We start from the raw sequence: 71,067 nt of genomic DNA on the forward strand, positions 1-71,067 counted from the left end.
GCAAAATGACAATTAGACCAAAAGGTAAACTGGCTGTAGACGAAATGAAATTAGACCATGTATAGGATGAGACTAAATGGCCATTAGTAAAATCGGGTTTAGACCAACTGGCAATTTACCTTTGGGGAGGCTAATATAGGGAACAGCAGCAGAGCCCGAGGAAAATTCGGTTTTTATCCACATGGTCTAACAACAGTTGGAATAATTCTCCGTTTGTCTAATAACACATTGACTTAACCTATTTGGTCTATTAATAATTTTGCCTAATTTGCAATCGGTCTAATATATACTTGGTCTAATTCTCATTTGGTCTAATGACCAATTCGTCTAATAGCCAAATGGTCTAATTGCATTTGCAACTCTACATGACCTATTTTGTTTATTTGTTTGTTAAGTGCAAAGTGAAATGGGGCGACAATTTGTGGTGTCCCCTCCTCCACAAATTGTCGCCAAAATGTGCGACAATTTGTGCAGAGGTGACAATATGTGGTGCAACAAACCTGTCCGAGCTTTCAAATTTCCATTTTGACGTAAACGCATAAAAAGTTTTTTGTTTTTTTGCAATATCGTTGACTGATATAATATGAAAAGAGGACCACCGGATTGATGGCACCACAAAGTACCGATGATAAGATAATAATAATGATAGATATGATTTATAATGTGCCAAATCGACTACAGAGTGATCATGGCATAATATAAGTAGACTTATACAGAAGAAAAAGAGAAGAACACCCAGTCATGCGCGCGCGCACACAACACACACACCCTCACCCACACACACAGCCTCGTAATGTGGAGTTTGCAATGACCTACTTCTGGAGACATTTTACCCATCAACCGCGAACGTATACCCAGTCCAGATCGCCTTTCCAATCATATCCTCATCTAATTTTAAACTGTTTCATATAGTACACTCATATTATTAGAAGTTCTCCTTCAGCCAATAATGTAGTGTGTGTAGGGTGGTAGGAGGAGTCTCCTATCACCGATCTAAGCTCGCGTGCTATGTCCCAAATTGAGCCTGGTTATAAAGGATTAAAATGTCTTATTGTATGATACCACAAACGCGTACCTCTAGGGTGATTAATAATAACTGAGTTTCAGATTGCCCTCACACACACATACTCATGCACCGTCCCACACTCACCCATACGCCCAGATCGATCATTCTATGAACCAGTTTTGTGTGTAATTGGGTTTTTACGGACGTCTATCACTCAGATATAGCACTTTCGAATGGAACGGGTCTTTTTAACGTCACCATCTGCAAGACGTGACTAGGGCTCGAACCTCGAATCATCTACATCAAATCATAACTTCGTTGGATTACTGGTGTGCACCACAATGCCCAGTGAGGAAATTAAATGCATGGCCACTTGGTCGCTCTATGACCATTCCTTTGATAATGTGGTATTCTTTCTCATTTAATGAATGATACCAGAGTTCCTTGAACCCTTGTACCAAAGCCTCATTTTGCTAATCTCACATTTATTATTCTATTTGTACATTTACTTTTCCGGAAATATATCAAAAGCAAATCAAAATTTAAAAAATACAGACCTGCGCTAAATGGCATCCAAGCCTCATTCTTGACGACCGTCTGACCATCGGCACTCAGAAATCTATCAGGGTTGAATACATGTGGATCACACCAGTCTTTAGGATCATGATGGACAGCCCACAGGTTAGGGATAACGATGGTCCCCTTAGGAATGGTGTAAGGTCCAAGAGTGACATCTGCTGACGTCATGTGAGGGAGGGATACTGGGAGGACAGGTCTGATTCGCATGATCTCCATCAGAGTGGCGTGGCAGTACGGAAGATTTGCGCGATCATCCATATTCGGTTGGCGGCCATGCCCGACAACTGCATCTAACTCATTTTGTACCTGCATGGCGATAGTATATGATAATCGGTATAAACACTGAGTATCATAACACTTTTTAAATCATGCGTCAATGTAAAGATAATTGAATTTGACAAATAGTAAAATGATGAGAATGTATATTTAGCGTGCTATAAAATATAAAAGTCCTCTAAGAAGTTCTTGGCCGGTCCTTTAGAGTTTTTTAAGTAGCGGTGGCCTCAATAATCTTTCAAATGCTTCTTCATAGATTTCTGGAAAGTTTTTAGTGATCTCTCATGAGACCCTGCGGGGATCTTGATATCAAAGTTACTTTGGGTTTCTCATTTTTCTTTTAGAGATTTTTAGAGCCATTCTTTAGAGTCAACAGATTATAAAATGGTCAGTGCCTCGTTTTAATGACTTATTTCGGGGGAGGGGGAGATTGATTTCTAGTCAGAAATTATTTCAAAGGTAAAGTAGGCCTACTTCCGAAGGTAGATTCCTACTCCCCCTGGTATAAACTCTTGATCCACCTTGCCTGATAGACGACATTTTGCTGGATCATCGTAAATCATTTCGGGAGACCCATGTGCGTGCTCTAGAAAACCTGCATATCCATAGACATAATAGAGGCATAGACTCTAGTTCATTTTTCATAAAGAGATACAAGTAATGAAAAAGAGATAGTGTGAATGATATAATTACCCTCGTCTGTATATCTGGATGAAGCGCTAAATAAAGCATCCCCCATAAAGTAGTCACCGACGTGGTATCTGTACCAGCAGTGAATAAGTCCAACACAATCCTAGCGAAATGATCCAAGGTATAGTTTTGGGAGATTTCGTCAGCAAAGAATGCGTCCACGAAGTCCCTGATGTGATCATCTTGGAAAGTTTCTCGGTGGGCCTTAAGGAGAGACCTAGAGAAGCCCATTAGATTGTAAAACTTTTCCCGGAATGCTTTATACCGCGGTGTATGAATGAGCGGTTCGAACACATTTACTAGTTCATCATCGCGAATGAGGGCCAAGATATCTTTCATCATTCGAAGAATTCTAACAAACTCGACGTCTCCATATTCATATCGGCGACCAAAGACAAGTTGAGCTATAACGTTACCACTTGCTTTATTCAGTAAATCCGCTGGATCGAAGGGCTGACCCCGATGACTCCTGATTTCCTCTGCAAGACAACGGGCCTCAAGGTTGATTTGAGGAACAAGACTCCTCTTACCAAAGCCAAAGGAGCGAAGAGCCGGAAGAGAAAATTTCCGTTGATCATCCCATGGCTTTCCATTACTCCAAACAATGGATGCTTTATAGATAGAAAATCAACAAAAAAAGTAATAAAAAAGCTACCATTAGAACAACACCCCGTGCCGTTTAATTACATTAAAGGGACATAGCTGAAATACCCGAAGTAGTCAGATTGAATTGAATTGAATTTATTTTCGTTAAAAACAAATAACTATACATATGAAATGATACATGTGAATTGATAAATGAAAAAACGGGAGGATGGCCCTACTCAGCAGCATCAATCATGGTGCTGCTGGTCTACCGAAGGGTCCTCATATAGCATAAAAGAAAATTACACAAATATAAATTATACACAATATGAAAATAACATACCAAAACAAGAAGAAATAAAACTAATCGGTCATAACATCTAGCCCCCACCCTCCCCTACGTTAACACATCCTATATTTCAATGCATAGGAATTGAGCAACAGAGAATAATGTACAGTCAGACCCAATTTAAGGACGTTCCACAGTTATGTTTGTGCGCATCATGATCTGCGCATATTTTACACTCTGCGCGCTGACGTCACAATGGATGAACTGGTGATTTAACCAGATGTAGGTGATGTGAGCTGATTTTTCTCCTTATCTGCACTAACTTCAGATCTGATTCGTTATTTTATATGAAGCTAATAAACTAGAATTATTCCATGGACCATTTTTTTTATTCCTCTACAATTTCAAAATAGTTTCTCTGTAGTGCTGCAAAGTATGATGAATATGACCCCGAGTTTGAATAAATGGAAAAGTGGTTCGGAACTTTTCCTCACATAGATACAAAGCTTTTGGCGCGTTTTCGGATGTTTTAAGAAGCATATTTGCTCTAATAAGAGTGCTGATAGTTTGAAAACAAGCACATGAACCAATATTTTTTGTATGTTTGACCTCTTCGGTATACCTTCCTCTACAACTTTGCAAAGTTTGGTGAAAATGACATAGGTTTTTAATAAAGTGCAGCATTTCTTTTACTTCTCAAGTTTGTTATTGAAATTTGAAATGTTTGACGTTGAGTATCTTTCCCGCAATTTCTGAGAACTGAGAGTGTTGTTAGACTTTAATGAGCAAACAATTGACAGCAATATAAATAAATTATTCATCTTACGGTTACAATTATTAATCATATTACAAAATTTGATGAAATCATCACGGAATTTGACTGAGTAATATATCTTTAAACTCTGATCTCGTGAGGTCTAAATATGCCAAATACTTTTGGATGCACGATAAAATTCTTATTAACATCATCCATTTTGGGTTAACTTTGAAGCTCTATAGCAAAAAATCAAGCACATGGACCCATGTTAATTTTTGTATATTTGGAATATTCAGGTGCTAAAGTATCTTTGTGCAAAGTATGATGAAAATGACATGGATTTTCAATGTTTGGAAGCAAGACTGCGGAACTACTCGCATTTTAGACGGAATATCAACCGACTTTTGCTTGTTTTAGCGCATTTTGGGCTGTTTCAAGCCAACTCGCAATATTTTGGACACTGATAATTTGAAAACGAGCACATGGACCCCATAGTTTAAATGTCTTAACTTCTTCAGAATATATTCCTCTACAAATCTAGAGAGTATGATGAAAATTACATGGATTTTGAATGTTTGGGAGCGGAACTACGGAACCATTCGTATTTTAGACATTTTTGGACGGTATTATCAGACTTTTACTTAATTTCGGCGCATTTTGGGCCGTTTCAAGCCAGCTCGCAACATTTTGGACACTGATAGTTTAAAAACGAGCACATGGACCCCATATTTTTAATATTTCAACGTCTTCAGAATATATTCCTCTACAAATATAGAGAGTATGATGAAAATGACATGGATTTTGAATGTTTGGGAGCAGAACTACGGAACCCTTCGTATTTTAGACGGCATTATTAGACTTTTGCACGTTTCCGGCTCATTTAGGCGATTTTCAAGCCAACTCGCATCAGTTTGGACACTGATAACTAAAAAACGAGCACATGGACTCGATATTTTTTATATTTTAACGGCTTTAAAATATATTCCTCTACAAATTCAGAGAGTATGATGAAAATGACATAGATTTTGAATGTTTGGGAGCGAAATAGGGAACCATTCGCATTTTAGACATTATTATTAGACTTTTGCACGTTTTCGGCGAATTCGGCGCACTTTAGGCGATTTTCAAGCCAAGTCGCAACAGTTTGGACCCTGATAACTAAAAAACGAGCACATGGACCCTATATTTTTAATATTTTAACGGCTTTAGAATATATTCCTCTACAAATTTTGAGAGTATGATGAAAATGACATGGATTTTGAATGTTTGGGAGCGAAATACGGGACCATTCGCATTTTAGACGGTATTACTAGACTTTTGCACGTTTTCGGCGCACTTTAGGAGGATTTCAAGCCAACTCGCATCCCTTTGGACACTCATAGTTAAAAAACGAGCACATGGACTCTATATTTTTTTATATTTTAACGGCTTTAGAATATATTCCTCTACAAATTCAGAGAGTATGATGAAAATGACATGGATTTTGAATGTTTGGTAGCGAAATACGGGAACCATTCGCATTTAAGACGGTATTATCAGACTTTTGCACGTTTTCGGCGGCGCATTTTAGGCGATTTTCAAGCCAACTCGCATCACTTTGGACACTCATAGTTAAAAAACGAGCACATGGATCCTATATTTTTGATATTTTAACGGCTTTAGAATATATTCCTCTACAAATTCAGAGAGTATGATGAAAATGACATGGATTTTGAATGTTTGGGAGCGAAATTCGGGAACCATTCGCATTTTAGACAGTATTATTAGACTTTTGCACGTTTTCGGCGAATTCGGCGCACTTTAGGCGATTTTCAAGCCAAGTCGCAACAGTTTGGACCCTGATAACTAAAAAACGAGCACATGGACCCTATATTTTTGATATTTTAACGGCTTTAGAATATATTCCTCTACAAATTTTGAGAGTATGATGAAAATGACATGGATTTTGAATGTTTGGGAGCGAAATACGGGACCATTCGCATTTTAGACGGTATTACTAGACTTTTGCACGTTTTCGGCGCACTTTAGGAGGATTTCAAGCCAACTCGCATCCCTTTGGACACTCATAGTTAAAAAACGAGCACATGAACCCTATATTTTTAACTTCCCTACACCTTCGATATGCATTCCTCTACAATTTAGCCGAATTTGATGAAAATGACATGGATTTTGAAAAAAGTGCAGCTTACAAAATACTTTTTTAATTTTTTAATAGATTCACGTCTTTGAAGATCTGTTTTTTCCGAGTTTTTGCACCATTTTTGCCAAATGAGGGCGCTGCTGACTCCAAATAGATATAGTTTTACCAATTAAAATACTTTCTCTTACTTTGGTATCTACTTAGTTACATATTCTGAAAGTTTGATGAAGTTTGATGCGTTATCCACTGAGTAAAGATGACTTAAACTCATTTGGTGAATTCGTGAGGTCTAAGAGAGGCATAATTCTCTTGATTGCGCAACATTTCATATCGTTCAAATACGGCGACTTTGAAGACCCGTAGAAAAAAAATAAGCACATGACCCTATATTATCTTTTGCATTTTAATAATGCATAGATACCAAAGTAACTCTCTGCAAAATTTGGTGAAAATGACATGGACTTCATTTTAACTGTGGAACGTCCTTAAGATGTGGTTATTAACTACGATATTAAATGAACTATAAGAAACAGGACATTTAGCATCACGTGGCAATTCATTAAAATATGTCGTACCCCTGTATGAAAACATTCTTCTACAGTATTCAGTCCGTGGTTTCGGGAGAGAAAGATTTTTATCAGAACGGAGAAAATATTTATGAGTTGAAAACTGAAATGTATTATTCAAATAAGGCGCACTGAGACCATTCAGACTCTTATAAACCATTGAAAGAGTATGCTTTATACGCCTTGATTTTAATGACTCCCAGTTTAAGAGTTGAAGAACAGTATGGTTAGATATATATTTATACGGATTAATTATGAGTATTATTCTACAAGCTCTATTTTGTATTTTTTGCAATTGTTGGGTACATTTCAAATATGATGAATCAAAGACTACATCAGCATAATCAAACAATGGCAAAATTACTTAACGGTAAATTAATTTCAGACTATCCTAATTTAAAAATGAACGAAGCCGACCAAGGAAATTTACTAATTTACTGGTTTCAGCACAAAGTTTATCAATGTGGCTATTCCATTTTAACTCTGGATCAATAAAGACCCCCAAATATTTCACAAATTCTTTAGACTGAATATATTTTCCTGAAATTCTAACATTAAGAGACTTGTGCACAGACGACATATGACGTGACCCAAATAACATACTTTCAGTTTTGTCGATATTAAGACTTAATTTACTTAAACACATGTATCCATTCGTATATACGTTTTAGATCAGCATTCAAATTGCTTTCAATGAGATTTACGTCATTATCAGAAAAATACAAAACAGAATCATCAGCGTATAGATGGATTTGACAGTGCTTAATTTGTTTAACTATATATATTAACTATTATATTAAATAAAATAGGGCCCAATATTTAGCCTTGTGGTACTCCATAACTCACAAGCAAAGGTTCAGATAACGTAGAGCTAATGAATGTACTGATTTGACGATTTCTCAGATAACTTTCGAACCATATGAGACTATCATTAGATATTCCAATTGATTTAATTTTTTTCAACAAAGTATGATGTTCGACCGTATCGAACGCCTTTTTTATATCGAAAAACCGGCTCCAGTATATAAACCAGAGTCAGTGGCGCGTAGCCAATCATTCGTAACTCGAATAAGAGACGTTCTGGTCGAATGTTTTTTCCTAAAACCAGACTGTTCCATTGAAAGTATATTATTAGTTCTTAGATACTTGGTTAACTGCTTTTGAACTACTTTCTCCATAACTTTGGAAACAGGAGAGAGTATAGCGATTGGACGATAATTTAACAATATATGGATATGAACAATCTTTGGGGCCTCAGGGCATGCATATACATAATTTGAAGGAAAGTCAACTGTAGACCAAAAATGTATGGTGCATCCAATTATACCAAAAACTTATTCAAAACATACTTCAAAAAGTTGAACTCGGCGCAAGTCATTATTCAATTTGGCTTCTTCGTAAGTATGTTACGTGTGTTGCGCTACAAGACGATGTAGTACATATTGTACGGATAGCATGATCCTCTGGAAAACTGTCACCTATGTCACATGAATAGAGTATTCATTATCGATATAAAACTGTACGTATTAGCATGAATGCAAAAATGCATTAATAAAACATGTGTATTAAAGTAAATCTACCTTTGTTAACAAATTTAAATATTTCTTCAATCACAGCCAAAACGGTAGTATGAAATATGAAAAATTGCAATTGATGGATGATTATAATTCCAGTGACCCTTGCTGGGTCAGAGGTTTATTTCCATTGGACCTATCACGGTTGCGATTTTATGGCAGATAAGTGTGTGTTTATTCTCTATTCGGGGGGGGGGGAGGGTGGGTAAAATTTTGAGGAGCCTTGAGCCCCCAAAACCCTCGTTTTTATATCTTTTTTTATTTTACCCCCTTTTCCTCATTTCGACAAACATTCACTTGAAATCAAATGCTTCATTTTGTATTTTCTTATTGTTACCTGGAGGTTTAGAAGTCTATTTTTTTCTTTCCTTTTCAAAAAGTTGATTTACCTGTTTTCTTATCGTCCGGTATGGTCCAGTTGACGGGCCCCGGTACAAATCGATGTGAAAAGAACTCTCCCGCCTTAACAAGCGCCTGTTTTACGCTGTCCTTGTCATTCAAGACCACGACGAGAAACATTCCTCGTCGAACGCTGAAAATCGGCCCATACTTCTTTGCTAACGCCGCGTAACTTTCATGAACCAGACCGTCTTTGTATCGGTATCCAATCAAAGGCAGTGTCCATGGCCCCGGAGGAAGGTTTTTAGGACGCCGAACGAACCAAAGGCACATAAGGAAGGCAATAATTCCGAGGAATATCGATGTAGAAGATATCAAAAACATTTTCTTTTCTTATCCAACGAGATAAAATATGAAAATGTGTAGACTTTATTGAAAACGGTGTACTGTTGTATAACCACACTTACCAATGAGAAGCTGACTGGCCTTATTAGTATTCATCTTATCAGTGTTCTTAAGCTATTTTAGGGTAGTATCAGTACATTTCATTTTAATAGGGAAGCGACATAATTGCAGCAAAGGTTCGCCGCTATTTTAGTCTCTCCTGTCTATTCTTTTTTCTTTTTTATTTCTTCTTCTTCTTCTTCGTAATCTACCGCGACTACTTTATGTTCTTACCGTTAGGTTTGTAAATGTTAGGCGATTCACATTAGCCATTACAACATTACAGCTGGTGCGGTGAATCTTGGATAAAGATAACTGAATTACAAATATATTTTAAAAGAAATATATTATTTGAAGAAAATTATTTGAAATGTCATCTGTTAATAAACAATGGCAAATCCGAGAGAAAATCTGCTCTATCGTGCATATCGCCCTTTTGGCTTTGGTAAGAGGAGTCCTGTTCATCAGATCAACCTTGAGATCCGTTGTCTGGCAGAGGAAATCGGGAGTCATCGTGGTCAGCCCTTCGATCCAACGAATTTGCTAAACAAAGCAAGTGGTAACGTTAAAGCCCAACTTGGCTTTGGTCGCCGATATGAATATGGAGACGTCGAGTTTGTTAAATTTCGTCGAATGATGAGAGATGCCTTGGCCTCGATGAACAAGTAAATGTTCATAAATATGCAAAACTTGTTATTTAGCATTATGCTTGATTCGCCCTTCCTTAAACATTCAAACTAACTTGTTTTTAGTGAAGACTTAATTGGCCCTTAAAGAGGTACAGGAATATTCCCCTAATTGAATCCCCAAACTGGCACCATTCTGTTCTTTCAATATACATAAATGAAAATACCCTATCATGGGTGTCGATTGGTGCTCTAATGGTTAGGGGGAAGCCCGACACAAAATTTGTTCTCTGCGAGGGATTTTTTTAGTTTATGAGGGGGGAGCAGTGACGTAATTAGTCTAAAATTTTCAGTGCCAGACATGGCGTAAACGGAAAAAATATAAAAAGGTGCATAAGAGTGAAGCGAGCGAGCAAAATTTGTTACCTTCTATTACAGCAACTAATTTTGCGATAGATTTTGACGCGATATCTAAATATATATCTATATTAGACCCTGTTTCCTTTTCTTTCCTTTTTTCTGTCTTTGTTGTAAAGCCTTTTCTGGTCTATGACCCCAAGCCCCACATCTGTTCACCAGCGGGGGGGGGGGGTAGTCTTTAAGACTAATTAAGTGTTAAGAATATCTTGTTTTATTTACTACATCAATGGGAGAGATCAATAATGCGATCGCGAAGCGCGAACTGAATTTAATTTAAAAATATAACCTGAAAATTAACTATTTTTTACTTCTGTCGGTTTCAGGATTAATTCCCTTTAACGCACTCTTTTAAATTTCAATTCTCGTTTCTTTGTATGTTCTCCACATATTTTACATAATAAACCGGGATAGATAATACTATCAAAATAAAGTGGCATTCATCAGGAGGGTTAAAAAATTGGAGCACACCCCGTACGCTTGTTTGCCAGGAGGGGTAAATAAAAAAAAGTAATTATAATTGTCATGTAAAGAAAAACAAACATGAACATGTTATTCTATTTCATCCTGGATTGTTTTTTCTTTCTCCATCCATCTGTTTAACAATTCTGAGATAATAAATGATGGTCATCATGCACGACAATCAATAATACCATCCTGATCATCATGTACTCCCTTAATATCATCATACTTGCCATGTTTCATCATGAATATTAATGATGCTCGACCGTAAATTATCGGGGGATGATAACGCGGGCCATCCCCAACCTGAAATATTAGGGGGGATATATCCCTCCATCCCCCGGCAATCGACACCCACGGACCTTTTATACATTAATATGAACAAGCTTTGTGTATATATGAAATACAATGATTTGTTTTTCTGCAATACAAATTAAACGATTCCAAGGTACGAAAACAAGGCAAGCTGAAGTATCACAAAGGGCAATCACGCAGAAGGAATATTGATTTTGGTATCAACATGGACCCATATGGTATCGAGCAATGAACAATCGTCTTTTTGAAGTGTTCGCGTGATTTGAAGTGATCACGCTTTCTGATCTGCAAGAAGCACTTGTTGACATGAGACACAACGGGAATGTCAGCCCTGTCGAGCATATATAGAATAATGTATGTCATGTTTGTGAGCGTTGCACAACGTCTACGACCACGATATATATATAAATTTATATATATATATATATATATATATATATATATATATATATATATATATATATATATATATATATATATATATATATATATACATTTTTTTATACTTTTATATTCTACTCTGATGTTTCATAATTTTTGATTCCCCTCTTCCCCGGCCTCTTTCTATCCATCACAATTATTTGGTTTTTTTTTGTTTTTTTTACATTTGCATAGAAAGTTTTCTTTGCCTATTGATCACCCCTTACGCTGAGAATGATTTCAGATCTGATTGATTTGAGGCATAAACCAGCCGTTGCAACAATACTCATTATTCACAATGAAATGGTTCAGGGTCCTTTTTAAAGCCTTATGTCTAAGTATTTTCCGGTGTATATTGAGCCTAATAGTCCTGAAATATTATAGAGCTCCGAAAAAATATTTGGGTATACTTTTATTGACAGAAAAGATATGCCCGCTGGCTGCACGTACGCGGGGGGCGCTCTTTTCCGGGTGAGAAATTACCCTTAATTAGGTTATACACATGACCCAGGAGTCAGTTTTGACGTTATCTAAGTTACCAAAGGATCAGATCCGATTCTGTTTATTTGATGTAGATAGGGTCCAATTGATCCTATATATAAATATATATATATATATTATATTATACAAATATTGCCTACCTAGAGTTTGAATATAACATTTCCACTCCCCGACGGAGTTATATTTTTCCCAAGGGATTATAATAATGATAATAATAATAATAATAAAAAAGGTATATTTACCCAGGGTAGCCACTTCAGTTCCGAAAACTGTTCTCCCAGCGGGCCCTGCTATTATTACCCGGCTAAGCTAGGCTACCTATTCGGTGCACACAGCTTTTTTGAGGAATTACTTCCTGCCGGTACCCATTTACCTCACCTGGGTCGAGTGCAGCACACTGTGGATGAATTCCTTGCTGAAGGAAATAACGCCATGGCTGGGATTTGAACCCACGACCCACTGTTTCAAAGTCCGGAGACTAATCCACTGGGCCACGACGCTCCAAAGCGCGCAGGGAAAAATATAGCTTCGGAGGGGAGTTGAGATGTTATCTATATATTAAAACGATAGACCAGGCAATATCTGTAATATTATATATAGACATTGCAAACATCTTCTGGCTCTAACCTTAAATTCTTGCTACAGCTCTGATCCATCTACGTCATAATATAATTTTTTTTGAAAATACATCAAGCGCGTTCTTAATGCAATCGACGCGTTAACACTAGCGCGTACATCAAATAAACTACCTGATTATGCAACTTGTAAGCAGCGAGTGACGTCACCTTAGTGAATATAACGCCGCAATTGACAATACAACGCAGTCATATTAAGTGAGGTGACGTCAAAACCAAGAATATAACAAATGTGATCCTCGCAGCCATGGTCACGTGATGGCGTATTGACCTGGTTCGAATCTACAAAACCTATGTAATATATATTTTATATTGACCCTATATATATTTATTTATTCTCATAATACCTACGTCCGCATCATGACTAAGAATCGCATAAAAATATTAATTGCTTTCTGGAGACGAATGTAATGCTCAACTGCACGGATAATACATGAAATGGACCGTGGAATAAGTAAGGGGCGGTGTTTCACTCTGGTATGTGAAAGTGGTAAACGATCCTTCTTACCGTTGACAAGGGTAATGAAGCTGCACTCCTTCTGCTGGAATATTCTGCGGCATTCGATACGTTAGATCACTCTGTTCTTCTCTAGCGTCTTGCACAGGACTACGCCATTACTGGAACTGCACTACATTGTTTCGAGTCATATCTGCAAGACTGCAAGACAATAGGACTCGATCAGCATTTTTCGCTTTAAACTGCGGTGTGCCCCAAGGTTCCGTTGTGGGCCCCCTGCTGTTTCTTCTTTACACTGGTCCTCATGCAAAAACATCACTAGCCATCGAGGTGTGAGCTATATGCCATGTATGTAGATGATACGCAAGTCTATATATCCATGTTAGTCCAGTAGATATGTGAAAAAGATGCTCGAATCTGGCAGAAAGTGTGAAATTTGGCATACAGGGGTATTTTTGGGCGCTGATTTCAAAAATTGCCGGCCCCAAGCGATTTGACCATCGGGTCGGCCGCCATTTTGAAATCCAAGATGGCCACCATGATAAATCATTAAATGTAAATTTCTTGAGTTTTACATGACATGAGACACTGAAATTTGGCATATAGGGGTATTTTGAGGCACTGATTTCAAATATTGCCGGCCCCCAGCAATTTGACCATTTGGTCGGCGGCAAAATGGCCGCCATCTTGAAATCCAAGATGGCCGCCATGATATATTATTGCAATCATTTTCTCGAGTTTTATATGAACTGCGGTATTGAAATTTGGCATATAGGCTTAATTTGGGGTGCTGATTTCAAATATTGCCGGCCCCAAGCGATTTGACCATCGGGTCGGCCGCCATTTTGAAATCCAAGATGGCCGCCCTGAGAAATTATTAATGTCACTTTCTTGAGTTTTACATGACGTGTGACACTGAAATTCGGTATGTTGAGGTATTTATAGGCACTGATTTCAAATATTGCCGCCCCCCAGCAATTAGACCATTTGGTCGGTGGCTAAATGGCCGCCATTTTGAAATCCAAGATGGCCGCCATGAAAAATCACTAAATGTCATTTTCTTGAGTTTTACATGATATGTGACACTGAAATTTGGCATATAGGCTTAATTCGGGGTGCTGATTTTAAATATTGCCGGCCCCAAGTGATTTGACCATCGGGTCGGCCGCCATTTTGAAATCCAAGATGGCCGCCATGAGAAATTCATTAATGTCATCTTCTTGAGTTTTACATGACGTGTGACACTGAAATTTGGCATAGAGGGGTATTTTTAGGCACTGATTTCAAATATTGCCGGCCCCCAGCAATTTGACCATTTGGTCGGCGTCTAAATGGCCGCCATTTTGAAATCCAAGATGGCCACCATGAAAATCATTAAATGTCATTTTCTTGAGTTTTACATGATATGTGACACTGAAATTTGGCATATAGGGGTATTTTGAGGTACTGATTTCAAATATTGCCGGCCCCCCAGCAATTTGACCTCCAGGTCAGCGGCAAAACGGCCGCCATCTTAAAATCCAAGATGGCCACCATGAAATATCGTTGCAATAATTTTCTCGAGTTTTGTATGAGCTATGGTATTGAAATTTAGCATATACAGTGTAGGTGTAGTTTAGGGCACTTATTTCAAATAGTCTTACCACCAGGTCTGCCGCCATCTTGAAATCTAAGATGGCCGCCATGAAAATCACTAAAAATCATTTTCTTGAATTTTACATGTGCTCTGAACTTTGGCAAATAGAGTACCTATTTTTGGGTGCTGATTTCAAATATTGCCAGCCACAAGTGCTCTGACCATCAGTTCAGCGGCAAGATGGCTGCCATGAAAAACCATATCAAAATAATTTTCTTGGATTTTACATTATATATGACACCAAACTTTGGCATACAGAAGTACGTGGCACTGATTTTTGCCGGCCACCAGCAATGTAACCACCCAGTTTCGGCAAAATGACCGCCATGAATTAAAAGCAATGATAATTGTCTTGAGTTTTACATGAACTCTGGCCCTGAAAGTTGTCATATAGGCATATATTTAGGCACTGATTATTGTCAGACCCCTGTTTGGTTGCCATTTTGAAATACAAGATGGCCGCCATGAAAGATTATTTGCTCAAGTCTTACGTATTGCCTTTAACACTTTGAATTTGGAGAAAAACTTGATCTTTGCATCCTTGATCAATGAAAAAAAAACATATTAAATATATGCTATTTTGAATTCAAATATGGTTACCAAGTTTGAATGATGTACAACATTATAATGGTGAGTAAAACCCGTTGTATTGGCACTGAAAACAAATCCAACACAACCACATCTTTGTCCGTTGCAACTTTGGCACCCTTAATTGCTGATATAGATGTTACGTAAGTATGAAGCACCATGAATACAAAAACCAGCTAGCTTCTTCTGCAGTTCCACATTTGAAGTGGCTTTGGTTGAATAATAACCATCCGGAACAATCATTTTCTGTTGAGAGGCTGTAAATTATTTCTTTGAGTTTTATATGATCTGCAGTATTGCACTTTGACATATATCGACGGAGTGCGGGGTGCTTATTTCAAATATTGCTGGCCCTCAGCGATCTGATCCCCTGAGTCAGAAGCAAAATGTCAGCCATCTTGAAATCCAAGATGGCTGCCATTAAAAAAGATCATTAAAAAAAACCACTTTATCTAGTATCACGTAATGTATTATTTCAACATTTGGCATCTAGGGATATTGAAATTACCCCCAGTAATCTGTCCAATAGATATGCTGCAAAATGGCCACCATCTTGAAATCTAGAGAGGATCGACTGTCATGAAAATTCATTGAAATCATTTTCTTGGTTTTAAATAATTTGAGGCACTGCATTTTAGACATACAGGCAGGTTTTTGGCCTGCTTGTTTCAGAATATTGCTCCACTAATTGTGATATTTTATTACAAAGCGACATGAAGATAAAACTGCTCCAGACTTGAAGTACTGATGGTTATATAGTGGTATGATGATGATGATGATGAATTAATATTAATGATGAATGATAATAATACATATTTTATTGTTCAAAATAGAATTCAGTAACAGAAATGCTCCGAAAATTTATTTTGCCCATACCCTGTAGATCGTGAGCCCGGCAGCAACTTAGCAGCGCCACGTCGGACGTTGCTCTATCCCTTAAAAAGGGAAGTTCACCTCGGAGAAAAGTTTGTTGTAAAAACACAAGAAAATATGATACAAAAAAGATATTGGTAAATCCATCTAAGATATCAGAATTTTAAGTTTTTGATTTGTGACGTCATCTTAGATGTCAAAGTGGCGGTCATTTTCAGCTGACCCGGTGGATCAATCACTGGGGCAGCAATATTCTAAAACCAGCAGGCCAAAACCTGCCTGTATGTTTAAAATGCAGTGCCTCAACTTATTTAAAACTCAAGAAAATTATTTTAATGAATTTTCATGACAGTCGATCCTCTCTAGATTTCAAGATGGTGGCCATTTTGCAGTATATATATTGGACAGATTACTGGGGGGGGGGGGGGAAATTTCAATACCCCAAGATTTCAAAATAATACCTACGTTATAATTATGATACTTTATTTTTTTTTATGATTTTTTTTTATGGCAGCCATCTTGGATTTCAAGATGGCTGCCATTTTGCAGCTGAGGTATCACGGGCCTAAACTATTTCCCATAGACTCGTGTGTTAAAGAGACGCTCTAAAAAAATAAGGATGAAATTCGAGAATTGAATGTTTACTACCTGTCCAGTGGATAGGATATATGTCTGACATTCCATATCTGACCAGAAAAGGGTACCTCGACCAGCTCATTTTAAAAATAAATCGGCATTTATGAAGACTACACCTGACAGGATCAAATTCATCACTTGAGACAGTAAAATGGCAATACTTCTCCCGCCAGTATAAAAATAGATCCAAAGTGGCGATATTTCTTCCCAATTTGAAAAAAGGAAGTTCAGTAAAGTTACCCTCCCTAGAATCAGTGTTTGATTATCAATCATATTCATTCATTTTTGTCAATCAGCAATATCAAAATTAAAAATTGAGAATTAAATGGGTTAATTAATTGGCTCGAATGAATATCTTTGGCCCGTATAACCCTGACTCAGGAGATCAGATCGCTGAGGGCCAGCAATATTTGAAATAAGCTCCCCACACTACTTCTATATGTCAAAGTGCAATACCGCAGATCATATAAAACTCAACGAAATAATTGCAATATTTCTAAGGCAGCCAGCTTCGAATTCAAGATGTGGGTCATTTTTCCGCCGACCAATTGTCAGATTGCTTGGAGCCAGCAATGTTTTAAATGAACTCACCTAGATACCGATATACTACAAATTTCAGGGGTACATATGTAAAATTCAAGAAAATGAGTTCAATGATTTTTCTTGGCGGCCATCTTGGATTTCAAATGGCGGCTGACCCGATGTTCAAATCGCTTGAGGCCGGCAATATATGAAATCAGCACCCCGAATTAAGCCTATATGCCAAATTTCAGTGTCACATATCATGTAAAACTCAAGAAAATGACATTTAATGATTTTTCATGGCGGCCATCTTGGATTTCAAAATGGCGGCCATTTAGCCACTGACCAAGTGGTCAAATTGCTGGGGGCCGGCAATATTTGAAATCAGTGCCTAAATATACCCCAACATACCAAATTTCAGTGTCACACGTCATGTAAAACTCATGAAAATGACATTAATGATTTCAAAATGGCGGCCATCTTGGATTTCAAAATGGCGGCCGACCCGATGGTCAAATCACTTGGGGCCGGCAATATTTGAAATCAGCACCCCAAATTAAGCCTATATGCCAAATTTCAATACCGCAGTTCATATAAAACTCGAGAAAATGATTGCAATAATATATCATGGCGGCCATCTTGGATTTTAAGATGGCGGCCATTTTGCCGCCGACCAAATGGTCAAATTGCTGATGGGCGGCAATATTTGAAATCAGTGCCTCAAAATACCCCTATATGCCAAATTTCAGTGTCACATGTCATGTAAAACTCAAGAAATTGACATTTAATGATATTTCATGGCGGCCATCTTGGATTTCAAAATGGCGGCCGACCCGATGGTCAAATCGCTTGGGGCCGGCAATTTTTGAAATCAGCGCCCCAAAATACCCCTGTATGCCAAATTTCACACTTTCTGCCAGATCCGAGCATCTTGGCCTTTTTTTGTCACATAACCGCTCCACTATGTCATCCGACCACAAAGGAGATGCTGTTATTTCGTTGAGTGACTGCCTCAAGGACATCAAGGCCTGGTCAGCCAAGAACAGACTTCGGCTAAATGAAAGGAAATCAGAACTGATCCATTTGTCATCGCAGTTCAGAGCCACGGAGACTCTACCAGACCTCAATACTGGAGAGGTCATACTACAAGCCTCTAACTCTGTCAAAGAACTTGGTGTCACCTTGGATAGCCATTCTACACTCCAGTCACATATCCGTAGTACCTGCAAATCAGCTTCTTTGGGATTGTTGAGAATTGGATAGATCAGGCGTCTTCTCGACCAAGCCTCCACTGAAAAACCCATTCATGCTTTTGTCTCATCACTTATTGACTACTGCAACTCCCTCTTTACCGGCGTTCCCGTTTCATCCGTCTGTCCCCTTCGGCGCATCTTGAACTCTGCAGCAAGAATGGTTACTCTCACTAAGAAAAACGAACACATCTCCCCTATTCTATACAATCTCTCCATTGGCTTCCGGTACACACTCGTATAACCTTCAAGATTCTTCTCATTGTTTACAAAATTAATCATGATATGGCACCCAAGTATCTCCAAGACCTGGTCTCCCTTCGCCCCTTCTCTTCAGTCAGATCCCTCCGCTTATCTTTTTCATATAATTTAAACCACAGCCCTCGCACAAAGGCCAGATACGGTGATCGTGCGTTCTCTGTTATTGCCCCTGCCCTGTGGAACAAGCTTCCAACCCACATTCAAAATGCTCCCTCTCCTGGAATGTTTAAATCCTCACTTCAAACTCATCTTTTTTCAACAATAGCAGAGCTTTCATTTTCATAGCATTCATTGTTTACATTAGTCAGCCCACCTGTGCGCTTTGAAACACCCGTATAAAGCTCTTTCACGAAAAAAAACTACATCATAAACCACCACTTAGATGGTGTCGCCAACACTCTTTCTCACATCTCACTCTCTTTTCTCGCTTACTTTTGTTACTTTTGCTTTCCATAATTTAGACCACAATCTTTTCTTGATATTTTTAATATTCTAGTACTTGCATTACCCTAATATTTGTCCATGTTAGTATGCGACGGCAACACACCTCCACGTTCTCTGTAAATGTCGTGGGTCCTTGTAAGATTTTATGTATTTCGAACTATGCTTATAGACAGTGTTGATCAGTCATTTTGAAGTGTATTGTTTTATTATTCGTTTATGTACTGCTGGTATGTATTTATGGTGGTTTTTTTTTTTTTTTTTTTTTTTTTTTGGGGGGGGGGTCGTCAAAGGATCAAAAGAGAATATGATCTATTCTAATAACAATGTACAGTGTTGTGTACCTACTAATTTTATTGAGTCCGTGCAATAAAACTATTCTTATTCACTTTGCATTATTACCTCATTTTGAACTTTACAAAGTAGGCTCCCTATATCTAGTCACGAGACCAAAGTACTTGTCCAATATTGATTTGTGGTCTTTTTATAACTTCATGTTTATACAGGGAATCTAAATCGGAGTGCATCCCGACGGATACCGACCGAATCGACCCGAAACCGACCAATGGTATGCGGCCCTTGGTAATAATAGCTTTTGTAATGTTGGTCACAGAGCGACTGCATGAGCCGGTAATAGTTTGCCTAGCAGACAAACGAACGACCGGTGTGAAGTCTCTTTCGAATGGTAAACACAAATAATGGTTTATATTTGCATAGTTGAATGCACAAACAATTCATTTCCACCTTCTGATGAGCCGTCCTAGTTATTAGACCTGGGCCCGGATAGAAGATGTTTATGACCGTAGCCCCCGCCATAGCCTTCGAACAATTCACTTCCCAGACCGTATCCAGTGTGCTGACGGATTCGGTCAGTTTCTTTTGGGCGAGGTATAACATCATGGATATAATTTCCTTCTCCATCACGTTCTTGTTGCTCGGAGTTTTCGGATTCCTTTCCATGTTCTGCTTCACCAATAGTAACAAAAAACTCCCACCAGGTCCATGGCTGCTACCGTTTGTGAGATACCGATTTGGGTCTGGCTTGGTTCACGAAACATTCGTGGAAGTGGCGAAGAAGTATGGACCGGTTTTCAGTGTTCGACGAGGCCTGTTTCTCTGTGTTGTCTTGAATGACAAGGAAAGTTTGAAAGAGGCGCTGGTGAAGTCAGGGGTATTCTTCTCAGATAGATTCGTTCCAGGGTCTCTTAGATGGACAATACCTGACACTATAAAGAAAGGTGAATGATTAGTTTGATGATTGTGGTGATGGCGAGAAGGCGGAGGAGTGTGAAAATGGTGATGGTTAGAACTATGATAACAGATATAGATGAAAAAAAACTTACAGTAGAAGCTGTCTTAATTAGTAGCATAGTTCTGTCACCATCCTAATCAAAAGAATGGTAATACTAATATTAATATCAGTAATATCAATACTGCCAACAATAATAAATAAATGGATTGATAAACTTGTGTACTATTTGATAAAAGTAACAAAGAGAGGAAAAGAAACAGAGGATAAGTATTAGTAGAAGTAGTAGTGGTAGTAGTAGAAAAAGAAGAAGAAGAAGTAGAAAATGGAAGAGGAAAAGGAAAAAAAAGAGGGAGGCAAGAAAAAAGGGAGAGAAGGAGGAGGAAGTAGAAGAAGAAAGTTGAAGATGACAACTATAATTATTTTATAATAGTAGGGACAAAAAAAATGTAGCATGATTGAAAAAGAAAGAAATGAAATTAGAACTCCGAAAAAAAACATTTTTTTCATTGGGAACCAACAAAAAAAGAAGTAGCAAGGTAATAATTAAATAGAATTCTTCAGCATTAACGTAAAATAATTTGAGAATAAACAAGGAGATAAGTTTATGATTAACAATTTGTCAACTTATCCCTTTCCGAAGCGACTGTAACTTGGAGCAACGGAAAACCTTGGAAGGACCTACGGGATTTCTGCCTTAATGTATTTCGCTCCTTCAGCATTGATGAGGCAAACTTAGAATCTAGGATCAACCTTGAGGCTCGTTACATGGCTGAGGAAATCAGAAATCATGACAGTCGACCCATGGTTATATCAGGTTTACTCAATAAAGTGACTGGTAATATCATGGCTCAACTAATTTTCGGCCATAGATTTGATTATGATGACGTCGAGTTTACTGCCGCTTTACGAATAATGGCCGAAGCCGGCGCCTTCATTGGTGAACACGATCTAGTCAATGTCTTTGAACGACTTATCCATGCTCCTAGGTACAAACCCTTTCGTGAAATGATAACCAAACTCAAGATTTTCATTCAGTCTCAGCTTTCGATCAACCGAGAAACTTTCCAAAAAGACCACATTCGACATTTTGTTGACGCATTTTTAGCAGACGACATCTCCGAAGAATACAAATGGAAAGATTTCTGGAGAATCGCGTTCGATGTTTTTACCGGTGGTACAGAGAATGCAGCAGTTTTTGCTTCATGGGCGATCCTCCTCCTAGCTGTCCATCCAGATGTACAACATAAGGTATATTTGCGAACGTATACGATCCGTGTTTATAAATAAACATTGTGTGTAGTCTTTGACAAAACAAACTTAACCTGTCGCCGGAATGAAAATATTGGGGAAAAAATGTCGGATAATGGGAAAAAATAAACTAGCTGGTGACGCCGTGGCGGCGTGAAATGAAAATACCTTGCAAGAAGGGAAACAGTTCACACTGGATAGCCAACATGGATTTTTAGTTGTTTATTACTCGCTTGATTTCATAGAATCGAAAAGGGATATAGGGCAATCCTAGTAATAAAAGGTCCTTTAAAATTAAGTAAAATTGAAAATCAACAAAAATGTAATCAAGTAAAAACGAAATAGAATCACAGAGGCCAGAGGGTTTACAACCCAAAGAAAAAATGGGAACATCGATGATGCTTAATTTTGTCAAATTATTTCAGAAATATGTTTTACAGAACGAAGAACAGCGGAGGGGGATATAATTATCACCTTTTTTAAGTAAACCTGTACAATTTTTTTTTAATATTATCATCCTTTTGTCTATCTTTTGCATGGTCAGCCACCACTTTATAGCCCCCCCCCCCTACTTTAAAAACCTTTCCGTGGCCCATGTGCTCATCTTGCTGGCAAATGAAGATACCAATGATGATAACAATGGATTTTAAAGAATACAGTCGTATCTATTGCAATTAATAGATGCAGAGTGAACTGGATGCAGTCGTTGGAGACGGTCGACAACCAACCACCAATGACCGGTCAAATCTTCCATACTGCGAAGCTACCCTGATGGAGATCATGCGAATCAGACCTGTCCTCCCATTATCCCTCCCTCACATGACGTCAGCAGATGTCACTCTTGGACCTTATACCGTTCCTAAGGGGACTATCGTTATCCCTAACCTGTGGGCTGTTCATCATGATCCTAAAGACTGGTGTGATCCACACGTATTCAACCCGGATAGATTTCTGAGTGAAGATGGTCAGAGTGTGCTAAACAATGATGCTTTGATGCCATTCAGTATTGGTAAGACAAATATTAAGCAACCAAGGCGTTAATTATTCCTGGTTTACAGAGAAGTATATAGTCTCATGACTGACTGGGCATTCATGTCATTGTGGCTCAGTGGTGGAGCACCCGCTACTGGATTCGATCCCCGGTCGAGTCATACTAAAAATTTGTAAATGGGCCGTTCGGCCTTTTTGTCCGGCGCTTGACTTTTGAAAATGGAGAGGCGTTATGCCGGGTCCGCTTGAAAACCAGCAAATATTTTAAGTGGCTACCCTGGTTGAATGATGACTAAGGCCCGTATTCTGAAGTCAGGTTTAACTTAGACCATGGTCTAACTCTGTGCTAAAATTATGGGAAGCCAAAAGTGTCAAAATTTTTATTAAGTTGTATGTTTCTTATGTTTACTGTGCCCTTTCCTGATTCATCGATGGTGAAGACAATCATCTATATATACTTTCTAGACAATTATGAATGATTTGAGAGCCAAATGAGCTGAAATATGATATCTCTACTGTTAGTGATCTATGTAACAATTGGCTATCCATACTTAAACCACAACTTTAAACCTGAATTTAAGTTAAACCCGACTTCAGAATACGGGCATAAGGCTTTTACGGTTCGTTGTCAGGTGAAATTAGAGAGTTTGAGCTTCCATGACGCACGATGAAATCAAGAACATAGAAAATGTATAATCAAATGCCCTTCATGACAAAGCAGTCCGTACTGGACTCGTCGGACAAACGACATAATTATTTGCAATTTTTTGTCAGCTCCAAAACTGCTGTTCCGGTTCACCAATTTTCGACAAAGACCCCACAACCGTTCTTCGTCATTTGACGGACCTTTTCAATACATTTACTGTGTTCTTGGATCCGTCCCCGTTGCTATTGCGAAAATTCCCTACTACCAGGTAAATGTAAGGTGAGGAATAAGAAGCACTATACCTCAAAGACAATTGTTAAAAATGAAATATTACTTACATGTATATTCTTCAGTTTTTTTTTAATGCATGAGCAATTTTCAGATTATCTTTCTCTGGCATACCGATCTTACAAACTACTTCTATTCCATTCTCCCGGTTCATACTTTTCTTATATTCCTCTTAAATTGTATAGGTCGCCGTGACTGTCCTGGTAGTCAACTCGGCAAGATGGAGACATTTCTACTCTTCACCAACCTCTTCCAGCAGTTCGAATTCAAACTTCCTCCTGATCAACCAACCCACAACACGCGAGGATTACTTGGTCTAACTTTGCAACCAGAACCGTACAAGATCTGCGCCGTTGAGCGCTGAAAGTCCATCCCTCCCCTCTCCGCAGATGATATTTTGTATATATATATATTTTTTGTTTATCTTACACTTTCATCATTTAATGACAGCGGGCATTAGATCAATCGCAACAACTTACCACCCGACATAATAAACCGCTGAATTCACATTTGGGCATTTCATTCGGGCATTATGTAGGAGGAAAAATATAGTCAATTTCAAAGGAGAGACCTGGGGAGTGTTTCATCAACATTTTCATCCGACAAGTTGTCAGATCTGACATCTTTCTCTGATGTTGATTAGCTGAGAGGTACTGTTACTATGGTAACTGTCGGATAAAATGGGACTTGTCGGATAAAACGTCCGACAAGTCCTTTCATGAAACGCCCCCCAGGGGTGTGTTTCATCAACATTTTCATCCGACAAGTTGTCAGATCTGACATCTTTCTCTGATGTTGATTGGCTGAGAGGTACTGTTACGTTGGTTTGGTTTGGTTTTATTTACCTTATAAAAATCACAATAAAATACATTTCACAAGATATTAGATTAAATATGAATATATAAACGTGCACATAAAAATATACGGATGGATCACTCTATTCAGAGCCATTGATATAATGGCTCTGTTCTTCCTAGATGTCCAGTCAAGGTAACATGAGAAATAATATGACCTATATATATAATGACACATTGATGATAACATGTATTTAAAATATTATTAATTAAAAACAAAAATAAATACTACTAATACTACACAAAAGCGAGTGGTAAAAAAAAAACTTTTAAAGTTTTTACTATGGTAACTGTCGGATAAAACGTCCGACAAGTCCTTTCATAAAACGCCCCCCGGGATTCGAACTTTCGAGCATAAAAATCTATCAGCTTAGCGTTTTTGCATTCTAATTCATGTTCTATCATTTGCATTCATATTCATGTTCTATCTATCGACCCTATTTTTGTCTCGCCTGCATAGCAGAGCGAGACTATAGGCGCCGCTTTTCCGACGGCGACAGTGGCGTCGTCAACATTGAAATCTTAAAGGTTAAGTTTTTGAAATGTCATCATAACTTAGAGAGTATATGGACCTAGTTTATGAAACTTGGACATAATGGTAATCAAGTATTACTAAACATCCTGCCTGAGTTTCAGGTCACATGACCAAGGTCAAAGGTAATTTAGGGTCAATGAACTTAGACCATGTTGGGGGAATCAATATCGAAATCTTAACCAAGTAGTACACAGCTCCTCGTCATAATATTTAAGGTTACCAAAAATTTTCTGTAGAATCTGATTTTTTGTGCTATTTCCCCTATTTTGAGGGTGCTGAACATGAATCTGCTTGTTGCCAAATTTATAAATGCCGTCTTCGACCGTTGCCATGGCAACGGATTAATTTATCAAAAATAGCTTGTATTTCCCTGTAAATGGTAGATAAACATGATATAAATTAGCCAATAACGGCTCATTTTTCCCCCTTAAAAAAAATAAAAATTTTAATTTAAAGTTGTAGAATCTGTTTTTTGTTTCATTTTCCCTGCGTTTAGTGTGTTAAACATAGGAGTGGTTTTTGCTAAATGTATAAATACACTCTCATTCCATTGCCATGGCAACCAGATAATACCTAATTTGGTAAAAACAGAAATAACGTGGTAAAAAAAGACAATGGCGAGAAATACAATAAAAGCGACCTACATGTAATCTACATGCATTGGGTTTTTCCCACTCATTTACAAAAAAAAACTACATAAGTGTTATGCATGAGTTTATTGGAATGCTAGGAATTGATGTTGCCTTGACAATGCTTGAATTTAAAGATAAATACCAATATTGCAAATTGGCCGTTGCCATGGTAACAGCTTATTTTTTCTCAGAAAAGTATACATTTGATAAAATATATTGTAGAATCTGAATTTTCTTTCATTTCCCCTAATTATATGATGCTAGATCTATATGTGCTTGTTGCTAAATGTATAAATACAATCTTAGGCCATTGCCATGGCAACCAAATAACATGGGGGAGATAATGGTGGAAAATACCATGAAAATCACAATCTACATGCGTAAGGTTTGAACCATTAAATATTGAACAAAAAATACAGTAAGTGGTCTACATGAGTTCATTAGAAAGAAAAGATTTGCTGTTGCCTTAGTAACACTTGCATTTGATATAAATATAAATATGAATGTTGCAAACCTCCCATTGCCATAGTAACATCTTATTTTTCTCAGAAAATTACAAAGTTGAAAAAACTTCAAATTTTCCTTTCATTTCCCCTAATTTTAGGGCGCTCAACATACAGTTGAGGCCGAAAGTTTACATACACCGATGGAATTCAGTGAAATTTGTTCGTTTGCCAAACATCCTAAAATTTACTATATCTTCAGAAATATGAATACTACCATGACGAATTTGGTGTCAAATGAAAGAGCATATTAAGCTCTTTCACATGATAAGGATGCCGATGGGATTAAAGTAAATTTCAGGTGAAATTTTTTAAAAAGAAAAATCGTAATATTCGTATAAAATTTATTCTATCGTTTATTTATATTTTCAAACATCGTTTCATAGAAATATATAAATGTGAAATCTATGATTTATATTACTTTTTCTATCATGATATGCCACCACTGAACAAAAAGTGTGATCTGAAATGTTTGTGTTGACAAGTAACTAGCACAAATATGAAATGTTTTTGTCAAGTTTTCATTTTTAAATCGTCTAAAATATGAAGAATTTTTTTTGAAAAATGACACCTAAATATTTCAGCTCCAGATGACAAAGCAATGTGATGAAGGGGCATAACATACTCATTTGTTTGATATCAAATTTGTCATGATAGCAAAATATATTTTATAAGATACAGTAAGTTTAATGATGTTTGGCAATTGTCAACTTTTTAAAAAATTCCTGGGTGTATGTAAACTTCTTTCCTCAACTGTACATATGCTTGTTAATGTAAAAATACTCTCTCGGGCCATTTTCAGACCTGCCAACCAGTACGTTTTAGCCGTATTTAGTACGTTTTTGCAACCAAAATACGGCAGTACGTTTTTTCTCAAGAAGGATGTTTGGACCTTTGACCTTGGTCATGCGACCTGAAACTCGAGCAGGATGTTTACTAATACTTGATTAACCTTATGCTCAAGTTTCATGAACTAGGTCCATATATACTTTCTAAGTTATGATGTCATTTCAAAAACTTAACCTTCGGTTAAGATTTTGAAAATAATTCTCCCAACATGGTCTAAGTTCATTGACCCTAAATGACCTTTGACCTTAGTCATGTGACCTGAAACTCAAGCAGGATGTTCAGTAATACTTGATTAACCTTATGTCCAAGTTTCATGAACTAGGTTCATATACTTTTTAAGTTATGATGTCATTTCAAAAACTTAACCTTAGGTTAAGATTTTATGTTGACACCGCCGGAAAAGCGGCGCCTATATATAGTCTCGCTCTGCTATGCTATCTTTTATTAAATGAATGGGTTTTTTATGAAAGTCCCACATTGAGTCTACATTAAAAATGGAAGAATTTTACCTTTGTTTCCTCAAAAGGTCAGTTATATCTAATAGGTGGCCATGATTATGTCAATTTGCCAAATAAACTTTGGAGTTAAATTATCTTGAACAGCTTTTTATTAAAATAAATACATACATTTTAACATTTATAGCACTTCTTCATGTAAACATGCTCAAAGCACTTTCCAATATAATTGTGGGGGGCGTCGTGGTCTAGTGGTTAAGACTCTTTCTTTCAATCTGAGGGATATTGGTTCGATTCCCAGCCAGGGTGTGTTTTCCTTCAGTAAGAAATTTATCCATATTGTGCTGCACTCAAGCCAGGTGGGGTAAATGGGTACCTGCAGGATGTAAGTCCTTAAAAAGCTGTGAGCACCGGATGCGGTAGTCTAGCTTAGCCGGGGTAATATAGGAGCACTATACAAATCCTATATTATTTTATTTATTATTATAAAAATGAATAATTCTACTTTCCAAGTGCTTTCAATACATAAAGTGGGTGTTACAAATAAAATTCATAGGTTTGTAAGCTTTAAAAAAACAATTGTACAGAAGGACATGAACGGATTTTGAATATTGGGACCAGTGAAACTTATGCACTGTTGACCTAAGTTGGGGGATAGAAAAGGGTCTGTAAACAAAAACCCAGCATGAAATGTATTGTGGTGTCAGATTATCAATGGACAAGTAAACAAAGCAATTTTTTCTATAATTCTGTTTTTGACCAGTAGCAAGTGAATCTCTTTGAACAAAGGAAACACATGATCATACTTTCTGGCCGTTGAAATGGTACCGACTGCTCGATTCTGAATGTGCTGTAGTGACTATTATCTAGGCGGCTGAACACCAGTTCAAAGTGTCCCCAAGTGGTTATAAATACGAAGTAAAAATTAAAGGTCCCAGTACAAAACCCTGGGGAACGCCATATTGCAACCCATGACCCTTTTTTTCTTAATGGCTACCGACCGCGATTCGTTTTAAAGGCAAGGTCAGTATGTCAAAGGTAGTTCAGATTTTGAGTTCTTGACTCTAAAACCCCCAAATAAATATTTTGAACAACTCTCTATCAAAATGGAATCACCCCCTAAAGTTGTAATTTTTCAAACTGACAGGCAGCTGTCAGTTTGATTTTTTCATGGCGGTATTCTCTGATTAGGTGGTCAAGTTTAGGTCAGTTAACTGTGTGGACTTAAGATTTTAATTTCCTAACCTCAAAAATCCCCATGTTGCTATTTTAAAAAGCTCATTTCTAGCACAAATCAACCCAAATTCCTTTTTTTTTCAAACTGGCCACCAGCAGCCACTCTGGATATTTTAATTATATCAAAGTCAATCTCTGTTAAGGAGGTCAAGATCACTTCAACTCATCAAATAGACTTAAGATTTTGATTTCCTTTTCCCTATAAAACTCATTCTTTATAATATTTTTATCAGCTTTATAGCAAAATCCACCCAAAATTTCTTTCTAAAATGGTTTCCGGCAGCCATTTCAAAGCTTTTATACGAATTTCATGGTCAATTTTTCTTCATACAATTAATTGTCCAGAAACACATTATACATGAATGTGATTGGCAAATTTATTTTATTCCATTAACGTTTAGCTTTAAAATATAGACATTTGTGACCCTTAAATTGGCAGCCACCTTGGAGTTTGAAGTTGGGGTAATTCAATTCAAAAAATAAATGTCACATGTCAATCTCTTGAAAACTTTACCCCTAAATCAATATTTCTGTCAGATTACTAGGCCAAATGGCCCAAAATATTCTCAAAATGGTCTCTAGCTGAATTCTCCCTAATTTCACAAACCCTTAGAAATATTGGCATACTGGCTATTTTTTAAATAAAATTTATTAGAGCACAAATGGTCAAAAAAAGATCTTTACACTCCACATTCCTCACTTGAACCTAGGAAGTGATTCGCTAGGTCCATAGGAGAGCTTGTGCATCACAGACTGTAGATGGTTGGACCATTGGATGACCCTTTGATTGCGAGCAGAGCCATCAAGGGATTCAGTCAAGTGAAGGAAGCTACAACTTGTTTTGAATCTCTTTTTGGCAGGTTCATAGTTAAAGGGTGGATGAAGAGGGTGGTCGTCTTGCTTGTTTTTTCCACCTTTGCTGGCACCTATCTTCTAATGTGTGAATGGGCAATACCACACAGTAGGTAGAGATCATCTGCTCTTGTTTTGTCGCAGCTGATCTTCATTGCTTTGATAGCAATGCACAAGTCGTTCATGCTGAAAGGTCTTGTAAACTCAGATGACTCTTGGCAGGCTGTCCGCACACTTTTAGGTTGGATCTTCGCAGGTGATTATGAGGGTTACCTTGGCTGTTCACTAGAAGCTGGTTGGCCACTTGGCCGATGGTAACTTGGGACCTAGATTGGGACTTTGTAGAGTCTTTCCCAAGGATCCGAATCTGCATGGTGTTTCTGCCGGCCCTGAGTATAGCTTGTACGGCATTCTTGTGGAATATTCTTCCTTGATGATTTCTTCAGCAGCTCTAAAAATGTGTCGTAATGAGTAGGGAGTGCAGGGAGGTTCTGAAGATATGTATCCAGATTTATGGCAAACTGCTCAGTTTACTTTCTTCAGGTTGAAAGTCTGCAGAAGGGAACTTTGCGATGAGTGATGTTTACCACAGCATCAGGCCATTTGCAACATTGATATTTATCATATAAAATTAAATTATTTAACCACTACCAAAGCAGCAGCAACAAGAATATCAATGTTTAGCAACCTACGTGCAGGGGCGGAAATCTCTCCCAAAAGGTAGGGGGGACACAGGGGCGGATCCAGCCTTCGCCAATAGGGGGGGGGGGCGGAAATTTGTTTCAGCCATAATTATTTTCCCCGATCGGCAGCTCGAAGATGTTTTTTGTTTGTTTCTTTGAAGGGGTAGTCCTCATTAGTCATTTCTTAGCTTTATTCTTAATTGATATATAATATCATAATCCTTATTTATATGATGCGAGCGCAAAGCGCGAGCTAATTTTTTTTGGAAATTTTATGTATTTTCCCCTAAAATTTGAACTGTTTCTGGGCATTGTTTGTTATCCTAAAAAAGATGTGTATCAAACTTAATAATTACCACGAACGCAAAGCGCGAGCATAATTGAACTGATGGAAAAGATACCTGTTAAAGTAGCATTTAACAATCAAATAATGCGAGCGCGAAGCGCGAGCTGATTTTTTTTGACATTTTCACCTAAAGAATGGAAATTTTAAGCACTTTTTGTAACTCAAGCAGAATAGGTATATAAGTAAACAATTAATGCGAGCGCGGAGCGCGAGCGGAAAATTTCGAGATTTAGTCCCATAATATTTACTGAACGAGACTCTCGTTTCATCTTTTGTAAATCCTGAAAAGGATGAGTATTAATAATGCGAGCGCAAAGCGCGAGCAGAAAATTTTTATGTACGTTTTGAACTGGTACCTGTTGAAAATGTACCTGTTAAGTACTGCTTGCACTTAGCCATGAAGGCGTTACATATTTCAACAATAAAAAAATGCAAGCGCGAGCTGAAATTTTTTTAACTTTCTAAAGAAAGAATGGAAATTTTTAATCACTGTTTTATAATCGTGAACAGGATAGCTATATAATTAAACGATTGATGCGAGCGCGAAGCGCGAGCAGAACAAAATTCGAGAGTTAGACCTAAAAACGGGCCACTCTGTTCATGTTTTGTAAATCATGAAAAGGATGAGTGATATGGGGTCTTCCTACATTAAAAATGCGAGCACAAAGCGTGAGCAGAAAAATTTTGATATTGTAATCTGAAACTGGATAATGATTTAAATTAGAGAACAAGTTGAGTATCTGGATAAACATGCGCGAACGTGTTTCATATTTATACCTATAATCTAGGCATTCTAAATACATCTTTAATCATGAAAATCATGAAACTTTGATATTCCGATTTGAAAAAAGAGTCAATTTCAGCTTTATATTTCAAGCACTTTGTAGAAAAATTGTAAGGAGGATATGGATCGCACTTAAAAATATTATTACTTTGAGTTTTGACATAGGATCGGGACATCCCTACGACATGTCATCATATAAAAATGATGACTATCTTCCTATTCCTCCTGCTAAGCGCGAGATGAAACAAAAGGGACAATTTAATTATTAAATTAATATCATAGTTATTAATGCCTATATAATGAGGGCGCGAAATCTGATGATATCATGGCATAAAAACTGAACATTTCACTTTTGTGATTATATGAATAGGATGCATCAGTTAATATATTTTTAACCATTAATGCGAGCGCAAATCGCGAGCTAATTTTTTTTGATAAACTGTCATGAAAAGGGGATTTTAAGTAGTTTGTTGTATAATCAATACTGAAACATTTATATAACTCGCCAATCAAAATGCGAGCGTGCAGCGCACTAGCTGATACGTCTTGACAATCAGACCTGAAAAGGGATATTTTGAAAACTTTATGGAATACACGAAAATAATAGGTACCTGATCAATCAAAATTTGCGAGCTCGCGGAGCGCGCAGCGCGAGCAGCAAATGTTAACATTTAGACCATAAAACTGACATTTTTACAGAGCACTTTTTAAAAACCAATTTGTAAATTATACAAAATAGTGAAAGTTCGATTTCCGAGGTGAAATACGTTTTGTATATTGGAGTTCCAAACTTGATATTCCAACTCCATATTGAACAAGATATGTAAATCACCCAACAGGCAATGCGAGCGCGAAGATCGAGCGAATTTTTTTTATAGTGGCACGAAAGATTCTTTTTATTTTCCAAGTCTTCCCCTCACCTTATCTTATGCACTCGTCGTTCTTCTCTTCCGTTTCTCCTCTCTTTTCCCTCCTTTTTTTCCTTCTTTCTTTCCCTTTTTTTGCTCCGCCAAGGGGGGGGGGGCCTTTCGGCTTCCTGGATCCGCCTATGGGGTCAAGGGGCGGGGGAATTTGACAAGCAAAAAAAAGGTTATCATCGCCAAAGTCAGGTCATCTCGTCCCAAAATAAATGTTTTATTTCGATTTAGAATGATGTATTTCTTACCATCATTAAAGACCAAAAATAGTAGGGGGGACATTTGATATTATGTCCCCCCTACTATTTTGAGTAGGGGGGACACGTCCCCCCTGTGATTTCCGCCCATGCCTACGTGTATACTTTGGCGGAAAAGAAAAATCAGACTCCACATATTTTTATTAAAACTTTTCTGGTGTAAAATGAGCCGTTACCATGACAACGGGCAATTTGCAACATTGATATTTATTAATAAAATCAAGCGTTCCCAAGGGAACATCAATTTTTATCATTCTAATTAATTCATGCAGAATAATTACGTAATTTTGGTTTGTTTTTGGTTTTGGTCATGTAGATTAGTTCGTTTTTACTGTACATCCCACCATTACCTTTTTCAACATGTTATTTTTTACCAAATAAGTTGGTATTTGGTTGCCATGGCAATGGTCTGAGATGGTACTTACATATTTACCAACAAGCATATTTATTTTTAGCAACCTAAACTTAGCAGAAATGAACGAAAAAAATGTGACTCTATATGTTTTTATCAAAATTTGTACTTTTCTGAGAAAAATAAGATGTTACCATGGCAACGGGCCATTTGCAATAATGATATTTATCTTTAAATTCAAGCATTCTCAAGGCAACATCAATTTCTATCATTCAAATAAACTCATGCATAACGCTTATGTAATTTTTATTATAAATGAGTGGGAAAAACCCAACGCATGTAGATTACATGTAGGTCGCTTTTATTGTATTTCTCGCCATTGTCTTTTTTTTACCATGTTATTTCTTTTTTTTACCAAATTAGGTATTATTTGGTTGCCATTGCAATGGAATGAGAGTGTATTTATACATTTAGCAAAAACCACTCTTATGTTTAACACCCTAAACGCAGGGAAAATGAAACAAAAAACAGATTCTACAACTTTAAATCAAAATTTTTACTTTTCTGGAGGAAAAATGAACCGTTACCATGGCAACGGGCCAATTGGAACCAATTTGATGATCTTAAATATTTTTGAATTTCATTTGTATTTAATTGGAACCCTGAAATCAATCTATTGGCTAATTTATATCATGTTTATCTACCATTTACAGGGGAATACATACAATTTTTGATAAATTAATCCGTTGCCATGACAACGGTCGAAGACGGCATTTATAAATTTGGCAACAAGCAGATTCGTATTCAGCACCCTAAAAATAGGGGGATAAGCACAAAAACTCAGATTCTACAGAAAATTTTTGGAATTCTTACTACTTGCCGCCTACTAAAGGTTAAGTTTTTTAAATGTCGTCATAACTTCGAAAGTGTATGGACCTAGTTAATGAAACTTGAAAATAAGGGTGATAGTGTATCATTGAAGATCCTGGCTAAGTTTCAGGTCACATGACCAAGGTCAAAGGTCACTTAGGGTCAACGAACTTTGACCATGTTGGGGGTAGTTGTGGAATCGTCATCATAACCTTGAAATTGTATGAATCTAGTTGATGAAACTTAGACATAAAAGCAATTATGTATCCCGGAACATCCTGTGCGATTTTCAGGTCACAAGACCAAAATCAAAGGTCATTTAGGGTCAATGAACTTTGGCCGTGTTGGGGTATTTGTTGAATTGGCATCATAACTTAAAAAGTTTATGGATCTACACATGTTGTTCATGAAACATAGATATAAGGGTAATCGAGTTGTTTTGCACATCTCTGAGGTCACATGATCATGGTCAAAGGTCATGTTGGGTAAATGGACATAGTATTTTGTTTCTGGACCTGATTTCATCTGCCAACTTGATCCAGCACATTGACTTTCCTACCCATCGGAAGGGTCATACTTTGGACTTGATTCTTACAAGAGCATCTGATGATGTAATTTCTAATGTGTCATCATCAAACTTTCTTCCTTCTGACCACTCATCTGTCAGCTGCCAACTTAACGTCAAGAAGCCGGATTCAATCAAAATTGAGATCAGTTTTCGCAAACTGAAAGACATTGACATCCAAGCTTTCCGTGCGGACATTCTAGAATCTGAACTTTACAGATCACCTGCTTATGACCTTGAACAGCAGGTTGTTCAGTATAACATGGTACTACAAGCTCTACTTGATAAGCATGCTCCTCTGATTACTAGATGTGTAACTACAAGGCCTCACTCACGTTGGTTCACTGACGATCTTCGGAAAAGTAAGCAGAGGGTTAGACGACTAGAGAGAAGATATCGTCACTCCAAAGCAGAAATCGACCGCCAGATCCTGAAGGATGAATGTCGTCTCTATAGCAACCAACTTGCCGAGGCTAAAACAGAGTATTACTCTGAACAACTTGACGACTGTGATGCTCATCAGCTTTTTCAAAGAGTTGATCGTTTGTCGTCTACCTCAGCAAGGAAAGTCCTACCATCAGATGATGACCCACATCGATCTCTTGCTGATCGTTTTTCAAATTTCTTCAGCGTGAAGATTGATGTCCTTGTACGGTCCCTTGAGAGTCTACCATCGAGCAATCTCGACCACGTCAATTTTCGAAGCACCCATCATCGGTTTAATGCTTTTTCTCCTGTAACACAGGGCCAAGTTCACAGAGTTATCAAAGAATCTCGTTCAACTTCCACTCGACTCGACCCAATACCTACTTGGCTACTTAAGAACTGCATTAATGAGTTAACTCCTGTTATAACAGCTATTGTGAATGCTTCCCTCATCAATGGTCATTTTCCTGATTCACTCAAGCATGCTCATGTAACTCCACTCTTGAAGTCCACAAAACTGAGTTCTGATGATCTAAAGAGCTACAGACCTGTCTCCAATCTTCAGTTCCTGGGAAAGACTGTAGAGAGACTTGTGTTAAAACAACTCCAGGAGTATTTGTCTGAGCATAATCTATATTCTGAGAAGCAGTCAGGATACCGACCGCATCATAGTTGTGAAACTGCCTTGCTTAGAGTTTCGAACGATATCCTTCTTTCCCTCGATAAAGGCGATGAAGCGATTCTGTTGTTGTTGGACTATTCTGCAGCCTTTGACACGGTGAGTCATGATGCCCTTCTAAGTCGTTTACATGAAAGATTTGGACTTGACAACTCAGCTCTGGAATGGTTTCGTTCTTACCTCGCTAATAGAACCCAGTCTGTTTTTGTTAATGGCTCTGAATCGATTGTCAGCTTCTCTAACTTCGGAGTACCTCAAGGGTCCGTCATCGGTCCGATAGCATTTACACTCTTCTCATCTCCTTTAGATGATGTCATCAAACACCATGGAATATCATGTATGACTTATGCAGATGACACTCAAATTTACCTAGTGTTGAAGAAGGAGGACCACGCTGTGGCGCTACAAAGACTCAGTGCATGTTTTACAGACATTAAGAATTGGTCCATACAGAATGGATTAAAGTTAAATGAACGTAAAACAGAATGTTTACACTTTGTGAGTAGGCATAGGACTTGTAGTCCGATTGGCGATATTTCTTTTGATGGTACTAATATAGAATGCTCTGCGGCTGCTAGAAACCTAGGGGTCATGTTTGATAATAATATGTCTCTAAAGACCCATGTGAACAACGTATGCAGATCTGCCTCGTTTGCATTGCATAAAATCGGCAGCATCCGTCAATTTCTTACAAAAGAGACCACCCAGAGGCTTGTTCAGGCACTGGTCATGTCTCGCATTGACTTTTGCAACAGTCTTCTGTATGGTCTACCTGATACACAGATTAACAAACTGCAGAGAATACAAAATTCAGCAGCTAGGCTTATTGCTAAATGTCGTTCACGTGAGTCTGTCACTCCACTGCTAAGGGAGCTTCATATGCTAAGGGTTCGTGAACGAATTGATTTTAAGATCCTCTTGCTTACTTTCCAATGTTTGATAAAATCAGCTCCAGTTTACCTTCAACAATTAATATCAGAATACTCACCCTCCCGCAACTTGCGCTCATGCAAAAAATCACTCTTAAAAGTTCCTGCCATCAACACCCAGTCTTATGGTTCCCGATCTTTTTGTTCAGCATCCCCTCAACTTTGGAACAACCTTCCTCAGAGCATAAAACAAGCAGACTCAACTGACAAATTCAAATCTATGTTAAAAACTCATCTTTTCGTTAAATAGATCATCCTTAGCATATGCGGCTTCAACTGTCTACTTTCAACTGTTAACATGTATAATTTGATTTTAGCTGAAATTTCTTGTCTTCCTATGTATTTTCCTTAAGCGCTTAGAGACATTCTTTGTGATAAGCGCTATATAAATGATGTTTATTATTATTATTATTATTTTATTACCACATAAGTGTTTTCTTTTATGAATAATTATTTAATAGTCTTTTTCAAAGTCAGCACTGCAGGTATAATATCAAATCGCGTAACGCAGGCGAGACTGCCAGAGGCGTTCCACTTGTTTCTTCTCTGTAATATATGTTAGTTGTGTATGCTATGATTATACTCCAATATGTGGATTATTTTGTTCAACAAGGCTCCCTTGTAAAGCAGACCACTGGCATGCATGGGACCCCGGGGGGCACTCGACCAAAAAAGTAGTGGGTATGTGCCGCGGGCGAGACAAAAAACGGGGGCCTTGGCGCGGGCTTATTGTAAAAAGGAGAGTCCTCGGAACGGGCTTCGGAACGACAAATGTTTGTGAAAACAGGGGTCCTTGGAACGGGTCGCCTGCGTACTGTGATTGCGTATTCATACCTATGGAACGGGCATACGTGCATGCAGCTAGCCCGGCGGCACGGGCGCCGGTTGCGCTAGCGCAGATGCGATGGTCGGACAGCGCTCTGCGGCCGCTTTTCACCAAAATTGCGGCTCATTGTAGCAGATCAATACGGCTGGAACGTCGTAACGTAAAATATGCGAAGCTTTGGAGCGGATTTCTTTCTTTTTTCTCGATAAGAAGAAAATGCTATGCTTTGGAGCGGCTTTCTTTGTTCTTTTTCTCAATAAGACAAAAATGCTATGCCTTGGAACGGAAATTTGAGTGTAAAAATGGGGGTCCCCTCCGCGGCACATACCCACTACGCATTATATACTGAGTGCCCCCCCCCCCCCCGGGCATGGGACTACCAGCCCTTTTACAAAGAAGACATGAACACATAAAATAGAAAAATAATAAATAGCATAATCTCTCCTTCTTGATGTATTTGTTATGCAATCGTTTACAATGTACCATTCATGTCACACTTCTTAAAAATATAAACTTACAATGTTTTTGTTTATTTATCCATTTTTTTGTGATTTGTCGAAGGGCAATGAATGAATAACCAAAAACATTACCATAACTATAAGCCATTAACATTACATGAATTGTACGTGTCGACCAGACAATTAATTCATATCTTGCTTCAATTTTTTGATTTTTTTCTTATAATCAACCAATATTAAGCCTCTAGCTGGCTTGGCTAGGTCCCCAAATCAACATCGAGTCTGGCGAGCAAAGTGAGCAGTCGCCACCTAGCTTGCCTCGCTCAATGAACAAGTTATTTGGAATATGAAAATTATAAAACTTTTTTTAAAATTGGGAGGATGTTTGTATGGTTTTATGACATTTGCTCCGTTTCAATACCTGTACATTAAGCCAAACAAAAAAGCTAAGCTCCAAAACTAAATAAACCCTGATCCTTTTTGTTCTGAACCAAAAACTCTTATTATAATCCTAACTCTAACCATTTGCCCTCCGGAGCAAATGTCGCAGGAGCAAGTGTCCATCTCTCATGAAACTCGTAAATTTTGCCTTAAAGGACAAGTCCACCTCAACAAAAAGTTGATTTGAACCAAAAGAGAAAAATAATACAAGCATAACTCTGAAAATTTCATCAAAATCGGATGTAAAATAAGTTGTGACATTTTAAAGTTAAACTTATTTTTCACACAACAGTGATATGCACAATTCAGTGACATCCAAATGAGACAGTCGATGATGTCCTTTATTTCTTTTGTTTTTATTGAATTATACAATATTTCATTTGTTACATATTTGACAATAAGGACCAACTCGACTGAATCATAGTATTAAATAATGCTAATTCCACAAGTTCAGGGAGGAATTAATTGTTTCACTTGACAATGAGAAAATTAGAATATTTCATATAATAAAATACAAAAGAAATAGTGAGTGGATGACGTCATCAGTCTCCTCATTTGCATACCGACCAGGATGTGCATATAACTGTTTTGTGAAATTAAGCGAAACTTTAAAATGTCAAAACTCTCTTATTTTACATCCGATTTTGATGAAATTTTCAGTGTTATGCTTGCTGGATTTTTCTCTTTTTATTCGAATTAACTTTTTGTTGGGGTGGACTTGTCCTTTTCCTTTAATGCCAGAATCTTGACCAAAGCACGACTCGCAAAAATACCATCGTTTTAATCACAATTTTAAACGACATTTCTACAAAAATAACGGGTGTGTTTACTGTCTTATTATAATTATGATATACATTAATTATCATTAATTAAAAACAAATTATTTCATTATCAACAGCAGACCCCACACTGCTTTAATGTCGCTATACCATGTATACCGAATGAGTAAAAAAATAAACTTGACACCTAACAAATCCCCAATTTAAAGTAAGAAATGTGTCATGGACGCATAATTATTATATGGCCTGAAAGAGAATGTTCTCCCAAATAATTTGATACCATATTTATGTAGTATGTGTTAACGCTGACCAGGAAGTATTCTTTGCAGTGATGCAAATTTTGACTTGAGCCAAATTAAGGCATGGCTGTAATGAATGAATCCAAATGTCAATGATGTCATAATCGTACAAGGGTTGCATTAAAATCAATTTCAAAACACCTATTCAGCAATTTTACATTAGATTTGTTTCATAAACACATTTTAGTATCAATTCTCAAGTTAGTTCATTGAAAATGGATTAACAAATATTATGTTTACTATCTCATGTAGGATTTTGACATCATTGGCATCTGGATTCATTCATTGCACTCATGCCTTACTTTGGACATGGACCCTACTAAGAACGGCGCTAGTCAAAATTTACATCACTGCAATACCTACTAATTATCCAAGCGTAAAGACATACCACATAGATATTGTATCAAATCATTTGGGAGAAGATACTCTTTCCAGCCATAGTTAATAATTATACGTTCATGATATATTTTTTCTTTAACTTGGGTGTTTGTGAGGTGTCACGTTTTTCTGACTCAAATGGTATAGGAATTCACAATATTATGGTGGCATTATTTATTTTGCGAATCGCACCAAATGGGACATACAGAAAAACATATTATAGGACTTAATATATAAACAGAATCAAATTGGGATACATTCCCGGTGGTTCTCCAAAATGTCACCACTGAGGGATAATACCAAGCACAAGGTTAAGGTAATTGGTATCAATGATTGAAAAACATTTCTTTGGACAGAAATATTTCAGATGACAAAATCATTAATCAAGGAGTTTGGATGAATAATGGGGGATCTTTGCAAATGTAACTCACATTTTATGTCTCTTTAGCAATGACAAACCCCAAACAAAGAAGAACTCCATTCTATTGCTACATGTAAACTATATAATCATTACAAAATGTTATCAATATATGATTCGATATGCAAAATTGTAAAGTGAATTGTAAGTTTTATCATAACCCATGCTACGAATGAAGATTCCAATAATCATTCCTTTTTATTCCTCTTGAAATTGGACCTTTTTATAGTCAATATGAAAAAGAAAATCAGGAAATTTTTAATAAAGCGAATATGCAATAAAATTGAATCAAGTCTTTGGGGCAAACAAAACTGATGAGGTATGACCAAATTAGCTTTATTCCTTCAAAATACAAGGTACTTGCGAAAACCTCCATAATACTTACAATTTTTTTTATGTATCTCTATATTAACATCTTTGTTTTCATTGAATTCCATGAATATCTGACAGAGATAACCTCCTTTATTTCTTTTATTTTATTGTCAACCCATTTATTTTATTTTTTTACAAAAAAGACATAATCGTACTTAATCACGATAAAATATTACACTCAAAGAGGTCAATTCCCCCTATCATTTGCTTCAGAAATCACTTATCCATATTTTCGATTTCTTCAAATTGTTTAATTACCCCACTAATTGCAAAATGACTCAACTACTTATTCAATTGACTCCAATTCTTATTCTGTTTCAATGAATTTCTATAAAGATTTATTACTATTTCTATCAAGATTTATGGGTAATATAAAGACATTTATTATGGTTATCAACCGGTGGAAAATAATGTTCAAATTGAAAAAAAAAAAAAAAAAAAATTTATATATATATATATATATATATATATATGTTACATCTTTAATGATATGGCTCCAAAGTCCATTCTAGATTTAAAGTACAAGTTAATTGAATGTTGTTTTTGGCAGAGAGATGTTATTTCATTGTAAACATTACCAATCACATAAAAGTGAAAAATCAGACTTGGCCAAGTTGTTGAAGTAGCCATCAAATAATGACATATGCTGACTAATTTTTCAAATCTAAAACATTATGATCATGGGTGATTTAAGGCACCAAAATGTTAAATTTTACTTGAACATGCCTTTACATCTCTGCCATCATAGAAGTCATCTGAATGATAATATAGATTTTTTATTTCACACAAAATATCAAACAACTTATTTTTGTACTATCAATAACCTACACTGCATAACTATCGTCAAACTAAAATCTAAATTTTTCATAAATTTAGACATAATATGTCAAATATTAGTACAAATAGAGCAAACATAATTCATTTATTATATTGAAAAATATAATAAATCAAAAATGCTGATAGATTATGACACTAAGTAGCAGTGGACGGGATGTAATAAATTTGCATACAAACATGTGTGTATTTCAAGTCAAAACATAACACAACCATACAAAAAGTATCTTTAACAAGAATATATCATTGTGATAGAAAATGGATATTACATATTCATGTACTGTACTTTAAAATTTCAGTTTTTTTTTTAAATCATATTAATAATATGAACTCAAATCGAGGTAATAAACTTCATTTTTTACCAAATCAATAAATTTTGTCACAGGAAAATCAAAATCTAAATCTAGACTTACCATTCTTCATTAAATGAATTATTAAATCAACTGATATTTAAAATTATTTTCAGTCAAAAATATGAATGACTTGTAATTAGAATCAAGAAGTACACTGAAAAATATAATTAGTTCACTTTTCCCCTAAAATTAGATGTATTAGTACTGATTGCAAATATTGCAATGCATATTATCAAATGGCAAATATGACATTTCATTTATTCAAAATAAATATTAAAAATATGAGTCCTAGTACACTGAAATTACTTATTCGAGATGGAATGAGTATAACTGCTATTCTAATATTGCAACAATTCGAGAGCATTTAAACATTACCACAAGCTAAGCTATTTACAGGAGTTGCAGATTACAATGATACATTGTAAATAACACATTAAAACATGAACGCAAGGAAATTTTGCTGTTGCTATTGTTATACCTGATTAGCTGGTATCAGTAAAGCAAATTAAAGATTTCAAGGGCTGGAAAAAAATATCATAAAATGTTGCAAACAAAAAATGTATTAAATGTTAAAAACAAGTTACTCACTTGAATGTATCTAACAATAAAATTCATGGCAGATCAGCATTTTTTTTAAAGTGTCCAATAAATGTCACATTGCACAGCATATTTTTTTTTTAATCATTTACAGCTTTCATAAGAAGCAAGAACTGGAAAATGGTTTACCCCTTGATTTGAGCAAACTATTATTGATGATAAATAGTGACTTGAAGGATTGTAGGAAAACATACACACCCAAGTTAATATGTACATGAAGTACGATCATCGCCAAGTTTGTTCACTTTCCTTCAATAGTTTATGGGAAAAAAATATTTTCCATCAAGCACGTAACCTCTTTCCTATCTTACACAAGGTTCTCTAGAGGTATATATGGAAAAGAAATATTACATTACAAATACAATGTCTGACAAAGAACAAGTCCATGCAACCAACAAGTAACATTCATGTTAGGCACCTATTGGTAATGCCGAATAATCCTCCCTTCCAAATATATGATCTTGCATAGCACAAATACATCGATTGATTGGGCTTTCAAAATATGTAAACTTTATTGAATATATTAAGTGAAGTTACAATTATCATCATGGCGTCAAACAGTCATGTGATGAGATTTTATTTGGGATGTGCTGGGAGGCACATAAGCTCGTATTTGAATTTGACTTTTTAGAATTTTGTTATGATACCCCTTTCATTAAAGGGATCCTTTGAGGTTAAGGTAACAATTGGGGGCATCACCAGAATATTTTGATATGGGGCAAACAACCTATATAATGGTGATATCTTTTTTTTTTTCAATGAAAAATAGGGGTATGAAATCATTCTACAACCTAGCCCTCTCTTTCAAATATCGTTCATTATTTCTTCTTTATTTCTATACCCCACCCCCTTTCTATTTTTCGTGTGGCCACAGTAAAAATATAAATAGCAAAATCACCACTACTTCATGCAATATGACAACAAACCAGAATGAAGGCTAATGAGAGTTCGTTCCTTTTCCTTATTTAATGTAATTCACCAAAGATTCATACGGCAGGGAGAATTGCCTTGAGAAGATACTGCAATGTCAAGGTGTTAGAAAATAGTGCAAACTGACATGTGTATGTTACATAGGCAAAAGGAATTAAGAATAGATATTGCAATATACCCCTCCCTCATCACCACAATACAAAAGCAGAATGTTGATACACTGTATCATTATCATTATATATGATAGTACACAAAAAGCACACTGACAAGGCATTGGTAATAAATATCGACTTGACAGTAATTTGGAGTTGTTTTGCAACGCATGAAGTGAGGCTGAGTTCATATATGATTTGGATGCCAGATTGAGTTAAGTGCTTTATTTATTTTATTTTATTACACTAGTATAAAGTGGAACCTTTACATTTGATAAAGCAAAAAAGTGGAACGTCCTTGGCATTACGCTATTCAGTAAATCAGCGGCATCAAGTTTGTATCATTGAAATATCAAACAATATACTCTTTATTTATTTACTCTTTGAATAATCAAAGGCTGCCAAGGTGAAGAATTTGGATGCTCTGTTGACTGGCCTCAATGCCTATTTTATTGCTTTTGGAAACCTTTGCTGCCAATGATTTGGAATCTATACAAAAAAGAGCTTGTGGAATAATTCTTGGATCAAATTACAGATGCATTGGTAGAGCTAGGATTACCAACTCTATATCCCAAAGAGACAAACTTACTCAGGATTTTGCTTTCTTTTGAAAAAAAAATGTATGTCGGTCTTGGCTACCCCTTAAAGAAATAATGATTTTCTTTGAAATGCCAACAAATATAATGAATTCAAATGTAAGACAAACAGATTTAGAAACAGTGCCCTCCCTAATCTTGTACATGTGCTTAATAAATATTCCAAATCTTAACAGAAGTAATTTGAAAATTCTTAAACCTTTAATCTACATGCTTAGCAATTGTGAATTCATTTACTGAAAATAGCCATTAACTTTATATTGTGTTTTATTATGAACAATTTTATTAATTCATATGTATTCTTCTGTTATTTATTCATTTTTATCAATACTTTACTGTGCAAATTTTTCATGTATGTGAATAATTTCTCTGTATTTTTTACCATGTCTGTTGCAATTGATACCCTGTAAAGCATGTGTAATGCAGTTTTTTACTGCGATACATGTCTGTTGAATAAACCATTAAATGAAATGAATTTAAATGTTAATTTGACCCATTTGTGCAGTACTAAATGTATGTACCCCGGCCCCCCCCAAAAAAAAAAAAAAAAAAAAAAAAAAGTGGCCATGCACCTAAAAACATTGGCATTTTGGCCTGAAATTTAACAAAATTTCAATGTGAGAACACAAAAAAATATATACTTGACACAGATTTCACTGATTTACAAAGAGAATGAGAAAAATGGGAAGAAGCATTTGATGAAGAGGGGAGGTTAGAAGTCAAGGTTACTAGCTTGTCTAGCTTGGCTCCTAGCTGACCAGGCTCCCTATGGGGATGACAAACCTAGCTTGCATCCGTACTGGCTCTGAAGGGGGAAACCCTGTTTCAGTCCCAGGAGCAAGTGGCTTCGGACCCTGGCTATATCCTGACTATATTTGGTTTGGGTTGACTGTTCATTCCATCTAATTACTATTGTCACATTATTTAATTATGGTTTATTATGTGGCAGTCATGGGCCACTTTTCATCATTTTATGATGGCAACATCAGGCCCAAAGAACAATCTAAGAAAACAATAATTGCTTTCAAGCATATGTTGAGGTATAAAAAGATGAAATGATTAATTCATTACAAATAATAGTAAGTATGAAATGATAAAACGCATTTGTGTTTTGACATATGTGTAAAAATCCTTCAGCACAGGAGGGTCTAAATGCAAAATAAGGATGTAGCAGTCATACATTTAAGTGTGTAAAGCATGCAGGGTCAGTAGTAGAGTGCTTTTGACAAGTACACATAACTCTCAAACCACTGAAAGCTCATATCGACTAATTGAAAATTTATTCAAGTAGTTTGAATCCTATCTTCTTCCCATTCACAGATTGTATGCATAAATGAGTTGCTTTATCTCTGACCTATAGTGTACCACATGACATTTTTTTTTCAATTTATTTGACTGGATCGCGTCAAGTTATATTCCATCACATAACAGACTACCATATTAATGCTGATGATATTCAACTTACATTTTCTTTTGATTCAACTCAGATAGCAGCGGACACTGCTATACGTTGGCGCAAATTGTGCAATGTTGATGTTCACAACTGGATGCAAAGTCATTCTTAGGATCATAATCACCAGTACAAGATACATGTACATGTAACTCAAGGAATTTGAATTTATTATGTTTGAACAATCTCACAAGACATGTCAAAATCCACTTTATCTGGACATCTCAAAAGTGACTTTTCTAATTTTCTGGATTTTCTGTTCAAAATTACAAGTACTAAATCAAAATTAGGATAGATCATGTTAAATAGTACAACCGTGGATTGGAAAAATAGGTAGAAAGTTACAAGAAATAATTTTGTGCATATATTTGAAATGGTCATGGATCAATAATAGAGTCTTAAGAGCAGTGAATGAGAACAACGTCGCAGTCGTCTGATCGTTCGAGTCAACGTCGTCGTCTGCCCTTGTTCACTACAGATGCGAATATGTTAGATTCCACTCGACTTGTACGTGTACGTACGTCCACGTGAAACAGCGTGATAACCAGCGGGTCATGACACGCTGCCCGATCCGGAAGATCTGGCGTACCATCGCCTGGCGACCCAGTCGGGTGATGCGAAGGTGCAACTTGTGCACACTTGCCCTTTCACTTGCTTTGATTCCTTTTTACGCGAGTTAGGATATATATCAATATATATTTTGGAGATCAGAAAGCAATTTCAAATATGATAAACATAATGCATCATACAACTTACATTAATTTTGTGAAAAGTCACTGAAAACTGTGATTTAAAAGGGAAAGGTTGATGTTCATGCCGAGCTTGAGCGGTTAAAATGACGTCACTCACGTGCACGTCGACTATGATTTAGAACCGCAGAATGGATGTGGCGAGGTTCCCGATTCTGATAGTCGACGTGTGTGAGGACCCGAGGCATATGGCAGGCCAAACAATGAAGTCATCTCGTACCAGTCCTCTATGTTGACGTACGTTTCTGAAAGTGCTCAATGCTACGGTGAGTGTGCTTTTCAAAACATTAGTAACTTCAATCACAAAAAAAAATCAAATTACACCATGGTGGACAATAGTAACAGATAGAGTTTTCCTTTACAACATCTGAAATGAAGTACTGAATAGCCCTTAAAAAAGAGCTAGGCAATAAAAAAGAGAAGGAAACTTGATGATGTTTGAATTCCTTCCCTTCTGCCAAACACTCAACGACTTACTGTGATGGACATCCTTTTCACGACCAAAGCAACGTCCTAATCGCTTCAAGAGCACTTGTCAAAGTGCATTCTTAAGAGGCCATCTTTGTGCATCTTGAGCATTGTGCTGAACTCCTCAGTGAAGCTATGTACAGCGAGGGGTCCATCAAGGTCATCGTAGTAATGGTACTTTAAAGGACGGAGGTTCAAATCCCTGGAGAATGGCCAAAATCCGTACAGGTTGGTCTCGTCACAGAGGGAGAGAGCCAGGGTGACGACGTATAAACCTGCAAAAGAAATGAGCACACATTTAATGGAGAAGTTCTGAGTTCCCATCTTAGAAATAGTTGCAATATATATTCAAACCAAAATCAAATTGAGCTTAATCTTACTTGTTATATCTTCGTTACACAGTTTGAGATCAATCTCAGTTTGAGTTTAGATTGAATCAATCGCAACTCTAGGTAGAGCCCGTCTCACACTGTGCGATTAGATGCAATACGATTTTTCAAGAAATCGCATTTTGCATTAAATATGAAAGCTCCAAGAAGTAAAATTACTGGTATTTCGACATGATGTTAGAAATACGAAAATCATATTTTTACTTTGCGGCAAGCCCTGTGGTCCAGGGTCCAAATCGGCTTCAAGACGCTGCCGATGATGACGTCATAACGATTTAGAATTAAACTTGGTTTTATTCATTCAGGGAGGCTCTAACTGGACTGAATTTCGATTTCAGTAGTCCTACCACTATTCTGAACTCTGATCCGTAAGATTTTATTAGTTGGAATGTCCATATTAAATTTTATCACAATTTCTTTAAAATTCGGATCGAAATGAATCGCATAGTGTGAGACGGGCTTAAGATAGACGGCGTAAGTCCCTGTGTATGGTCACAGGACACATTCAATTAATCTATCCATGAACCTTTACAACATGTGCAAGGATCGACACAGGCAACAGAGAGCACCTTGCTTTAATTCACTGTATAATGTTCACTACATATTTAATACACACATGGTTAATGTGATAAAACTGTCTAAAGCTTTGGCAAAGGTTAAATAATGAGAAATACATTTGAGTATAAAATACAAATCTTACAAAAATGTAGACTTTTTTTTTTACATATTGACTGTTTGTGAAAATTTGAAGTTTACAATTTGGGAATATTTAGCACCCCTTTCTGCATTTCTATTTATTTTTTCATTATTTCTTTGAAAGGGTATTCTGAGCACTTGCTGTGATTTCATGTTTTAAAACATACAAACAGAAACTTTGTCCTGAGTGAGAATTCTCTCTGGTTGAGAAACGGTCTTTCTACCAGGAATGAAAATCCTGCAGTTGTTCCTTTTTTTTTCAGGAGTCTGGGTCACGACTGCATACATTTTCAGGAAAAATTTTGAAATATATCCACTAAACATCTTCTTAATAACTTATAATCCATATACATTCATATAATGGAGTAGTTAACTGAAGTAATCATCAACACTTTTGGGAAAATGTATCAAAACTTAAGAGAGGTTTTTAAAGCATTTATAAAGCATTTGTATGTCAAAACACTTCTAAAACATTCATAGATGATACATAGGTGGTTTTGTTTGGAGTTTTGGAAAAAACTGAGTTAAAGAAAATGCTTACCAAATGTGTCATGGGGATAATTCCCCTAGAACAGAATACTTTAAAAATATTGCATGTGATGGGTAAGAATAATATGCTGATCTCATACACTACATATCGTATAACATCCTTCCTATAATGTCACCTTGGATAAGTGACTTTGCTTTGGCTCAACAAATGTACAAAATGTAGGTTACACTTTGTGCTTTCATAAATTAAAGCCTATCATGTACTCATTTTCTTCACCTTAGCCAAGTACAACACAATGTGTATGAATTTCTTCCTGAAGTATTAAAAGGTCAAGTCCACCCAAGAAAAAATGTTGATTAACGAAAAAAATCAAACAAGCATAAAGCTGAATTTTTTAAATCAAAATCGGATGTAAAATATGAAAGTTACAACATTAGTTAGTTTCGTTTATTTTTTGCATAACAGTTATATGCACGACTCTGTTATATGCAAACGAGAGTCGATGATGTCCCTCACTATTTCTTTTGTTTTTTATTGTTTGAATTACACAATATTTCCATTTTTAGAGGTTTGAAAAAATAATGACCAACTTGACAGAATCATTAACTGTTGAAACAATTGTAATTTCCACATTTTCAAGGAGGAATGAAACTTTGTTTCACATAATAATGAGAAAATTATATTTCATATAATGAAAAAAAAAATAGTGAGTTGATTGATGATGTCGTCTGTCACCTCAATACCAACCAGAAGGTGCAGGTATTAAAACTGTTTTGTGAAATTAAGTGAAACTTCTAAATGTCATAACTTTCTTTATTTTACATCTGATTTAGATCAAATTTTCAGTGTTATCCTTGTTGGATTTTTCTCTTTTTATTCAAGTGAACTTTTTGTTGGGGTAAACGTGTCCTTTAACAACACCAAGTAAGATTCAAACTTGCAATCCTCCGATTTAAAGGTAGAAGACTGCACCACTACGCCCCCAACAATGAACACAAGGGATGATATTCTGATAGCCATGGTTTTGTTAATCCTGGGTAAACTTAGATCATGCTTTTATGGAGTGCCAGTTGACAACTCATTCACACATCAAACATCATTGTTATCCCACCACAAAAAGTTGGCAAAAAATTATTTGAGCTGTGAAATGGGTAGAAAATGCAAATACAAAAATATAACGAATTTTAATGAGCTAATTGGTACATAATAATTTCCATGAATATGGAAAAAGTATTTTGAAGCCAGCATTACATAGAGGTATGGTTTAAAATTGTAGTTTAGACTAGGGTTATACCTTGGTTTAATTATCAGAATACCCCTCAAGTTGTCCAATATTGTAATTTTTCAATATCCAATAACATCTCAGCCTTGTATTGTTATCCGTTTGTTCCGAATGTCTTTCCGACTACTGCATTTTTTTGCCTTATACCCGTTATTCCGGTTTATACTCTGTGTACTTGTATAGGCATTGAATAAATATTGAATTTAATAAAATTGAATAGATTATAGATTATCTAGATATGATGACAAACCTGTGCTTATTCTTGTACTGAGAAACCTGGTCCTCCAAAAGTCCTGGACTGCAGAAAAATGATCCGGATTGCCAATAATGAGCTTCAGGTTTGGAATGTCTTTGGACTGGTGAAGGAGTCTTGCTACTCTCATACTGTATGACAATCCTGATTTGAGTCCAAATAAGGGCATCCACAGGTAACCATGGAAATCTTGCAATGTCCGGATGAACTTCTTACTGTCACTTATTGTCTGCATGAAATTATACCTATACAAAATAAAATAGGAAATATATATACAATCATATAATGGCCACTTGAAGAGCATTTTTATCTGTTATGCTTTTAAAAATCCACCTCTGAAAGCCATCTACATTTGACTTACCTTTTAGCAATGATTGATATTGTGTTTATTGTAGTAAGGTTTGATTTCACTCCAACATCCGTCTCGAATCCTTTCAGATCTGGCAGATTACATCTATTAAAACAAAATATGCAATCAATTGGGTGATTATAAATCATATTTCGTATCATCAAAGATGGACAAAACCAGAGATGCCAACCTGATCAAGAACATTTCAGTATTTCAAAGGCTGAAAATAAGTATTTTTGTAAGAAAATCATTATTTTCACAAAAATACCATAGGACACATAAACTGAAACTTTAGAAATGAGTTATTTGCATGAAACCACCAGTATTCTTTCTAAATTTTCAGTAATAATTAATGAGAACCAGTTCCACTTGGCAGCTCTGTGAAACCCATTTAAACTTAATGAAATAATAATTCAAAAAGGGGACTTAAAATACCCCCCCCCCTTAACGCCAGGGAGGGGCCAGATAAAAATATGTATACTTTTCAATTATCCTATTCTTTAAATAAAATTTCAGAGATTTTAACATCTAATGCTAATACCAAAAGAATATTGAAAAAGGGCCCTGAATTGAATGGGAAAATCTGAAAGATTACACCTGTATCATCTTTATGATGAGATATATTTTCAAAAGTAGGTTCAAAGGGCATTATATCCTACATAAATTAAATCGTCTACAGTGATTGGTTCAAACAGCAAAGCAGGATATAAAACAAATATACCTCACCTTTATTTCGAAAGTATAGAGGGAATTATTCATCCTCACTTGTACTGGCAAAATAGTAATGCCAGTCCAACCTCAGACAAATAATTCCAGCAGTACTTACTCAAAGCCTGGTATATTTGTATATTTCATATCATTTATTGACTATTTTCAAGTCCATCAAAATACATTGCGCATATAAAAAAATAGCAAAAACACAAAAAGAAGAAAAGAAACATAGTAAGATACAAGATAAAAAAAAGACAAAGAAGAAGCTAAGATTGTACATGGCTATACATGCATACAAATGAACATGATGATATGGGAAGCTGCAAAAGAACAAAGCAAAGGTTCTGTCGTGGCAGTCCCTATGGACAGTAAAATATAAAATTCAAGACTTGTACTGATAAAATAAACATAAAATTATAATAAGGAAATATGATGGGATAAATAAAATTAAGCTGTTGAAAGAAAGTTTTTCAGCTTGGATTTAAAGGAATTTAAAAATGAAATCTGTTTGATGTTACGGGAAGAGAATTCCAAATGCAAGGAATTTAAAAGGAAAGGAAGATGGTGTATTTTTACATTCTTCAACATAATCATTTTCAGGATTTCTAGCGTTATAACTGTGCATTAATATTTTACATTTGATCATAGAGACAAGATTATACGGCACTTTATTTTGTTTATGTTTAAAAAGCATTAATGCGATACAATATTAATTCAACTGATATACATTTAGGAAAATTATATTTACTAACAAGAGCCGTTTCATTACAACATATCAATAGCAAGCTCTAGGGTACTATCATTAAGCTATGAAATAGTATCACTTGATTGGAGAACAAATATAGCACATACACATGTATTCTAGCTTCTGATATTGATAACGACAGTATAGTGGAAAGGGGACCTTGAACTGAAAGGACAAGTTCTGAACATTACCTGAAGACAAAGTCTGCATTATCTATCTGTTCACTGCATTTACTGTTTACCAAGATCCCACTAGCACCAACCACAGAACACTTTGGAAACTTGACCTTTGAAAACAGAGATTCCTGCGAATCAGACCAAGAAAAAAAGATATGTACAGGCAGCCTGATGATCATTACATTTAATCTCTTACCATGCCACACACACTTGGAAGATAGGTTTTGGGGTGTCATTGCTCTTGTCTTTTGGTGAATTTTCTCTGGCTTTCATTGGCAGGTTTATCTTGTTTTTCTAGTTGGGTGAACTAACTTGGTTTGGTGTCAGTGTCACCTTCTCCTCAATGTTAATGATTACTGTTAGTGATTATTTTAGTTTTTACGCAGGTTTATTCATTCATGTCCCAGGATGTGGTTTCTCATAAATATTCCACACAAATTAGTGACTAATTTAAAAATTAAGTCTGCCATACGTTATTTATTGTTCAAGATGCATAGCCTGAAATTGGAAATATTTTGTTGATGCTCCTATTTTGACGGTATTTTATAAGCGAAAAAGTCAAATTATTTTATAATCAATATGTACATATCTGAGAAATATTCCCTCCTGTGCATTGAGAATAATATTGCATGGTAATTAAAGCAAAGGGATTAATCATAATCACAGAAGTGCCACAATAAATAATGCCCAATTTCAGCCCACTCATGACAAAAACAAAACGTTGACACAAATAATCAGATACTACTCTCATCATTCAATGCATGACTAGGGAGGAAATGAAAAATTGTCAAAATGTGAATAAAAATGGTTTCAACTTCAATGGAAGAAACAAGTCCCAACCAAACAGAAAGAGCCTCGCCCTTGCCACAAGCAATCACAGAAAGAGATCACATATACTGCGCACCTTCCAAAGTCTAAGGTCAGCCAACAAGCACTGATATCACCAACACATTCAAATCTGCTATATTATTTTTCCCAAAACTGTTTTCTTTTGCATCACAAAGTGAGTATGAAAAGAAGTACGGTAGAGAAATAATAATAGGAGTTGATAAGCTGCATGAGTATCAAATGGTCGTCAGCAAGTATTTTGCCTGTACTTAGCGGGTAGAAAATAGGACACATGTTTACCTTGGGAAGAAAACTGAAGATTTCTGATGTAACGTTAGCAAAGGCATCTCGGTTGAGGGAGTATCTTATTTTCTGTCCAGGTTGAGTGTTATTCTGTGTCAGAGTAGCATTCAAAACACTGGCCTTGAATTCTTCAAGTTGTTGTCTGCAATGAAGATAGTAAAGGTCTATGGTCACAACCAATCTACATCATTTTGTAACAGGGTATGACTGTGGAATGTACAAAGGTTGAAAACTTGAAATTAATATCTCAATAATCGCATAAGAACCTTGCTTTGAATGAAAAAAATTATATTAACATCCATGAACGAGAGTAAATCTGTACACTATTCTGAATTAAAACCAGCATCAAATATGTAGTCTTCCTCTGACTTGTCACTTTATTGATTTTTTTTTTACAAGAGAATCAAATTAAAAGAAGACCATGTAGGGTCTTTGAATTTTCTTCTTATGAAGAAAGTGAAAGAATTACTTGTTCATCCCTCAACAACCGAGGTTATAATATAATGAACATGTTTGATACAACAGTTCAAGTCACCTAAATTTCAAGAGACCCTCTCTATTTGCCGTCCAGCGTTTGTGAACAAGCGCCCTCATCTCTTCAATTTGAGGAGCAGAATGGTTGGTAATCTCCATCCATATGGTAGCCTCTGCCTCAGGGTCAATGACCTTTGGGTCAACAGGGTTAACAAACTTTCTGGACCTCCAAGAATCCTGAACCAAGCTGCTCCCATTTGCGTTTTTTCCATTAGAGAATGAATATTTGTCATTAAATACTGTGGTGTGATTGTAGTCTGGTGGAATTCTCTTCTTTGCACCACTATAAAGAAAAAAGGAAAGCAACACCTTTTTTATAAAAGCATTATATTCTTGTACGCGTTTAGTTTAAAATGATTTATTCCAGTCCATTATAGACCAAGATTATTAACAAAACTAATATATTTTCAGTAGAAGCATAGAAACCAAGACAACTTGCTGAAATTCTGAAATCTCCTCATATCAAAAGTAAAATTAAGAATATTCTTTTATTCATTTATTAACTCATACATGAAACCATTAATTCACTCTTAATAAATGAAAAAAAATCCAATGTATTGATGTTTAATATCAATGATATTCATAACCATTTATAAAATAGGTGAATTATTTCAAGCATCGCGATTGGCCAATACGCGTCACATGACATCCAACTTTTTTTGTGCACTGCAGTGCAAAAGGTGCGAAACGAAAATTGACATTTTCAAGCAGACTAGTGCGGTAGAAGTCCAACAAAACTGTACTGTCACTTTTTAAGAATTTGTTTCTGTGTTGCTGTTTTATAAAACAAATAATGCACTTGCTCTGTCGTGCATAAAAGTAAATGCAGAGAAAGCTCGGTTTCTTCAAATGGTGCACACTAGGCACTCGCCGCCAGCGGCTCGTGCAGTGTGGCAACTATCTAAAGAAACCTTGCGTGCTATGCATTTCCACTAACGCACTTGCCTGCATGCATTATTTGTAGCCTATAAAATTAACCTGACAAAGAGGCCATCAATTCTCTGTTTTATGTCTGACTAATAAAACTTTAATTTCTAAGTCAATTTTTCCCTTTAAATTCCATTTGTTGACAATATCATGCTTGTCTGGGTAAGATTTAGGACCCCCCCCCCCCCCGACCGCTTCTCACACCCCTTGCAGAGATTCAAGCCCTGGTTACGTTTTCGGATGGTAACATTAAAAGCTGCTTGTAGATGTCAATAAATTATACATATATTATTACAAATCTGAAAAAATCAATTACATTTATAAATACCCCCCACAATTAATCATATCAAACAATTGTCAAACCTTCTTCCTCTCACAAGTGCTGGGAACTTTATATCCAACTCTAAACCTTTCTCTTCTTTCCTAGTTCTCTTCTTTGTGTAGACTCTCACCAGTGCCACAAACAGTACGACTGTGACAATAACCCGGATCCATTTTTTTGTGAGCATGGTTTCATGCAAGTGCGATGAAAAGACTCAGAAAATTATCAGATTCTCTTGGTCAGTTGCTCCTTTTAGCCCCCAGTCTCTTGGGCCCATACAATTCATGTGGAGGATTCCAAGGTCTTTGGCAATCTGAAATTGATTAGTGAAATGATTTGATGTCAATAATACGATGACAATAGTCAAGTTTTGAACAAGAAAAGGTAGAGCCATAGGCCTACATCATGACTTGTATATATCTCACAGAAAAAACAATATAGATTATTTACTAAACTTAATAAGCACACGTTACTGAATAATCTTTACTCTCTAAGTAGGAGCCTCCTGGCCCTGGGTAGATTGAAGCCTGATGTCATGGAGGTTGCAGATGCAGATCATTCATTAAATTTAAAGTTTATCGCTAATCAGAACCGCAATGCGCTATGGGATCGAAAAGGGGGCAATTTAGCTAACCCCCTTTTCGATCCCATTACGCATTGCGGTCGATCCCCCCTCTCTGGCAAAGAATTTACCAATGACATTGATAAATTTTTTGCCAGGGAGGGGGACTTGCTCTTCACTTCAGTCCACTCATTCAATGAAGGTTATGATATAACCTTCTCTGTTATATATCCATGTGTGGCAAAATAAGGGTGGCAATGTTTGGCTTATTTTCTCTTTTTCTTTGGGACAAATGCTTGATTTTTTTACACTGACAAGTGACAGTTGACACCTATTCATCATACAACTTAAGTAAATTTGAAACTTTAAATTATTTTTTTCTTAATTAAAAATAGAGATTGAAAAATGAAAATTTTCTTGCCATATTACTATTTACTGTCCACCAATAGAGGGCATACACAAAAATATGCCCAAAATTCAAGTTTTTGAGCGCTCTGGGGCCCGTTTCTCAACACCGTCATAAGTCTAACTTCTTGACTAAATCGTATATAGTGAGCAACTTGTCCGCTAACCGTTTCACGAAGCCCTCTTTACCAAGATCGGGTACAACAACCTCACTAAATGTTTATGACACCTCCGAACCTGTCATAACTTCTTTCTTAATGACGTAGTGGCATCACGTGGGTAGACTATGACATGCGAAAGTGCCTAGATATTTTAAAATTATAATCTTACGTAATCAATCATAGAGGTTGAAATTACATCACAAAACAAGTGAGTTAATGCATTCAATGATAATTGTAATACAAAGAAACTATAAAAACTGTTGGTAAACGCCACAGAACCATTCATTTTGAAATGGTAAAATGATTTAATCGATAAAGATTCTACCACGTCAGGCCATCCATAACTGAACTCGTATTTGCTGTTTTCAGACCCCTATAAACAGTTGGATAAATTCTATCTCTAATGTATGCATATAATTTGTCCAATATCGTATCTTTCGGTATCAATGATTAAAAATATTTCGTTAAACTATATTTTGATGATCACGTTTGGAATCGTAAAAGTCCGTATAATTATCATCATTTTACAGAGAAAACCGTTATGGTTTACTTTCGTAAACTATTAAAATTGGGTATCCCGGGGGTACCCATCTCAACGTCCACAAGTGGTTTTTTAGTCATGAAATGAAGTATTCATAATTTAATTTTCTCTGCAATTGAATGCTCCAGTCTTCATGGTCTAAGTATGTATGATGCATAATTCACCTGTGCTATTATTTTGAAAAGATTTATTTCCCAATTCATCATAATATTTGCAATTTTGTCATAATTATTCTTTTGGAAAATTATGCTCTGTTGTGACTAAGGCTACGTCTCGTCTGCTCTTTTTACCGATAGTATCGATATCAAGGTATTCTAGTTAGGAAGCCTTTCGAGAAACAGGTTTAGTAAGATTGGAACTAACTCCGTGGTTGGTGGATAAAGATATGACTAACTTGTCCATGTGTTGAGAAACGGGCCCCAGGTGAATACAAAAATCATTCTTAAGTTACTAATGAAAAATAAATTGCAACTGTATGGAAATTAGTAATTTTGGTCACAAAAGTGATATTTTATTGATTTTTTAAAGTGTGTGCTCTGTACAGCATTATTTTGGCATGTCCATAGACATAGTTAGTCCTACCTGGGCTGTAGATTCCCCACAGGCAGGAAGCCTCAGTCCCACGTATCCAATTCGAGAGTTGTGTCACTTGTGACAGTCACAGTCTATCATGTCTCACTCATCATATTTTAATTATAAACGTAAACATAAGGTTCATTCCATCTTCTTCAGTTATCTACCAGTATCACTATGCACTAATACTCACACTGATGCTGATTACAACTTTTCAGTCCGAAGCAAGCGTTATACAATCTGCAATAGATCAGTTATCAGGGGACAGAGCCAGAGGCTGTCGTCTTCGGCCTTTAATTTGGGAAATAATAAGATGGCAAATATAGCGATCTTCAACGCTTATATATAAGCGTCGAAATTTGTAGCCATCTCCTTGTATTAGTCTATAATATACGACGTGTCAAATTGTAGCGAACTAGTTCGCCATTTCCAGATCTCCTCTATATATATATATATACGAGGGGGAATTGTAGCGAACTAGTTCGCTATTTTCCAGATCTCCTCTATATACAAACGACGGGAAATTGTAGCGAACTAGTTCGCTATTTTTCGGATCTCCTCGATATATACACGAGGGGAATTGTAGCGAACTAGTTCGCTATTTTCCAGATCTCCTCTATATACAAACGACGGGAAATTGTAGCGAACTAGTTCGCTATTTTTCGGATCTCCTCGATATGTACACGAGGGGGAATTGTAGCGAACTAGTTCGCTATTTTTTTATTTTTCCAGATCTCCTCTATATACATACGACGGGATTTGTAGCGAACTATATACGAGGGGGCATTGTAGCGAACTAGTTCGCTATTTTTTTGATCTCCTCTATATATACACCAGGGGGGAATTGTAGCAAACTAGTTCGCTATTTTTCGGATCTCCTCTACATGTATACGACAGGAAATTGTTGCAAACTAGTTCGCCATTTCTCATCTCCTCTCTAAAATATAAACATGGCAAACTGTAGCGAACTAGTTGGCAATTTTTCTGATCTCTTCATATACACGAGGGGGAAATTGTAGCGAACTAGTTGTCATTTTTTCCAAAGCTTACATTATTGTGAAGGCTTCAAAGTGAAAATCTGCAGGTTTTGGCTGTATATATTGATGCCATATTGTCAAATTGTAGCAGACTAGTTCGCTATTTTCCAGATCTCCTCTATATATATATACGAGGGGGAATTGTAGCGAACCAGTTCGCTATTTTCCAGATCTCCTCTATATCCATACGACGGGATTTGTAGCTAACTAGTTCGCTACTTTTCGGATCTCCTCTATAAAATTATATACACGAGGGGGAATTGTAGCGAACTAGTTCGCTACAATTCCGTCTCTTGTATATATAAAGATTAGAAAAATAGCGAACTAGTTCACTAATTCCTCCTCGTGTATAAAATTTTATAGAGGAGATCCGAAAAATAGCAAACTAGTTCGCTACAATTTTCCGTCGTATATATAAAGAGGAGATCCAAAAAATAGCGAACTAGTTCGCTACAAAAGAAGAGATCCGAAAAATAGCGAACTAGTTCGCTATAATTTCCCGTCGTATATATATAAAGAGGAGATCTGGAAAATAGCGAACTAGTTCGCTATGATTTCCCGTCGTATATATAGGGAGAGGAAATCCGAAAAATAGCGAACAAATCCCGTAGTATGTATCTAGAGGAGATCTGGAAAATAGCGAACTAGTTCGCTACAATTCCCCCTCGTGTATATATCGAGGAGATCCGAAAAATAGCGAACTAGTTCGCTACAATTTTCTGTCGTATATAGAGGAGATCCGAAAAATAGCGAACTAGTTCGCTACAAAAGAAGAGATCCGAAAAATAGCGAACTAGTTCGCTACAATTTCCCGTCGTATATATATATAGAGGAGATCTGGAAAATAGCGAACTAGTTCGCTACAATTTCCCGTCGTATATATATATAGAGGAAATCCGAAAAATAGCGAACTAGTTCGCTACAAATCCCGTAGTATGTATCTAGAGGAGATCTGGAAAATAGCGAACTAGTTCGCTACAATTCCCCCTCGTGTATATATATCGAGGAGATCCGAAAAATAGCGAACTAGTTCGCTACAATTTCCCGTCGTTTGTATATAGAGGAGATCTAGAAAATAGCGAACTAGTTCGCTACAATTCCCCCTCGTATATATATATATAGAGGAGATCTGGAAAATAGCGAACTAGTTCGCTACAATTCCCCCTCGTATATATATATATAGAGGAGATCTGGAAATAGCGAACTAGTTCGCTACAATTTGACACGTCGTATATTATAGACTAATACAAGGAGATGGCTACAAATTTCGACGCTTATATATAAGCGTTGAAGATCGCTATATTTGCCATCTATAAAATACCGCTTTAATTTTATGCCAAATCAACACGGGACGACGCCGCGCCGTCACGTACGTCCGCGCCGCCGGGAGGGCCGGACCGAGGCCTAGGCCACCCGGCTAGGCCCAACTAACGAACTGGCATAATTATTATACCGAGGTTGTTTTACCTGACTGCTAAGAAAGCACGAATGCCTGTGAAGTGTGAGCAAGCAACCAGGGGACCAACGGCTTAAGGTCCTCTCCGAGGGACCTGGTAATGAGGATAATTGCCTTACCAAAGGGCACTAGCGCACCACTTGGGAATCGAACCCGGGTCACCAAAATCCGAAACCCCCCGCTATACCGACTGAGCTATCGCGCCTCCCTCATGCTTTCTGAGTTTCTGGCATAATTATACTTTTTTTCTGGCATAATTTCGACCCTTTCAGCATAATTTGGGGGATAATTAGACTTTTTAAGCAAAGAATCTGGCATAATAATAGCCATTTAGCATAATTTTTATCTATTAGAAGATTGAAGACCTTTTTTTTTTTTTTTTTTTTTTTTTGCTTGTCAATTTTTTTCTGGTACGAAATCCTTTATTTGTGATTGAAGACCATAGAGAATACATCTCTATGTTGAAGACCTTCTCCGAGGACAGGGGCCTGTTGCATGAAAGGGTCTTTCGTAGAACCATTCTAGTTTTCTACGTAAGAACGAGATATCGCTCAACTGTTTCACAAAGCCGATTTGGGCGATACGAAGAACGGTCCTTTGGAAAGACACCTCCAGACATGTCCTACGTAGGCATGATCTTCTTTGCACACCGCCCGCCACCGTCGGCATTGAGAGAAAATGCGTTTACGGCAAGCCACACTGACATATATCACCTTTAAACATTTTTTGGGGTTGCACACTGATGCATTTTATCTGGGATGGTGCCAAGCTATTTTTTATATGGGGGCTAGTTGTCATCAATTTCAGGTCGTCTTTTTGCACGGCAAGACGACCAAAAACAGATGTCATTTTAACTTCTCCGGGCTTTATGTCCGGGGATAATGTATATAGGCCCTAATTTTTTTTAAATATGTTTTCTTTTATGGTCCGTCCTATCCCCACACCATTTCCATTTTTTTTTTGAAATATCGAAATGGGCGCGGCACTATCTCTCTGACCCCTCATGCTTTCTCATTATAGATAATTAAACAACATGAAAACAAATTTCTTTAAAAGAAATTATGTAAGGTAAAAAACGTGCGCCATTATTAAGAGACTACTACAAAGATGGACAACCAGTCACAATGGAATAATGTTTAAGCATTTATTCAACATACTCACGCAACGCAAGCTGCCGGCCGGAAGGGGCGAATACTCGACCCGAATGAATAATAATAACATGTCTATAAAACATAGGCCGCAAGTGGGCGGCATACAACATAACACTATGGCGCAACCACTTTTCTTCTTTCTTTTTTTTTTCACAATAAAAGAAATCTATAAGCAACAAACAAACTAACTTTAAAGACATACATGTCGGGAGTGTAAAACAAATCAAACTTGCTAAATACCATAGTCCAACTTATCGCATCAGACCTTCAATCATAGTAAGGTAGATTGACTTGGTAAATTAAAGTCAACAATTAACTATTCCTGATACTTTAATCCTATCCAAAGTTTACATGGGTAAGTGCAGCAATAAACCCAAAACATATTGATAGATTTGAATATCATGTTAACCAATCAAATGGTAATGATTTCTGCCCATAAACTGATACATTAAACGATACAACTTTATACACTATGCTTCCTGTAATGAAATAGAAAAAGTAGCTACATAATCCTAAACTCAAAACATCTTAACGAAACATCCATATCACACTCTCAACCTGCCCCATTTGTTGGTTTGATGACCAAAGACAATTTCGCAAATAAACCTAAAATGGTAAAGGTATACATGTAAATGCATAAACAAGTGTCACATGGATACACTGCATGATAAAGTTTTAAAAAAAATTATAAAAAGCTATGCAATCAACAACCCTACCAATGTACAGCATATAACCTAAAATCCAATATGATCCCAAAACACGTTCATAAAGTAGTGTAATAAAATCAGCAAACACCAACCGATCCACGCATAATGGGCCACATTCAACAAATTCACAAATATTCCACACATATTAAATGTAGTTGATTAGAAATCGGTGCAAGGCAGTTGACATGCATAACTGATACTTCAACTAGTAATATATGAAGGGAATTAACAAACATACACTTATATCAGTAAAAGGGAAATAATCAAGTAACTGGTATAACCTAATATAATACACTCAATGTATGTACCCCAACAAAATAACTGGTTCTAAGTTTGGCTTAAAATATATATATATCCAACAATATAACGAAATAAAGAAAATTCATGCATATATGTTGTCATATACAATAGCAAAATCATGAATCCAAACAAAATCAGTGCCTTTTATAACATTCATCTCCTTTCTTAACTGTCAAAATAGCAACTTCTTATCACTATTCCACCTCCCACTATTCAATAGTGTTTATAATATACACTACAAAGGATAAACAACTGTTCGCACATTCATTATATAACGTTAACTATAAGTGCACATATAAACAAAAAAAGGTATGAGGAGGGTGTGACAAATAAAGGGGAAACCAACACACCCAGTAATATAAAGCATTACTTATCATGAACATAATTAGACACAATAAAACTGTTCATATAAATAACATAAACATATAACTTAAAGTACATTGGGTACCCTCTCATCTCGCTAAGAGTGAAACAACTGAAATACATAAACAATAAAGCTACCTGCAGCATGTAGGACTGTACATGCAATCATCTAAAACAAATGATGTTCCACAAACACAGATGCAAACAAACTAAAAGACATACAAATATAATATAAATTATTCTTAATATCTCACTCTTGGCTTTCCAATAAAGAATACAAATGTAGGAACACAATCACCTCATTCATCAAATTCACCCACACACAGCGCACACCAGTCCAGCACTAAATAAAAGCGCGAACAAGAAGGAAAAGCATCAAAGTAAATGGCAAAAGTACAAAATTCTTTTACGCACATCATGAACAATCTTTTAAGACAGAAATAAACAAACTTTAATGACACAAATGGACACAAATACAGAATACATATAAAACATTAAACTCACAAAAGGCAGAAAAAAGAAAAGTAATGCAATAAATGTCCATCTGGTGTCTATAGTCTGCAATAAAGATGTTAAGCCAAAAATTCAGTCTCTATATGGAAAGTTCACACTTTCAATGTTGTGGAGGAAAGCACTCAGGGCCAAGGCTGTAGGTGGGACTCATAAGCTCAGGGGCATAGAGTTAATGTCCGGTGGGCGGCCAGAATGGAGCCCTACGAATAAACACGTGAAGTGGACGGGACGAAGCTCTGCACTAAATGCTCTGTGTGAGATTGGAGACGCGAAGGCCCATAGAGGATGATCACGGGAAGTGACATCAGAAGGGTAACGAGATGCATCGCTTGGGGAGACAACGTCAAATACATCATGTCTATCGGGAGCACCTGGCAGGGGGCCAGGAGGATCTATGACCTTTGTTGCACGAGGGACATCAGTGGAACCACCAATGAGGGAGTACACAGTGGCCTCATCATCATCGTTGTTATTCTCTCCTCTGTCAAACTGAGAAGTGGGAAAGCTGTTGGGAAGATGTCGACTACAAGGCCTATCCGAGAAAGGTTGACCGTCAGGTGGATCAGATAGGTGAAGAGGGCAGGACAGCGCTCTACTGACAGAATCTGGAGGACGACCAGGAGGGTCCTCAACCGGGATGGAATAGGGAAGAGAGGAGGGTCTACTGTGCAGGAGGGGAGTGGCACTGCTATTGCAGTCGAGTCCAAGCGAGTTGTCAGCAAGCTGATAAGTTGACGTGTCTGGGGTTAGCTGGCGACTTTCTGAAGATTGCTTGTTAGCAAGATGAACAGGCCTAGGGCAATTAACCTTGACGTCGATAAGAGTGATGCTGGATACTTGTTGGCTAGGAGTTGAAGCCAGTTCAATCTGCCTATGCTGACATGCAGCATCAGGGTCAAGATGTCGGGTGGGCTGGTCCACGGACAAGCTGTCTGCGCCAGGTGATTGAGTTGGTGCAGATCTTACACTGTCAAACGAGCAAGGTGAGACATTTGCGCGGACACTGAGCGGTAACGGAGGCGATCTGTCTAACTTAGCGGAGACGAGTGGAACACAGTTTTTACTGTCTGCGCGTGCGGTACGCTCGGGACCATAGGTATACGAGGGTCCATCACCGAGTACGATACAGTGTCTTGCAGGACGGATAGTGATATCATGACGTGCAATGAACGGAATGCCAGCGTGTATTGTTACATCTGAGGAGTCTACAACAAAGCCTTCAAAGAGAAAGACCTGGTCTTCTCTCGTAAAAGTGAGAGATGTGGTCCCAACAATATTACCAGGAAAGGACGGTTTTTGTGTAACAGAACAAGATGTGTCTAGTATAAGACCTCCAAGATTTCTAACAAGTGAGGAACAGATTAGATTCACTGAGGAACCGCTAACCAGGTATACTCGGACACACTTTGAGCCATGGAAAACATCAACGTGTGGAGACGTAGCCTTACTAGGCAACTCAGAGAATCTGGCCACTGGAGACTGTGGCGGAAGATCACAAACCCTGTTGTGAACATCATCTAACTCTGATGAGCCACTCGCATCACTGCAGAAATCTTCTCCCTGAATATGTGGTGACCTGCCTAACTCATGTAGGTCCTCGAAGCAACCAAAAGTACCAAGCAGGGGTTCCAAAGAAACCCTAGCAGTCAAGTTTGGACTTGAACCTAAAGCACTACCAAGATCGTAACAATCTTCAACAATGTCATCATCCGATAAGTCACTGTCAGTGTCAAACTCAGAATACATGAGATCATGATCAAGACTATCATAAGTACTCGAGCTACGTGATTGGTCTGAACAATAGCGTATCGACATTGCCCGGCGAGCGCATGCAATCATTCTTTGTTCATGTTCCGGCAGAAACGGACAATCACTAATATGATGTTGGAAATCAGAACGACTAGCTGCAAGGCATAAAGGGCAACACCTATGGCTAATTCTATCATCACATTTACAATCAGGTTTACTAGAGCCAAAAGTAATTGCACTACTAGAAGATCTATGTGAACTAACATGGCTAGTTATGGTAGTGTGCATTGCCCTTATTGTCTGGGGATGAGGTTGGTGTGGATCCCCGATTGGATTATCATCAAAATCATCATCATTATAACCGATACTTGAATCACTCTCGGTCACATATCCATTCATCTCATTTCCATTGATTTGAATTGACTCAAACTCTATATCAGATTTATCAGGGCTGCAAGCTCTAGGTCTACTTGAACTGACATGACTAGATATGGTAGCATGCATTACCCTTATCTTCAGGGGATGAGGTTGGTATGGAGCCCCCACTAAACTACCATCATCAAAATCATCATCACATTCACAATCATTATCATCAAGACTGACACTCAAATTACTCTCGGTCACATATTCATTTCTCTCATTTCCATTGATTTGAATTGACTCTAACTCTTGATTATAATAAGTACCATCAATATAAGAATGATCAAAATGTAACTGTTGATTAAAACGCCCTTTATCTTGGGCCTGCTGGAGACGAGGTTGTGACCTCCGCCTCGGAAAGGGACAGGGAAAAGCCATCGATATGGGGCCTGTTGCATGAAATGGTCTTTCGTAGAACCATTCTACGTAAGAACGAGATATCGCTCAACTGTTTCACAAAGCCGATTTGGGCGATACAAAGAATGGTCCTTGGAAAGACACCTCCAGACATGTCCTACGTAGGCATGATCTTCTTTGCACACCGCCCGCCACCGTCGGCATTGAGAAAAAATGCGTTTACGGCAAGCCACACTGACATATCACCTTTAAACATTTTTTTGGGTTGCACACTGATGCATTTTATCTGGGATGGCGCCAAGTTATTTTTTATATGGGGGCTAGTTGTCATCAATTGCAGGTCGTCTTTTTGCACGACCAAAATGGGCGGCACTATCTCTCTGACCCCTCATGCTTTCTCATTACAGATAATTAAACAACATGAAAACAAATTTCTTTAAAAGAAATTATGTAAGGTAAAAAACGTGTTTATAACGTTCAGCAAAAAAAAAACGATACAAAACTAAAATCCTAAACATGGTAAATCATTCATTTATTTTTATTTCATTTTCATTATGATTATTTTTTTTGCTGAGATTAATTTTAATCAATGAAAATTAATTGTCGGATTTGGGCTTAACTTGAGATGTACTGAAACAGTGAAACAAAAAAAAAATCTGCAGTAACAAAATACCTAATTGAATTTAAGATACAGATTAGGCCTATAGCTTACGAATCCATCACAATCATTACAAATGAAGATAAGCTAGTTCATTAAAGAAAAGATTATGGAAATGAGTCCATACAAAGAGGCGCATTTTCACTTTAGGGTAGGCCCCTTTAGGCCCCTACTAAAATGTTAAAGCAATAATGTATTCTCTACTCCTCAACTTTGAAATGTTGAACATATATATTTTTTATATTCTTAAACCTTATTCTTATATAAGCTTCCATAAATTAAGTGATCAACTTTAAAGATTACCAACGTTTATGATCATTGTAATATTAGCATTATTTCTGTAAATATTTTTTTTCCATTGCGGATTGCACACCTTTTTCTATGTTTTAATTGTTATTGCAAAGCACTACTTTATCCACTTGGACATGTTTGCAGCAATTTTCATATTTTCCTTGTCTTCGGTTACTCATCATGCAACTGAGGTATGTTTATACTCTAAACACTCACATTTGTATTTCTTGCGTTATATCTGACAAATAAAATAAATAAATTAGATTTTTCACACGCAGCCTCTCATATTTTCCTTTTTAGTCTCATACAATCAGACACTGTTGATTTTGTTTACTCCATTCAAACCCTATTTTTACCTCAACAGATAACATAATTAAGGCATAATTTGCAAAATCATCATTATATATATGTTTTCTATAAAAAATCAGTATATTGAACTAATAAAATGTCGAAATTACTTAGTTAAATCAATTTTTATGTCGGACAAGGGTCTCTTTCGTTGAAATATCAATGAAAGGTGTCTCTAAAAGGACACCGTGTTCTAAATAAGTGAAATAATGAAAATTTCGACTTTATCCAGTTATGTTTGTGAATCTTGAAAGTTTTTTTTCTTTTTACCTCATAAAGTACGCTCCATACATCAATTCTACAATCAGTAATAAATAAAACATTATTTGATCCCCTTTTATTGAAATATATGATTTTATGAAAAGTCGCCATTCCGAAATAAAAGGTTCAGGTGACGATGAAGACTAAATATTTTTCCGATACTATCGATATCAAACGATGTCGCGGACTTGAAAGACAAAATTGCCTTCGTGAAACGGAAAGCGCTGATTTGTCGCCAATCTTCCTATCTCGGAAGAATGGTCCTAGGACGTTCCTACGTATCGCTCATCTCGTCATGCAACAGGCCCCTGGGCTATAAGTGGGACTACGGCAGTGCGAGCAAACATAAACGGTTTAAACCACCTATCACGACAACGGATTTGTCGACCGACTGGCTGCAAGAAAACGCATAAAGTCCATCGCAAAAGAAATCAATGGTGAGTACGAAATTCCGTAGCTGCCACCACGCCATTATTAAGAGACTACTACAAAGATGGACAACCAGTCACAATGGAATAATGTTTAAGCATTTATTCAACATACTCACGCAACGCAAGCTGCCGGCCGGAAGGCCAAGGGGCGAATACTCGACCCGAATGAATAATAATAACATGTCTATAAAACATAGGCCGCAAGTGGGCGGCATACAACATAACACTATGGCGGTGTTTATAACGTTCAGCAAAAAAAAAAACACGATACAAAACTAAAATGTTAAACATGGTAAATCATTCATTTATTTTTATTTCATTTTCATTATAATTATTTTTTTTGCCGAGATTAATTTTAATCAATGAAAATTAATTGTCGGATTTGGGCTAACTTGAGATGTACTAAAACAGTGAAACAAAACAAAAATCTGCAGTAACAAAATAGCTAATTGAATTTAAGATACAGATTAGGCATATAGCTTATGAATCCATCACAATCATTACAAATGAAGATAAGCTAGTTCATTAAAGAAAATATTATGGAAATGAGTCCATACGAAGAGGCGCATATTAAATCGTAGGGTAGGCCCATTTCGGCCCCTACTAAAATGTTAAAGCAATAATGTAGTCTCTACTCCTCAACTTTGAATTTTTGAAATGTTGAACAAATATATTTTTTATATCCTTAAACCTTATATTCTTATATAAGCTTCCATAAATTAAGTGATCAACTTTAAAAATGACCAACGTTTATGATCATTGTAATATTTAGCATTATTTCTGTAAATAGTATTTTTTCCATTGCGGATTGCACCTTTTTCTATATGTTTTAATTGTTATTGCAAAGCACTACTTTATCCACTTGATGGACATGTTTGCAGCAATTTTCATATTTTCCTTGTCTTCGGTTACTCATCATGCAACTGAGGTATGTTTATACTCTAAACATTCACATTTGTATTTCTTGCGTTATATCTGACAAATAAAATAAATAAATTAGATTTTTCACAGGCAGCCTCTCATATTTTCCTTTTTAGTCTCATACAATCAGACACTGTTGATTTTGTTTACTCCATTCAAACCCTATTTTTACCTCAACAGATAACATATTAACGCATAATTTCCAAAATCATCATTATATATATGTATTCTATAAAAAAGAGTATATTGAACTAATAAAATTTCGAAATTACTTAGTTAAATCAATTTTTATGTCGGACAAGGGTCTCTTTCGTTGAAATATCAATGAAAGGTGTCTCTAAAAGGACACCGTGTTCTAAATAAGGGAAATAATTAAAATTTCGATTTTATCCAGTTATGTTTGTGAATCTTGAAAGTTTGTTCTCTTTTTACCTCATAAAGTACGCTCCATACATCAATTCTACAATCAGTAATAAATAAAACATTATTTGATCCCCTTTAATTGAAATATATGATTTTATGAAAAGTCGTCATTCAGAAATAAAAGGTTCAGGTGACGATGAAGACTAAATATTTTTCCGATACTATCGGTATCAAACGATGTCGCGGACTTGAAAGACAAAATTGCCTTCGTGAAACGGAAAGCGCTGATTTGTCGCCAATCTTCCTATCTCGGAAGAATGGTCCTAGGACGTTCCTACGTATCGCTCATCTCGTCATGCAACAGGCCCCTGGTAATTAGGATAAATGCTTTAGAAGCTGGGCCGGCACTAGCTGTACTAGCCCCGTACTAGCGCACCAATTGGTAATCGAACCCGGGTCACCGGAATCCGAATCGAGGCTCCCGCTCTAGATCTACCGACTGAGCTAACAGTAACGTTATAGCATCAATATTGAAATAGTTGTGGTTATATACTCTTTGTTTCGTATGTTCGGTGCCCCCCCCCATTTATGATCCGATGTGAATAAAGTTATGAAAAAGTTTCGATAGTAAAAAACAGTTACACATCTCAGTGATATGCAAATGAGAGATCGAGTCGAGATGTCCCTCACTCATTTTTTTTTTGTCTTTTATATTGTTTGAATTACACAATATTAATTTCAAATTTTTGCTCAGATTTGACATTAAAGGACCAACTTGATTTAAGCCTGTTTTGAGTAATTAACTGCACATATTCAGGGAGGAATAATTTTGTTCCACAAGACAATATGAGGAGGAAATTAGAATTGTTCATAATTCGTATAAAAAATACAAAAGAAATAGTGAGTGCCCGGAGTGAGTGTGTGACATTGGTCTGCTCATTTCCCGCCTACTGACTATAGGGTACTGCTTTGTGAAATTAAGCAAAACTTTGAAATGTCATAACTGTCTTATCCGATTTTGAAGAAATGTTCAGTGCAGTGTGCTTATAATTTTTTTATCCTTTCATTTATTCAAATCAAACTTTTGTTGCATGGGGTCCACTAACGTACCTAAGGGGGAGGCCCCCCTGACGAGTCACAAGCTAAAAAAAGGAAGCTAATAAAAAAGGGGGAAAAAGAAAAGAGGAAAAAGGAAAGAGAGAAAAAAGGGGAAGGGGAAAAAGAAGAAAGAATGAAGGGAAAACAAAACCTGGACTGCAGACTGTCGGAAAAAGTGATAAACCGTCGGGCACACGGGGCTGTTCCAACTGATTTGGTTTTTTAGTTCCATGCATGCATCAATTTTTTAGTTGGGTATCTAAGATAAATATCTAGTTTTCAGGTTGAAATATCAAGAATTTTCAGCTCGCACTTCGCGGTTACAAAAAGTGCTTGTCATATCCAGTTCTTAAGACGGAATATCGAAAATTTCAGCTCGCAATTCGTGCTCACATATTTAGGTATATCCATCCTGTTCATAGTAAATTAAGTGCTTAGAATGTCCGGTTTTCAGGTCGGAATATAAAAATAAAAATATCAAAAATATATAATTAGAAACCATTTGTTCACGGTTACAAAAATTGCTTACAATATCAAGTTCTTAGGTCGATTATCAAAAATTTCAGCTCGAGCTTCGCACTTCCATAAAATTCCATCCTGTTCATAATTAAATGAAGTGCTTAGAATGTAAAGTTTTCAGGTCGAAATATCAAAAGTTTTCAGCTCGCGCTACGCGCTCACACCAATTAATTAATTGTTTTAACTACCATCTTGTTCAAAAAAATTTTTAAATGCTTAGAATGTCGACTTTTCAGGACCGGGGAATATCTCAAATTTTCAGCTCACTCTTCGCGATCGCATCAATTAATTATTCAGTTAGAAACCAATCATTGTTCATGATTACTAAAAGTGCTTAGAATATCCAGTTCTTAAGTTGGAATATCAAACGTTTTAGCTCGCGATTTGCGCCCGCTCGACTGTTTAGATACCCATCTTGTAAAACTGCTTAGAATGTCTAGTGTCCAGTTAGGAATATCAAAAATTTTAGCTCGCGCTTCGCGCTCGCATATTTCATTAAGGAAGATACCCATCCTATTCATAGTTAAGTTCACAAAATGTATCGTTTTAGGTCTAAATTATTATTATTATATAATCTTAGTGTAAATTGTTAGGTACGTGCAAGTGAAAGTGAAGACTTTTGGGGGTGGGGCTTGTCATTTTTTTTGTAAACAAAATGTCCCCTTGAAAATCCTGGATCTGCCCCTGGGTTAATTGGATATAGATGAGTATTGGTCGTCGGACGTCAGTAATCGGTACTGATATCTGTCGGTAAAGGCCTAGCTATACCCCTGCTCACACATTCCTCTGGTTATTACCGTCCCCCTTTCTATCCTATGTACCCGATCCCTTCGTCCGCCTATCTATCTTTTTCCAATTTGAATTCCCTCAACCTTCTGACATTCCTGCCAGTGAGTGAGTGATTTCCTCCATATCTAGTGATATATCATGTTACTGTCGCATATATTTTCACGTTCATATTTATTTTTTTATGAGTGAATGGATGCATTTATTTTTTGTTTTAACTGTGTACATGGAAATAAAGCAAATGCAAATCAATACATGAATACAACCGATTTCAATGTCAAGTACCTCTTTTATAACGTCTCCAAATGAGCAGAATTGGGAACATAATGAAAACACCTTCAAAGAGGAATAAAGAAGTATTTTAATATAAACTTAAAATTACCACTTGATTAGAAATATATCGATCACGATCCAATGCATTTCATTTCTGGAATGATATACAAAAAAGAATTAATTTCGACAAAAAAAGTGCAATCGCCCGATAGCAAATATCAGTATTAGCAAGATCCCAACTGTTTTATTGGGCACCCCTGGGTAACCTTTCCCACCTTCAGTGCC

At 36.6% G+C, this 71,067-nt stretch overlaps 3 protein-coding genes across 6 annotated transcripts in view; 1 reads left to right on the forward strand and 2 right to left on the reverse strand.

The window, feature by feature from the left end:
• The window catches only part of LOC129272439 (cytochrome P450 2J2-like), an 11,327-nt gene extending 2,036 nt beyond the window's left edge, over window positions 1-9,291 (reverse strand). The window contains exons 1-3 of the mRNA XM_064107870.1: window positions 8,852-9,291; window positions 2,555-3,162; window positions 1,564-1,891 (exon numbers count right to left, since the gene is read on the reverse strand). Coding sequence (XP_063963940.1) covers window positions 1,564-1,891; window positions 2,555-3,162; window positions 8,852-9,185 — 1,270 coding nt within the window. The 5' untranslated portion in view covers window positions 9,186-9,291. The remainder of the gene's footprint in view (window positions 1-1,563; window positions 1,892-2,554; window positions 3,163-8,851) is intronic.
• Window positions 9,292-20,075: 10,784 nt separating this feature from the next.
• On the forward strand, window positions 20,076-24,448 carry LOC129272957 (cytochrome P450 2J4-like). Its single transcript, XM_054910029.2, has 4 exons — window positions 20,076-20,523; window positions 21,178-21,785; window positions 22,467-22,794; window positions 23,895-24,448. The coding sequence occupies exons 1-4, from the start codon at window positions 20,076-20,078 to the stop codon at window positions 24,071-24,073; spliced, it is 1,563 nt and encodes a 520-aa protein (XP_054766004.2). The 3' UTR covers window positions 24,074-24,448.
• An 18,687-nt stretch (window positions 24,449-43,135) lies between these two features.
• On the reverse strand, window positions 43,136-60,498 carry LOC129272955 (alpha-N-acetylneuraminide alpha-2,8-sialyltransferase-like). 4 transcript variants are annotated; one of them, XM_054910028.2, is made up of 8 exons: window positions 56,974-57,405; window positions 54,580-54,851; window positions 53,291-53,572; window positions 52,753-52,897; window positions 51,640-51,752; window positions 50,005-50,097; window positions 49,641-49,888; window positions 43,136-46,808 (listed from the first exon to the last, which is right to left on the reverse strand). In XM_054910028.2, the coding sequence occupies exons 2-8, from the start codon at window positions 54,723-54,725 to the stop codon at window positions 46,588-46,590; spliced, it is 1,248 nt and encodes a 415-aa protein (XP_054766003.2). In that variant the 5' UTR covers window positions 54,726-54,851; window positions 56,974-57,405; the 3' UTR covers window positions 43,136-46,587. The 4 variants fall into 4 exon arrangements, 3 of the variants coding, with proteins under 3 accessions (XP_054766003.2, XP_063963544.1, XP_063963543.1); XM_064107474.1 differs by lacking the exon at window positions 56,974-57,405 and adding an exon at window positions 60,435-60,498 and having other exon boundaries at window positions 45,250-46,808; XM_064107473.1 differs by having other exon boundaries at window positions 45,250-46,808; window positions 56,790-57,518.
• Window positions 60,499-71,067: the final 10,569 nt, after the last annotated feature.

The sequence above is a fragment of the Lytechinus pictus genome, chromosome 12 (genome assembly GCF_037042905.1).
Source record: "Lytechinus pictus isolate F3 Inbred chromosome 12, Lp3.0, whole genome shotgun sequence".
Lineage (NCBI taxonomy): Eukaryota > Metazoa > Echinodermata > Echinoidea > Temnopleuroida > Toxopneustidae > Lytechinus > Lytechinus pictus.

Excerpts from the sequence above, each read along its gene's own strand:
- LOC129272957 (XM_054910029.2), top strand. The coding sequence starts at position 20,076 with ATGTTTATGACCGTAGCCCCCGCCATAGCCTTCGAACAATTCACTTCC. Across the intron at positions 20,524-21,177 it reads ACCTGACACTATAAAGAAAG|CGACTGTAACTTGGAGCAAC; the intron begins GTGAATGATTAG and ends CCCTTTCCGAAG. Across the intron at positions 21,786-22,466 it reads ATCCAGATGTACAACATAAG|ATGCAGAGTGAACTGGATGC; the intron begins GTATATTTGCGA and ends TGCAATTAATAG.
- LOC129272955 (XM_054910028.2), bottom strand. The coding sequence starts at position 54,725 with ATGCTCACAAAAAAATGGATCCGGGTTATTGTCACAGTCGTACTGTTT. Across the intron at positions 51,753-52,752 it reads TCTTCAGTTTTCTTCCCAAG|GAATCTCTGTTTTCAAAGGT; the intron begins GTAAACATGTGT and ends TCTGATTCGCAG. Across the intron at positions 50,098-51,639 it reads AATGCAGACTTTGTCTTCAG|ATGTAATCTGCCAGATCTGA; the intron begins GTAATGTTCAGA and ends TTGTTTTAATAG.